The sequence below is a fragment of the Salmo salar genome, chromosome ssa02 (genome assembly GCF_905237065.1).
Source record: "Salmo salar chromosome ssa02, Ssal_v3.1, whole genome shotgun sequence".
Classification (NCBI taxonomy): Eukaryota; Metazoa; Chordata; class Actinopteri; order Salmoniformes; family Salmonidae; genus Salmo; species Salmo salar.
This window is the reverse complement of record NC_059443.1, coordinates 75,383,278-75,454,330: the sequence shown is the minus strand read 5'-3', so window position 1 is coordinate 75,454,330 and position 71,053 is coordinate 75,383,278. Positions and strand designations below refer to the sequence as shown.

Here is a 71,053-nt window from a genome sequence, read left to right as displayed (position 1 = left end):
CACTCCAGCTATCATCCATGTAGCCCTCATCACTGTAGTCATCATCACTGTAGTCATCATCCCTGTAGTCATCCTCCCTGTAGTCATCCTCCCTGTCTCCAAAATATGTGTCTCCAGAATCACTGTAATTTGTTCTTGGTAGCTCTTGGTAGTCTCTTAAACGAAATGGGTTGACGTTTTCACTGGCATATGAGAAAGCAACATAGAGTGCTGCAAGGAACTCTTGAATGGTGAGATGCACAAAGCTGTACATCTTTGCTTGAAACATAGGGTCCTCTCCTCTGAAGATCTCTGTGCCCATCCCTGAGAGCAAGAAGGCTTCGTTGACATCAATGCCACACTCTCTCAAATAGTCTTCAGAAAACACCCGATTGCTCTTTTCCAGGTTTTGGAAGGCTAGTTTTCCAAGTTTCAGAATGATCTGTATGTCAGACTCTGACAGATTACGAGGATCTGGTTGGTTTTCCCCATGGTACTTCTTGTTCTTCATGTTTGTCAGAGTGAGTAGGAAGCGAATGTAAATCTCAGTCAGAGGGACTTTTCCATGGTCATTTTCGCTCAACATTTCCCCCAAAACATTGGCAGTAATCCAACAGAAGACCGGTATGTGGCACATGATGTGGAGGATTTTTGATGTCTTTATGTGGGGAGATGATTTTGCTGGCCAGGTTCTCATCATCACTGAATCTCTTCTTGAAGTATTCTTCTTTCTGTGGGTCGTTGAATCCTCGAACTTCAGTGACACGGTCAAAACAGTCAGAGGGTATCTTATCAACTGCTGCTGGTCGGGAGGTTATCCAGAGGAGAGCAGAAGGAAGCAGATTCCCCTTGATGAGGTTTGTCAGCAGCACGTCCACTGATGTTGTCTTGGTTACATTAGACAACCTCTTGTTGTTATGGAAACACAGTGGAAGTTGGCTTTCATCGAGGCGATCAAAGATGATCACAACTTTACCGTCAACCACCTTCTTCGCATCCTTCATATCTGTTAGTTCAGGGTGGAAGTCACTCAGGAGTTCCAAGAGATTGCAGTCATCTTTGATCAAATTCAAGTCCCTAAATGGAAGTGTGAAGACAAAATCTACATCCTGATTGGCTATTCCTTCTGCCCAGTCAAGGATGAACTTCTGCACTGAGACTGTTTTTCCGATGCCAGCGATGCCCTGTGTCAGCACAGTTCTGATGGGTACCTCTTGTTTGGATTGGGATTTGTCATTATGTTCCTCTGTCTTAGGGTCTAAAGATCTAAACATGTCATTGCTGTTGATTGCATTGTCTTGAAATGCTTTGGTCTGAGCCGTATCTTCAATCTGCCATACCTCATGCTCCTTATTAACCCCTTCACTCTCCCCAGCTGTGATGTAGAGCTCTGTGTAGACCTTGTCAAGCAATGTTGGGTTTCCCCGTTTTCCAAGCCCCTCAAAGATGCTCCCAAACTTCTTCTTCATGTTGGACTTGTGTTTGTCCTTGACTTTTGGCAGCTCTTCATCTAATGAGGAAAGAAAATTGATAGTGTCGTTGGATGTATAAAGTATCTTTTATCTGCAGTATTCAGTAACGTAACGAACACAATACCTTCAGTTACTGGTTTCAATTCCAATTTCCTTTATGGGCGTACTTTATGAGTGTTGTGTGTGTGTGTGTGTTAATCTACAATTGGGACATCCAATTTTGGACTTTAAAATTAATTATATACTGTAAATCCATTGATTCTTGAAGAATACAACATACAAATACCTCATGAGCTTAGTTCAACTGTCGTACCCTTTCAGAACACAAAATATATATATTTTATTTAACTAGGCAAGTCAGTTAAGAACAAATTCTTATTTACTTACAATGCGGCCTAGGAACAGTGGGTAAACTGCCTCGTTCAGGGACAGAACGACAGATTTTTGTCAGCTCGGGGATTCTATCTAGCAACCGTTTGGTTACTGGCTCAACACTCTAGCCACTAGGCTACCTGCCACCCCAAGCTTAATTGTATTGTATTATTTGACAGGGACACTGCATATTAACTAATCAACATTTCTGTAATAATTGGTCTTGTTTTTGTTGTGCTATTATTTTCTATTATAACAAAAATAACAATAAAGAATTGTCTTACCAGCACCATGTGAAGGGATAGTAACACTGATGTTTTGATAAACTGAACCTCCGACATTGCAGCCAACAAGCTGGGGTGCAGCGACAACAGAACCACCCTGAGAAATAATGGAGGACCGTGGATGGGCAGGCTGAGCCGTAATGGAGGACTGTAGAGGGGCAGGCTGAGCTGTAATGGAGGACTGTGGATGGGCAGGCTGAGCCATAATGGAGGACTGTGGATGGGCAGGCTGAGCCATAATGGAGGACTGTGGATGGGCAGGCTGAGCCATAATGGAGGACTGTAGAGGGGCAGGCTGAGCCGTAATGGAGGACTGTAGAGGGGCAGGCTGAGCCGTAATGGAGGACTGTAGAGGGGCAGGCTGAGCCGTAATGGAGGACACTGGAGGGGTAGGCTGAGCCGTAATGGAGGACAGTGGACCAGAGTCCTGGGCTGGAACAAGTCAACAAGTCTGATCCATGATATCAGAAAGTCAGTCCCCTTCCCCTGAGAGAGCCAGAGGCAGAGAGAGAACAGAAAATATACACTGAACACCTTCCTTATATTGAGTTGCACCCCTTTTGCCCTCAGAACACCTCCCTAATATTGAGTTGCACCCACTTTTGCCCTCAGAACAGTCTCAATTCGGTATCAGTATTGTAGTCCTATGCCACAACCACAAAAGGCTAGAATTGCCATCATTAACATGTAGGATACACATAGGATACTAGTTGACTTAGAGAAAGATGGCGTAGTAAATTTATATTATTTAACCAGGTACGCCATTGAGTATACATTCTCTTTTACAATAAAGATCTGACCACGATAAGAGCGAGACACCGTGCAGCAAATCAGACAATTATTTAAATATCAACACATAAACAGAAAAGGTAAAAGACAAATGTACAACATGGGTAGGATGTAACACATATCAATATAACGGTTATATAGAACTTTGAATCCCTAAAAAGATGACATTTACCGTATGTAAGTTGTCTTGTTGTCCCGTCTACAACGGTGCTCTCTCTTCCTCCTACTTTCTTTTGTTTGTTTCATGGTCAGGGTGAGGTAGGGTAGGCTACTTCCTGAACTTTGCAGTTAACCACAAATCTTCATAAACTCTGGCAACTGTTCTATTCTAACAGGCTTGGTGATTGGATAGAAATGTACTCAAACAAATAGGTCTTAGCTTGTGGTACAAAACTATGTCTGTCTGTCCATCTGTCTAGGGCCTAGATCACATTTAAATGAAGGGTTTAACATTTGCCAGGTATAATCTTTGGGATTTGGCTCCTTCTTGATGTTAAGCAGGGAGAATATATTTTTGGGTGGTGGTGGAGGTCATGGTCTGGGGATGTTTTTCATTGTTCGGACCCCTTAGTTCCAGTGAAGGGAAATGTTAACTCTACAGCATACAATGACAATCTAGACGATTCTGTGCTTGGCAACAGTTTGGGGAAGGCCCTTTCCTGTTTCAGCATGACAATGCCTCTGTGAACAAAGTGAGGTCCATACAGAAATGGTGTTTTGAGATCGGTGTGGAAGAACTTGACTGACCTGCACAGAGCCCTGACATCAACCCCATCAAACACCTTTGGGATGAATTGGAAGCGCAGACTGCAAGCCAGGCGTAATCGCCCAACATCAGTACCCGACCTCACTAATGCTCTTGTGGCTGAATGGAATCAAGTCCCAGAAGCAATGCTCCAACATTTAGTAGATAGTCTTCCCAGAAGAGTGGAGGCTGCTATAGCAGCAAAGGGGGGACCAACTCCATATTAATGACCATGATTTTGGTATGAGATGTTCAACGAGCAGGTGTCCACATACTTTTGGTCATGTAGTGTATTTTTGGGTGGTGTAGGACATGATTCCTTCTTGATGTTAACCAGAGAGAATTTTTTGGGGGGGGTGGTGAAGGGGATTCCTTTCCAATGTTCCCCATAGAGAATATAATCTGTTCTCCTTTCTTCCCATCTTTCTTCACCTATTTCTTAACCTCTTTCTTCCTCTTATCCAGAGAGAGACTCTTCAGTGGCACAGACTCCTTGCTAGAGTTACCCAATGACAGCCTTTTGATTGATGGCGACTCCTTCCTGTTCCCGGCCAATGAAAACATGTTCTTGGGAGTAAGGACCTCCCTCTTCAGGATCTCCACTGACAGTTTGTCCAGAGTAGGAAGAATGATGCTTCTCTTCTGTTTCTTACTGGATAGTGCCTCTTTCAGTTCACTCCAGGTCAACAGTCCTGTTGCTTCTTACTCCTCCCAAATACTGTCTTCTTAGAGGAGGAGCCCACCGTAGCAGAGAGGGGGAGAGGAGCCCCCCATAGCAGACAGGGGGGAGTGGAGCCCCCCATAGAAGACAGGTAGGAGAAGAGCCCCCCATAGCAGACAGGGAGAAGAGGAGCCCCCTCCATAGAAGACAGGGGGAGAGGACCCCCCCCCCATAGCAGACAGGGAGAAGAGGAGCCCCCATAGAAGACAGGAGGAGAGGAGCCCCCATAGCAGACAGGGAGAGAGGAGCCCCCATAACAGACAGGGAGAGAGGAGCCCCCATAGCAGACAGGGAGAGAGGAGCCCCCCATAGCAGACAGGGGGGAGTGGAGCCCCCCTTAAAAGACAGATAGGAGAAGAGCCCCCATAGCAGACAGGGAGAAGAGGAGCCCCCCCATAGAAGACAGGGGGAGAGGAGCCCCCATAGCAGACAGGGAGAGAGGAGCCCCCATAGAAGACAGGTAGGAGAGGAGCCCCCTATAGCAGACAGGGGGAGAGGAGCCCCCCATAGCAGACAGGGGGAGAGGAGCCCCCCATAGCAGACAGGAGGTAGTGGAGCCCCCCATAGAAGACAGGAGAGGAGCCCCCATAGCAGACAGGGAGAAAAGGAAGAGGAGGAGGACGATAGAGGAGGATAGGAGGAAGAGAGGAGGAGGAGGGAAAGGAGGAGGATAGGAAGAGAGGGGGGAGAATGAGGAGGAGAGGAGAAGGGGATAGGAGGAGGAAAGGAGGAGGGGAGGAGGAGGATAGGGGAGGAGAATAGGGAGGAGGATAGGGGAAAAGGATGATAGGAGGATAGGGGAGGATAGGAGGTGGATAGGGGAGGAGGAGAGGAGAAAAACACTCCAGGCCAAACTTCAATGTCTTAAACTACATACTAGATAGAAAGTATGTAGAAATGATGATGGCCCTGCAGTACCAGTCAAAAGTTTTAGAACACCTACTCATTCAAGGGTTTTTCTTTATTTTTACTATTTTCTACATTGTAGAATAAACCATTTCAATTGGGTTGAAGTTAGGTGATTGTGGAGGCCAGGTCATCTGATGCAGCATTCCATCACTCTCCTTCTTGGTCAAATAGCCCTTACACAGTCTGGAGCTGTGTTTTGGGTCATTGTCCTGTTGAAAAACAAATTATAGTCCCACTAAGCGCAAACCAGATAGGTATTGCTGCAGAATGCATGCTTGTTAAGTGTGCCTTGAATTCTAAATAAATCACAGACAGTGTCACCAGCAAAGTACCCCCACAACATCACACCTCCTCCGCCATACCACACATGCTGAGATCATCCGTTCACCTACTCTGTGTCTCACAAAGACGCAGCGGTTGGAACCAAAAATCTCAAATTTGGACTCATCAGACCAAAGGACAGATTTCCACCGATCAAATGTCCATTGCTCATGTAGTGGTTTCTTGCAGCAAATCGACCATGAAGAAAGAGTACAGGTGTGCTCAAACTTTTGACTGGTACTGTATACATTTTCTAATAAATGCCCTTTTATCCATCGCTCAAATTGATTATGACAGAAAAATCAAACAACAAACAAATTGGTTACATTTTTTTTAATCAAAACAAATTTGCCCACCAGTATCACTCTCCCTTTCTCTCCCTTCTCCCCCTCTCTCTCTTTCCTATATCTCTCTCTATTTCTCCCCCTTTCTCCGTCCTTCTCTCTCGTTCACATATCACTCTCCCTTCCTCCCCCCCCTCTCTCTTTCCTCTAGCAGTCTGCAGTATCACCACAGACAGAACAATGACAGATATTTCACTGGATGTGTAAATGTGAAGCATCCGCTTTGCGATGAAACGTTTGATCTCAATACAGTTTTCTATTCCCAAAACTAGAATCTGTTACGAACAGAGTGGACAAAATGTTGTATACTTTACCCTTTGCCAAAGTTTTAAAACATTGTGTAGTTTAGAAGGAGTGCAAAGGCAAATTTAGTTATTGCACACGCGCACTTCAGAGTAGCCTTCCTTATTAACGGAAATATGCAAATGCCTGCTAGAACGTGCCAATAGGACCTAGCTCATGCTTGGCTCTGCCCACCTCCTTGCTTGTTCTGCCCGCTATGACTCATCTGTTACCATTTGGAATGACAGGCTGTGGTCTATCTTGGTTTAGTTCTAACAATCTTTCCTATCACTCTCCCTCTTCCTCCCCTCCTCCCTCTTTCCTCTATCACTCTGCAGTATCACTCTCTCTTCCTCCCCTCCTCCCTCTATCACTCTGTAGTATCACTCTCTCTTCCTCCCCTCCTCCCTCTATCACTCTGCAGTATCTCTCTCCCCCTCCTCCCCCTCTCTCTCTCTTCCATTACTGGCAGGATTCCCTGGTTTCAGCTGCTTCAACTAAACTCAAATAGCTTTTACACAAATGAATAATTATAAACATATTAATAATAAAACAGAATGTTTACTATAACCACAACAATAATAAAATAATATAAACATCAAACAACTTCCAAAGACCATTTACACACTCAAAGCTGAATGATGTGTGAATGGTAAATATTTATTACGTTTATTACATAAAGGTTTCTAATCAAAACATCATTGGTCTCTCTCTGAGTGAAGGTGTCGTTGTGATGAGACAGGTGTGTGTCATCTCTCTGAGAGGTGTCGTTGTGATGAGACAGGTGTGTGTCATCTCTCTGAGTGGTGTCGTTGTGATGAGACAGGAGTGTGTCATCTCTCTGAGTGGTGTCGTTGTGATGAGACAGGTGTGTGTCATCTCTCTGAGTGGTGTCGTTGTGATGAGACAGGTGTGTGTCATCTCTCTGAGTGGTGTCGTTGTGATGAGACAGGTGTGTGTCATCTCTCTGAGTGGTGTCGTTGTGATGAGACAGGTGTGTGTCATCTCTCTGAGTGGTGTCGTTGTGATGAGACAGGTGTGTGTCATCTCTCTGAGTGGTGTCGTTGTGATGAGACAGGTGTGTGTCATCTCTCTGAGTGGTGTCGTTGTGATGAGACAGGTGTGTGTCATCTTCATCACTTTATATCAGACAGAGACACAACAACATGACTCTCAGTTCCATACAAAACTTTAGACATGAATCATTATTTACATCATCACCATATGTCATGTAAGACTATACCATTTCGATTTCCCACCTGAGTATCAGTAAAGTTCAATTCAATCTCCCCCCAAAAAACACAGACTAAATCTAATTACAGACATTAACATTATTAAAAAATGTTTCACTCTGATGATGGCTGCTTTCATTCCAGAGTCTCCCAGTTTGTTTCATTCCAGACTCTCCCTGTTTGTTTCATTCCAGACTCTCCCTGTTTGTTTCATTCACAGAGTTTGGATTTTAACAGAGCCAAATATCTCCCTTTCATCACACATGATTTTGAACTGAGGGTAGAGTGGCTCAGTGAACTTGGTGTGGAATGTGTGCAGGTGGGTCAGTGTACCAGAGGAGACGCTGTAAAAGGACAGAGTGCCGGCTGGAAAGTCAAGATACACTCCTATACACTTTGGGTCAGGCCTGGGTGCTGATATAACTGAGAGCCTGATATCATGAATAAATGCGTACTGTTCATTGCAGCAAAAAAGCCCAAAACACCTCTTATTCTCCATACCCCATCTGGGTGTATATGTCACCCCAATGTCAACCCAGCCAGTCCATTCAACCTGCCAGTAGGAACGACCATCAGACAGGGGCTCCCTGCAGCGTACTTTGGCCCACCTATCCGACTTTTTGGTCCGATGTGAGAAATCTGAGTCATCTGAATCCGAGAAATCAAAATAAGGATTTAGGTGAACCTGCGTTCTCCTCACCACCCTCGTGTTGTCCTCGGACAGAGTCAGGTCATCATCTGCTAACCTAAAGTCCATCTTCAGCTGGCAGGCATCTGTAGCAAGACAAAATACAGTACCAGTCAACATTTTGGACACACCTGCTCATTCAAGAGTTTTTCTTTATTTGTACTATTTTCTACATTGTAGAATAATAGTGAAGACATCAAAACTATGAAATAACACATATGGAATCATGTAGTAACCAAAAAAGTGTTAAGCAAATCGAAATACATTTTATATTTGAAATTCTTCAAATTAGCCACCCTTTGCCTTGATGACAGATTTGCACACTCTTCACATTCTCTCAACCAGCTTCATGAGGTAGTTACCTGAAATGCATTTCAATTAACTGGTGTGCCTTGTTAAAAGTTCATTTGTGGAATTTCTTTCCTTCTTAATGCGTTTGAGCCAATCAGTTGTGTTGTGATACTGAAGATAGCCCTATTTGATGAAAGACCAAGTACATATTATGGCAAGAACAGCTCAAATAAGGAAAGAGAAATGACAGTCCATCATTACTTTAAGACATGAAGGTCAGTCAATACGGAACATTTCAAGAACTTTGAAAGTTTCTTCAAGTGCAGTCGCAAAAACCATCAAGCGCTTTGATGAAACTGGGTTTCATGAGGACCTCCACAGGAAAGGAAGACCCAGAGTTATCTCTTCTGGAGAGAATAAGTTCATTAGCGTTACCAGCCTCAGAAATGGGCAATTAACTGCACCTCAGATTGCAGCCCCCAAAAATTATTCAAAGAGTAACAGACAGATCTCAACATCAGCTGTTCAGAGGAGACTGCGTGAATCAGGCCTTCATAGTCAAATTGCTGCAAAGAAACCACTACTAAAAGACCCCAATAATAACAAGAGACTTGCTTGGGCCAAGAAACACGAGCAATGGACGTTAGACCGGTGGAAATCTGTGCTTTGGTCTGATGAGTCCAAATTTGAGATTTTTGGTTCCAACCGCTGCGTCTTTGTGAGACACAGAGTAGGTGAACGGATGATCTCAGCATGTGTGGTTCCCGCCGTGAAGCATGGAGGAGGAGGTGTGATGGTCTGGGGTGCTTTGTTGGTGACACTGTCCATGAATTATTTTGAATTCAAGGCATACTTAACCAGCATGACTACCACAGCATTCTGCAGCGATACACCATCCCATCTGGTTTGCGCTTAGTGGGACTATAATTTGTTTTTCAACAGGACAATGACCCAAAACACAGCTCCAGGCTGTGTAAGGGCGATTTGACCAAGATGGACAGTGATGGAGTGCTGCATCAGATGACCTGGCCTCCACAATCACCCGACCTCAATCCAATTGAGATGGTTTGGGATGAGTTGGACCGCAGAGTGAAGGAAAAACAGCCAACAAGTGCTTAGCATTTGTGGGAACTCCTTCAAGACTGTTGGAAAATCAAATCAAATTTATTTAAATAGCCCTTCTTACATCAGCTGATATCTCAAAGTGCTGTACAGAAAAAACCATTCCAGGTGAGTACCTCATGAAGCTGGTTGAGAGAATGCCAAGAGTGTGCAAAGCTGTCATCAAGGCAAAGGGTGGATACTTTGAAGAATCTCAAATATAAAATATATTTTGATTTGTTTTACACTTTCTTGGTTACTACAGTATATGATTCCAAATGTGTTATTTCGTAGTTTTGATGTCTTTACTATTATTCTACAATGAAGAAAATAGTAAAAATAAAGAAAAACCCTTGAATAAGTAGGTGTGTCCAACCTTTTGACTGGTACAGTATGTGTTATGTTCTTTTCACAATTTTCTTATAAAGTTTAGGTGATTAAAAAGCTAGCTTTATATTCTTAAACGTATTTTGATGACTCACATTTCCTCAGGCCTGGTTTGATTTTGGACTCTCCACCATGGTCCAAACTATAGGACAAAAAACGAGTAATGTAGGGCCTATTGAACCTGATTACAGTGGAGATTGCCTTGATGAATTCACTATATAAAATAGGGTCTTGAAAGCCCATTGAGCAATGAGGTGTTAACAGAAGCAAAAGTAAAATCAACTACATTTTCCATTTACCTGAGTTTCTCCAGTCTACAGTGTGGATCTTCCAGTTTAGCAGAGAGCAGCTTCACTCCGGAGTCTCCTGGGTGATTGAAGCTCAGGTCAAGTTCTCTCAGGTGGGAGGGGTTTGATTCCAGAGCGGAGGCAAGAAATGTACAGCCTTTCTCTGTGACTAGACAACCAGAAAGCCTACAGAGAGAAGAGACAGCATAAAACAATGAACAACTGCTAGAGTATATATTTTTAGGTTAAAAAGTTTAAATTCTATTTAAGTGCAGTTCACTAGTTAAATCATTCCTATTTTACTGTTTTCTGAAGTTTACAGTATGATTTCACAAAACCAAATGTATAATCTACCTAAGAGTCTGTAAGTTACAGTTGGGGTTCCTCAGTCCAGCAGAGAGGAGCCTCATTCCAGAGTACCACAGATTGTTGTCTCTCAGGTCCAGCTCTCTCAGTACTGAGTATGACCACAGAACAGGAGCCAGAGAGACACAGGAACGTCTGGAGAGATTACACTCCCTTAGCCTTGGGATGGAAAGGGAGAGAATTTAACACTACGTTCTCTTGGTGTTTCCATTGTTACAGTACAGTTTAAAAAATGCAGTAATAAAATGTTTATTCTACTATAACATACAGAAGATGAAACATAGCGGTTTATTTCTCACCCCAGAGTATGTATCTGACAATGTGGATCCATCAGTCCAGCAGACAGCAGCTTTACTCCAGAGTCTCCCAGTTTGTTGCAGCCCAGACGCAGCTCCTCGAGCTGAGAGACTGCTATAGCAGAGGACAAAATTCCACAGGACTCCGCTGTAACCTCAGAACCAGTCAATCTGTCAAACACACAAAAAAATGCATAAACAAAATGTAAAGGGGAGTTGTCTTTAATCCAGAATAAATGAACCTATAGGGCCGTTTTCCAGACACAGATTAAGACAAATCCTGGACTAAGAAGCTAGTTAACAATCAATGTTAATGGATAAGGGCATATGTGCAATGTTTTTACATAAATTAACAAATCACCTAATGTCAAACCACATATGGAGTTGATTTGACCGTTTTGAAAATGACACACATGTCCCAATCCCTTCTATTGATCCTGAACTTCCCATTTAAACATTTTCATTACACACCGCAGGATCTTCAGTTTACAGTGTGGACTCAAAAGACCATTGGAGATCTGCTTCACCCCGGTGTCTGTCAGTTTGTTGTAGCTGAGATCCAGCTCTGTCAGACATGAGCCAGCTGACTGGAGAGCTGAGGCAACGGTTTCACAAATGTCATCTTTGAGATCACAACTGGTGATTCTATGTGAAACAACAACAAATAATTGAATTCTTCAAACTTGCCAACATGATTTAAGTTGTTTATCATTAAAGCTATTGCTTGGTTTCTTTGCCAGAGTAGATTTGAAGGTTAATAACTGTTCAAAAGTGTTCTGCTGTGTGTTGGTCCAGGCACAGAACTCACCTCAACACAAGTGGCTGGTTGTGAGGACCCATCAGCACAGCCTTTAGAAGCTCTGGTCCTGATCTTTCCATGTTGATATGGCTCAGGTTAAGTGACTCCAGTTGGCAGTTGGGACTGCTCAGTCCAACGAAGAGGGGCTTCGGGTCCAACAGGACATTGACGCTGAGGTCCAGCTCTCTCAGGTGGGAGTCAGGCAGCTGTAGTGCAGATGCCACTGTTTCACAGTAACTCATTGTAAGGCGGCAGTCTGCTAGTCTTCAGAGGAGAGATGTTTATTATGAGAGGTGTGGATGTAGTATAGTACTAAATAAATGGCTAGAAGACACATACTGTACACATCAACACTTCAACTCACATGGCCTTTTGGCAGCATCGAACAGCTGGGACCAGCCTCTTACGCCCCTCATCTGACGTGTTGTATTCTCTCAGGTCCAGTTTGTCTAACACTTCCTCTGACATCAAGAGTACATATGCCATCGCCGAGCACTGTGCAGGCATCAGCTTCTTCTCAGAAGGGTTCTTGGATGTCAAGAACCTTTGAATTTCATTCACAAATGAGGTATCGTTCAACTCGATCAAACAGTGGAAGAGATTGATGCACCTCTCTGGGGAGGGATAATGTCTTTGTTTTTCGTCTGAAAGCCTATCTTTGATGTACTGGATGGTCTTCTGGATGCTCTCTGTGTCTCCCCTCTGTCTGGAGCCGTAGGCTTTTCAAGAGGATCTGATTGGACTCCAGTGAGATGCCCAGAAGGAAGCGGAGGAAGAGGTCTAGATGACCGGTCTTGCTCTTCAAAGCTTCATCCACCGCACTTCTCTGCAAGTCATGCAGTGTTTTCTGCTGCTGCTGAGATCCCCTGGGTTGTGGCCTGATGTCCTCACCTTCTCCAAAATACCAGTCATTCGATCTTGGTAACCTGATCTCTCTTGACACAAACGGGTTGATGTTTTCACAGACAAAGAGGTGGGAAACATAGAGTGCTGCAAAGAACTCCTGAATGCTGAGATGCACAAAGCTGTACTTCTTTGCTTGAAACATTGGGTCCTCCTCTCTGAAGATCTCTGTGCACATACCTGAGAGCAAGAAGGCTTCATTGACATCAACGTCACACTTTCTCAAATCTTCTTTAGAAAACACCTGATTGCTCTTTGCCAGGTTTTGGAAGGCTAGTTTTCCAAGCTTCAGAATGATCTGTACGTCAGGCTCTGACAGATTACGAGGATCTGGTTGGTTTTCCCCATGGTACTTCTTGTTCTTCATGTTTGTCAGAGTGAGTAGGAAGCGAATGTACATCTCAGACAAAGTTTTAGGTACTTTTCCATTGTCATTTTTGCTCAACATTTTCCCAAGAACCATGGCAGTAATCCAACAGAAGACAGGAATGTGGCACATGATGTGGAGGCTTCTTGATGTCTTGATGTGGGAGATCGTTCTGCTGGCCAGGTTTTCATCATCACTGAATCTTTTCCTGAAGGATTCTTCTTTCTGTGGGTCGTTGAATCCCCGAACTTCTGTTACACGGTCAAAACAGTCAGAGGGTATCTTATCAACTGCTGCTGGTCGGGAGGTAATCCAGAGGAGAGCTTCAGGAAGCAGATTCCCCTTGATGAGGTTTGTCAGCAACACTTCTACTGATGTTGTCTTGGTTATGTTAGACAAGATCTTGTTGTTATGGAAACACAGTGGAAGTTGACTTTCATCGAGGCCATCAAAGATGAACACGACTTTGCAGTCGGCAAACTTCTTTGCGTCCTTCATATCTGTTAGTTCAGGGTGGAAGTCACTCAGGAGTTCCAAGAGATTGCAGTCATCTTTGATCAAATTCAAGTCCCTAAATGAAAGTGCGAAGACAAAATCTACATCCTGATTGGCTATTCCTTCTGCCCAGTCAAGGATGAACTTCTGCACTGAGACTGTTTTTCCAATGCCAGCGATGCCCTTTGTCAGCACAGTTCTGATGGGTACCTCTTGTTTGGATTGGGATTTGTCATTATGTTCCTCTGTCTTAGGGTCTAAAGATCTAAAGATGTCATTGCAGTTGATTGCATCGTCTTGAAATGCTTTAGTCCGAGCCGTATCTTCAATCTGCCATACCTCATGCTCCTTATTAACCCCTTCACTCTCCCCAGCTGTGATGTAGAGCTCTGTGTAGATCTTGTCAAGCAATGTTGGGTTTCCCCATTTTCCAAGCCCCTCAAAGATGCTCCCAAACTTCTTCTTCATGTTGGACTTGTGTTTGTCCTTGACTTTTGGCAGCTCTTCATCTAATGAGGAAAGAAAATTGATAGTGTCGTTGGATTATAAAGTATATTTTATCTGCAGTATTCAGTAAAGTAACAAACACAATACCTTCAGTTACTGGTTTCAAAGTCCAATTTCCTTTATGGGCGTACTTTATGTGTGTGTGTGTGTGTGTGTGTGTGTGTGTGTGTGTGTGTGTGTGTGTGTGTGTGTGTGTGTGTGTGTGTGTGTTAATCTACAATTGGTTCATCCACTTTTTGAACTTAATTATTTCCTGTATACCCATTGATTCTTGAAGAATACAATTTACAAATACCTCATGAGCTTAGTTCAACTTTCGTACCCTTTCAGAACACAAAATATAAGCTTAATTGTATTGTACTATTTGACAGGAACACTGCATATTAACTAATCAACATTTCTGTAATAATTCGTCTTGTTTTTCTTGTGCTATTATTTTCTATTATAACAAAAATAACAATAAAGAATTGTCTTACCAGCACCATGTGAAGGGATAGTAACACTGATGTTTTGATAAACTGAACCTCCGACATTGCAGCCAACAAGCTGGGGTGCAGCGACAACAGAACCACCCTGAGCCATAATGGAGGACTGTGTTGGGGCAGGCTGAGCCGTAATGGAGGACTGTGGAGGGGCAGGCTGAGCCGTAATGGAGGACAGTGGACCAGAGTCCTGGGCTGGAATGAGTGACTGAGGAGTCTGATCCATGATATTACAAAATCAGTCCCCTTCCCCTGAGAGAGCCAGAGGCAGAGAAAGAACAATATACACTGAACACATTCCTTATATTGAGTTGCACCCCCTTTTGCCCTCAGAACACCTTCCTAATATTGAGTTGCACCCCCTTTTGCCCTCAGAACAGTCTCAATTCGGTATCAGTATTGTAGTCCTATGCCACAACCACAAAAGGCTAGAATTGCCATCATAAACATGTAGGATACACAAAGGATACATAGTTGACTTGGAGAAAGATGGCGTAGTATATTTATATTATTTAAACAGGTATACAGTGGGGGGAAAAAGTATTTGATCCCCTGCTGATTTTGTATGTTTGCCCACTGACAAAGAAAGGATCAGTCTATAATTTTAATGGTAAGTTTATTTGAACAGTGAGAAAGAGAATAACAACAAAAATATCCAGAAAAACGCATGTCAGAAATGTTATAAATTGATTTGCATTTTAATTAGGGAAATAAGTCTTTGACCCCCTCTCAATCAGAAAGATTTCTGGCTCCCAGGTGTCTTTTATACAGGTAACGAGCTGAGATTTGGAGCACACTCTTAAAGGGAGTGCTCCTAACCGCAGCTTGTTACCTGTAAAAAGACACCTGTCCACAGAAGCAATCAATCAATCAGATTCCAAACGCTCCACCATGGCCACGACCAAAGAGCTCTCCAAGGATGTCAGGGACAAGATTGTAGACCTACACAAGGCTGGAATGGGCTACAAGACCGTCGCCAAGCAGCTTGGTGAGAAGGTGGTAACATTTGGTGCGATTATTCGCAAATGGAAGAAACACAAAAGAACTGTCAATATTCCTCGGCCTGGGGCTCCATGCAAGATCTCACCTCGTGGAGTTGCAATGATCATGAGAACGGTGAGGAATCAGCCCAGAACTACACGGGAGGATCTTGTCAATGATCTCAAGGCAGCTGGGACCATAGTCACCAAGAAAACAATTGGTAACACACTACGCCATGAAGGACTGAAAACCTGCAGTGCCCGCAAGGTCCCCCTGCTCAAGAATACATATACATGCCCGTCTGAAGTTTGCCAATGAACATCTAAATGACTCAGAGGACAACTGGTGAAAGTGTTGTGGCCAGATGAGACCAAAATGGAGCTCTTTGACATCAACTCAACTCGCCGTGTTTGGAGGAGGAGGAATGCTGCCTATGACCCCAAGAACACCATCTCCACCGTCAAACATGGAGGTGGAAACATTATGCTTTGGGGGTGTTTTTCTGCTAAGGGGACAGGACAACTTCACCGCATCAAAGGGATGATGGACGGGGCCATGTACCATCAAATCTTGGGTGAGAACCTCCTTCCCTCAGCCAGGGCATTGAAAATGGGTCGTGGATGGGTATTCCAGCATGACAATGATCCAAAACACACGGCCAAGGCAACAAAGGAGTGGCTCAAGAAGAAGCACATTAAGGTCCTGGAGTGGCCTAGCCAGTCTCCAGACCTTAATCCCATAGAAAATCTGTGGAGGGGAGCTGAAGGTTCGAGTTGCCAAACGTCAGCCTCGAAACCTTAATGACTTAATGAAGATCTGCAAAGAGGAGTGGGCCAAAATCCCTCCTAAGATGTGTGCAAACCTGGTGGCCAACTACAAGAAACGTCTGACCTCTGTGATTGCCAACAAGGGTTTTGCCACCAAGTACTAAGTCATGTTTTGCAGAGGGGTCAAATACTTATTTCCCCCATTAAAATGCTAATAATTTTATAACATTTTTGACATGCGTTTTTCTGGATTTTGTTGTTGTTATTCTGTCTCTCACTGTTCAAATAAACCTACCATTAAATTTATAGACGGATAATTTCTTTGTAAGCGGGCAAACATACAAAATCAGCAGGGGATCAAATACTTTTTTCCCCCACTGTTCATTCTCTTTTACAATAAAGATCTGACCACGATAAGAGCGAGACACTGTGCAGCAAAGCAGACAATTCTTTAAATCTCAACACATAAACAGAAAAGGTAAAAGACAAATGTACAACATGGGTAGGATGTAACACGTATCAATATAACGGCTATATAGAGCTTTGAATCCCTAAAAATATGACATTTACCCTATGTAAGTTGTCTTGTCGTCCAGTCTACAACGGGCATTGTAGAGTAGACTACTTCCTGAACGTTACAGTTAACCGCAAAGTTTCATATCCTCTGGCAACTGTTCTATTCTAACAGGCTTGGTGATTGGATTCAAACAAATAGGTCTGAGCTTGTGATACAAAACTGCGTCTGTCTGTCCATCTGTCTGTCTGTCCATCTCTCTGTCTGTCTGTCTAGGTCTTAGGTCACGTTTAAATTAAGGGTTTAACATTTGCCAGGTATAATCTTTGGGATTTGACTCCTCCTTGATGTTAAGCAGGGAGAATATATTTTTGGGTGGTGGTGGTGGAGGTGACTCCTCCTTGATGTTAAGCAGGGAGAATATATTTTTGGGTGGTGGTGGTGGAGGTGACTCCTTCTTGATGTTAAGCAGGGAGAATATATTTTTGGATGGTGGAGGTGGAGGTCATGGTCTGGGGCTGTTTTTCATGGTTTGGGCCGCTTAATTGCAGTGAAGGGAAATGTTAACGCTACAGCATACCCCCCAAACACACGCTACTTAGAGGAGGAGCCCCCCATAGCAGACAGGGAGGAGAGGAGCCCCCCATAGCAGACAGGGAGGAAGAGCCCCCATAGCAGACAAGGAGGAGAGGAGCCCCCCATAGCAGGCAGGGAGGAGAGGAGCCCCCCATAGCAGACAGGGAGGAGAGGAGCCCCCCATATCAGACAGGGAGGAGAGGAGCCCCCCATTGCAGACAGGGAGGAGAGGAGCCTGCATAGCAGACAGGGAGGTGAGGAGCCCCCATAGCAGACAGGGAGGAGAGGAGCCCTCATAGCAGACAGGGAGGAAGAGCCCCCCATAGCAGACAGGGAGGAAGAGCCCCCATAGCAGACAGGGGAGGAGAGGAGCCCCCCATAGCAGACAGGAGGGAAGAGCCCCCCATAGCAGACAGGGAGGAAGAGCCCCCATAGCAGACAGGGAGGAGAGGAGCCCCCCATAGCAGACAGGAGGGAAGAGCCCCCCGTAGCAGACAGGGAGGAAGAGCCCCCCATAGCAGACAGGGGGGAGAGGAGCCCCCCATAGCAGACAGGGAGGAGAGGAGCCCCCATAGCAGACAGGGAGGAAGAGCCCCCATAGCAGACAGGGAGGAGAGGAGCCCCCCATAGCAGACAGGGAGGAGAGGAGCCCGCATAGCAGACAGGGAGGTGAGGAGCCCCCATAGCAGACAGGAAGGAGAGGAGCCCCCATAGCAGACAGGGAGGAGAGGAGCCCGCATAGCAGACAGGGAGGAGCCCCCCATAGCAGACAGGGAGGAGAGGAGCCCCCATAGCAGACAGGGAGGAGAGGAGCCCGCATAGCAGACAGGGAGGAAGAGCCCCCATAGCAGACAGGGAGGAAGAGCCCCCAATAGCAGACAGGGAGGTGAGGAGCCCCCATAGCAGACAGGGAGGAGAGGAGCCCCCCATAGCAGGCAGGGCGGAAGAGCCCCCCATAGCAGACAGGGAGGAGAGGAGCCCTCATAGCAGACAGGGAGGAGAGGAGCCCCCCATAGCAGACAGGGAGGAGAGGAGCCCCCATAGCAGACAGGGAGGAGAGGAGCCCTCATAGCAGACAGGGAGGAGAGGAGCCCCCATAGCAGACAGGGAGGAGAGGAGCCCCCCATAGCAGACAGGGTGGAGAGGAGCCCCAATAGCAGACAGGGACGAGAGGAGCCCCCATAGCAGACAGGGACGAGAGGAGCCCCCATAGCAGTTGTGTGTTGTGTCAGTCTGCTGTCTGTCATGTCTTCTTGTCAAAATGGAGTCTGTCTTACAGTAACACACCTGTTCTTTGCTGTGACATCACGAATCACCAATATGATTCTAACCAACCTGCCACATTACTGTTCAGAAACTAGTATTGCTACTGTAGAGCCGACCAATCACTTCCCAGAATCAGACCTGATTGGACACTTTTTCCCCCCTTTTCTTTTCACCCCCCAATTTCGTGGTATCCAATTGGTAGTTACAGTCTCGTCTCATCGCTGCAACTCCCATACGGACTCGGGAGAGGCGAAGGTCAAGAGCCATGCGTCCTCCGAAACACAACCCAACCTAGCCACACTGCTTCTTGACACAATGCACATCCAACCCGGAAGCCAGCCGCACTAATGTGTCGGAGGAAACACCGTACACCTGGCGACCTGGTCAGCGTGCACTGCACCCGGCCCGCCACAGGAGTCGCTAGTGCGCGATGAGACAAGGATATCCCTGCAGGCCAAACCCTCCCTAACCCGGACGACGCTGGGTTGGATGTGCATTGTGTCAAGAAGCAGTGTGGCTAGGTTGGGTTGTCTCGTCCCACCTCAGTATCTTCAGTTTACAGTGTGGACTCATAAGCCCAGTGGAGATCCTCTCCACCCCGGTGTCTGTCAGTTTGTTGTAGCTGAGGTCCAGTTCTGTCAGACGGCTGTTCTCCGACACCAGAGATGAGCCTAACGTATCATAGCAGTCCTCTTTGAGAACGCATCCCACAAACCTAGGAATACCAACAAAAAATGTGCAATTTCCAATACAAATTATTGTATAATATATGCATATAATTCTAGGATTAAATTTCCTCACTTACTAAGAATTACTTCACAGGTGGGTTTAAACAGATCTCCCCCAATTTAGAATCATATGAATGAATGCAAAACAATAAACACTTCCAAGGTAGTAGAAGGTAAGTCAACTGCAGCCCTCCTACCACAAACTATTCTGCTTCATTTGGGTTTTAAAATGGTGCCTTATTACTTTGCAGACATTGGCCTGGACTTGGCTTGTATGTAATCATGGAATTCTTGGAAATGCTTGCAAAGCAAAGCGATGATAAATAACATCTGAACTTCCATAGCCTTCCTGCAGTGTCTAACTACCGGGACCAGTCTCCTACCACCCTCTAGTGTTGTACTGTATTTTCTCATGTTATATTCACCCAGCGCCTCCTCTGACATCAGCAGCATGTAGGTCAGCGCTGAACCCTGACCAGGGGTCAACTACCTCTCAGTCCGACTTTGAATTTCCTCCACCGGCGAGTTATTGTTCAACTCCATCAAACAGAGAAGGAGATTAATACACTGCTCCGAGGAGTACTGCTTCAAAGGTCAATAAAAAACGGGTTGCCATGGTTGCCAGGTGAGAGCTTATCCTTGATGTACTGATTGTCTTCTGGATGCTCTCTGTGTCTCCCTCTGTCTGGAGCTGTAGGCTTTTCAAGAGGATCTGATTGGACTCCAGTGAGATGCCCAGAAGGAAGCGGAGGAAGAGGTCGAGATGACCGGTCTCGCTCTTCAACGCTTCGTCCACAGCACTCCTCTGCAAGTCATGCAATGTTCTCTGAGAACCTTCAGGTTGAGGGAGGATGTCTTCCTCATCAAGAGGAACCGGTAACCTCGTATGTCTTGAAATGAACGAGGTTGACATTTTCACTTACATAAACGTAGGAAATGTAGAGTGCAGCGAAGAACTCTTGAATGGTGAGATGCACAAAGCTGTATGTCTTTGTTCTAAACATTGGGTCCTCCTCTCTGAAGATCTCTGCACATCCCTGAGAGCAAGAAGGCTTCGTTGACATCAATGCCACACTCTCTCAGATCGTCTTCAGCAACACCAGATTGCTCTTTTCCAAGTTTTGGAAGGCTAGTTTTCAAATCTTCAGAATAATCTGTACAAATCAAATCCAATGTATTGGTCACATACACGTGTTTAGCAGATGTTATTCCAGGTGTAGCGAAATGCTTGTGCTTCTAGCTCCGACAGTGTAGTAATATTTAACAAGTAATATCTAACAGTTTCACAACATATACCCAAAATGCACGTAAATCTAAGTAAGGAATGGATAAGAATATATATATACATATGTCAGAGCGGCATTGGACTAAGATACAGTGGCATAGTATAGAATACAGTATATACATATGAAATGGGTGATGTAATATTTACACACAATTAAAGTGACTAAGATACCGTAGAATAGTACAGAGTACAGTTTACACATATGAGATGAGTAATGCAAGATACGTAAACATTATTAAAGTGGCTAGTGTTTAATTTCCTTAAAGTGGACAGTGATTCCTAATCTATCTCTATAGGCAGCAGCCTCTGATGTGTTGTAGATGGCTGTTTAACAGTCTGATGGCTTTGAGATAGAAGCTGTTTTTCAGTCTCTCGGTCCCAGCTTTGATGCACCTGTACTGACCTTGCCTTCTGGATGATAGCGGGGTAAACAGGCAGTGGCTCGGGTGGTTGATGTCCTTGATGATCTTTTTGGCCTTCCTATGGAGGGTGGAGATTTGCCACCGGTAATGCGTTGGGCAGACTGCACCACCCTCTGGAGAGCTTTGCGGTTGTGGGCGGTGTTGTTGCCGTATCAGGCGGTGATACAGCCCGACAGGATGCTCTCAATTGTGCATCTGTAAAAGTTTGTGAGAGTTTTAGGTGTTAAGACAATTTCTTTAGCCTCCTGAGGTTGAAGAGACACTGTTGCCCCTTGTTCACCACACTGTCTCTGTGGGTGGACCATTTCAGTTAGTCAGTGATGTGTATGCCGAGGAACTTGAAGCTTTCCACCTTCTCCACTGTGGTCCCAACGATGTGGATAAGGGGGTGCTCCCTCTGCTGTTTCCTGAAGTCCACGATCATCTGCTTAGTTTTGTTGACGTTGAGTGAGATGTTATGTTCCTGGCACCACACTCCCAGAGCCCTCACCTCCTCCCTGTAGGCTGTCTCATCGTTGTTGGTAATCAAGCCTACTACTGTTGTGTCGTCTGCAAACTTGATGATTGAATTTGAGGCGTGCTTGGCCACGCAGTCACGGGTGAACAGGGAGTACAGGAGAGGGCTGAGCACACACCCTTGTGGGGCCCCAGGGTTAAGGATCAGCGAAGAAGTGTTGTTTCCTCCTTCACCACCTGGGGGCAACCCGTCAGGAAGTCCAGGACCCAGTTGCACAGGGCGAGGTTCAGACCCATGGCCTCGTGCTTGATGATGAGCTTGGAGGGTACTATGGTGTTGAATGCTGAGCTATAGTCAATGAACAGCATTCTTACATAGGTATTCCTCTTGTCCAGATGGGACAGAGCAGTGTGCAGTGTGGTGGCGATTGCATCGTCTGTGGATCTATTGGGCGGAAAGCAAATTGAAGTGGGTCTCGGGTGGCAGGTAAGGTGGAGGTGATATGATCCTTGACTAGTCTCTCAAAACACTTCATGATGACAGAGGTGAGTGCAACGGGCGATAGTCATTTAGTTCAATTACCTTTGCTTTCTTAGGTACAGGGACAATGGTGGCCATCTTGAAGCATGTGGGGACAACAGACTGACCGATAACAAAGTGACAGATTACGAGGATCTGATTCATTTTTCTCGTGATACTTCATGTTTGTCAGAGTGAGAAGGAAGCGAATGTACATCTCAGTCAGAGTTTTAGGGACTTCTTCAGAACATGTTCCTAAGAACCATGGCAGTAATCCAACAGAAGACTGGAATGTGACACATGATGAAGAGACTCCTCTATGTCTTCATGTGTGAGATGATTTTGCTGGACAGGTTTTCATCATCACTGAATCTCTTCTTGAAGTATTCTTCTTTCTGTGGGTCTTTCAGATTCCCCTTGATGAGGTTTGTCAGCAGCACGTCCACTGATGTTGTGTTGGTTACATTAGACAACCTCTTGTTGTCATGGAAATCCAGTGGAAGTTGACTTTCATCCAGACCATCCAAGATGAACATGACTTTACCGTCGGCCACCTTCTTTGTGTCCTTCATATTTAAAAGTTCAGGGTGGAAGTCACTCAGGAGCTCCAACAGACTGTACTGGTTAACTTTGTTACGAATGGAATAGAACGGAAGGGTGAAGACTATCTACATCCTGATTGGCTTTTCCTTCTGCCCAGTCAAGGATGAACTTCTGCACTGAGACTGATTCTCCGATGCCAGCGATACCCTTCGTCAGCACAGTTCTGACGGATGCCTCTTCAATCAAATCAATCAAATTTATTTTTATATAGCCCTTCGTACATCAGCTGATATCTCAAAGTGCTGTACAGAAACACAGCCTAAAACCCCAAACAGCAAGCAAAGCATGTGAAAGAAGCACGGTGGCTAGGGAAAACTCCCTAGGAAAAACTCCCTAGAAAGGCCAAAAACCTAGGAAGAAACCTAGAGAGGAACCAGGCTATGAGGGGTGGCCAGTCCTCTTCTGGCTGTGCAGGGTGGATATTATAACAGAACATGGTCAAGATGTTAAAATGTTCATAAATGACCAGCATGGTCAAATAATAATAATCATAGTAGTTGTCGAGGGTGCAACAAGCACGTCCGGTGAACAGGTCAGGGTTCCATAGCCGCAGGCAGAACAGTTGAAACTGGAGCAGCAGCACGGCCAGGTGGACTGGGGACAGCAAGGAGTCATCATACCAGGTAGTCCTGATGCATGGTCCTAGGGCTCAGGTCCTCCGAGAGAAAGACAGAAAGAGAGAAGAGAGAATTAGAGAGAGCATATTTAAATTCACACAGGACACCGGATAAGACAAGAGAAATACTCCAGATGTAACAGACTGACCCTAGCCCCCGACACATAAACTACTGCAGCATAAATACTGGAGGCTGAGACAGGAGGGATCAGAAGACACTGTGGCCCCATCCGATGATACCCCGGACAGGGCCAAACAGGCAGGATATAACCCCACCCACTTTGCCAAAGCACAGCCCCCACACCACTAGAGGGATGTCTCCAACCACCAACTTACCGTCCTAAGACAAGGCCGAGTATAGCCCACAGCAATCTCCGCCATGGCACAACCCAAGGGGGGCGCCAACCCAGACAGGAAGACCACGTCAGTGACTCAACCCACTCAAGTGACGCACCCCTCCCATGGACGGCATGGAAGAACACCAGTAAGCCAGTGACTCAGCCCCTGTAAAAGGGTTAGAGGCAGAGAATCCCAGTGGAAAGAGGGGAACCGGCAAGGCAGAGACAGCAAGGGCGGTTCGTTGCTCCAGCCTTTCCGTTCACCTTCACACTCCTGGGCCAGACTATACTTAATCATAGGACCTACTGAAGAGATAAGTCTTCAGTAAAGACTTAAAGGTTGAGACTGAGTCTGCGTCTCTCACATTGGTAGGCAGACCATTCCATAAAAATGGAGCTCTATAGGAGAAAGCCCTACCTCCAGCCGTTTGCTTAGAAATTCTAGGGACAATTAGGAGGCCTGCGTCTTGTGACCGTAGCGTACGTGTAGGTATGTACGGCAGGACCAAATCGGAAAGATAGGTAGGAGCAAGCCCATGTAATGCTTTGTAGGTTAGCAGTAAAACCTTGAAATCATCCCTTGCCTTAACAGGAAGCCAGTGTAGGGAGGCTAGCACTGGAGTAATATGATCACATTTTTTGGTTCTAGTCAGGATTCTAGCAGCCGTATTTAGCACTAACTGAAGTTTATTTAGTGCTTTATCCGGGTAGCCGGAAAGTAGAGCATTGCAGTAGTCCAGCCTAGAAGTAACAAAAGCATGGATAAATTTTTCGCGTCATTTTTGGACAGAAAGTTTCTGATTTTTGCAATGTTACGTAGATGTAAAAAAGCTGTCCTTGAAACAGTCTTGATATGTTCTTCAAAAGAGAGATCAGGGTCCAGAGTAACGCCGAGGTCCTTCACAGTTTTATTTGAGACGACTGTACAACCATCCAGATTAATTGTCAGATTCAACAGAAGATCTCTTTGTTTCTTGGGACCTAGAACAAGCATCTCTGTTTTGTCCGAGTTTAAAAGTAGAAAGTTTGCAGCCATCCACTTCTTTATGTCTGAAACACAGGCTTCTAGCGAGGGCAATTTTGGGGCTTCACCATGTTTCATTGAAATGTACCGCTGTGTGTCGTCCGCATAGCAGTGAAATTTAACATTATGTTTTCGAATGACATCCCCAAGAGGTCAAATATATGTTGGAATATGGATTTGAAGATGTCATTGCAGTGATTGCATGGTCTTGAAATGCTGTGGTCCGAGCTGTATCTTCAATCTGCTGAACCTCATGCTCTTTATTAACCCCTTCACTCTCCCCAGCTGTGATGTAGAGCTCTGTGTATATCTTGTCAAGCAATGTTGGATTCCCCAGCTGTGATGTAGAGCTCTGTGTAGATCTTGTCAAGCAATGTTGGATTCCCAAGCTGTGTTATAGAGTTCTGTATAGATCTTGTTGAGCAATGTTGGATTCCCCAGCTGTGATATCGAGTTCTGTATAGATATTGTTGAGCAATGTTGGATTCCCCAGCTGTGATATCGAGTTCTGTATAGATCTTGTTGAGCAATGTTGGATTCCCCAGCTGTGTTATAGAGTTCTGTATAGATCTTGTTGAGCAATGTTGGATTCCCCAGCTGTGATATCGAGTTCTGTATAGATCTTGTTGAGCAATGTTGGATTCCCCAGCTGTGATATCGAGTTCTGTATAGATCTTGTTGAGCAATGTTGGATTCCCCAGCTGTGATATAGAGTTCTGTATAGATCTCATTGAGCAATGTTGGATTTCCACGTTTTGCAATGCTCTCAAAGATGTTCCCAAACCTCTTCCTCATGTTGGACTTGAGGTTGTTTTTCAGTCCTTGCAGGTCTACTTCTAATTAGAAAAAATATAGAGATATTGAGTGGTTTGTTAGTCCGAGTGGGCCGTTCTAGTGTCTGTTATATGTCACTATGGGCGTTTTCACACAAAGTTAGTTTGCTATAGTTCTAATCAGTTTGTTTATTTGCTACATTGTATGGTTTTCATGTGGTCTGGTCGGTTTCACATTGCCAAATGCCAAACCAATGAAAGTGCCCAAACTAAACCATGTGTTCTTCATGCCGGTTGACTCATCCTGGGTTGTTTTTGTACAGTACGTAACCTAGTACTCCCAATGTAGAGGATGCTACGTAGCCTAAACATTTGAAGATTTAAATATGTGACTTCTTTACAAGGTCAATTCATGATATTAGCATAATAAATTCACTTTAAATAGGATAAAGTTTAGGACACCGCTGTGTTTTAAATGTCGCAAAACGCAGACGAAAAGTGAACTATAATGGAGATTAAAATTTGGTGTTTTTTAGCAGCGCTGTATCTGTTCATCTCAAATAAGTACAGAGGTTTGACTCACTGAAATTGACTCAATGTGTTTCTCTATTTCTTTTGAGAATGTACACATTTTTGTGTGACTCACCAGTAGCTGGATGACTTGTCTCTGTAGAGAGAGACGGAAACAGTCAAGCTCTTATTAAAAGCACTTATTTATCTTCGTAAATATCTTTATAATTTTCGTTCATAAAATAAAAAACGGAGATATAAAGTTTCTCAGCAGCAGCATGTGAACTCATAGTGATATTAATGTTAACTCAAGGTCCTGAATAAGGTGCATGTTTATAACTGTTTCAGCATAGAAAGTGACAGAATTACAGATAAGGCACTGGTTTACTGTATGTATCTTAGCTTTTGACGTAAAAGTAACCTTTCAGACACAGGTAACAAAAAATTGCATTGCCTCGCTTTGAGCTCAAAACAAATATATATATATCTTGTTTCCTACTAAGAGGGGTAGTAGTCCTACTCTCAACAGAGTTTTGTGCAACATGTCTGCCTGGCCTTATCTTAGGAGGCTTGTCATTACCTTCACTCCCAGGTTAAACGCAGAGTATGTAGTATTGGTAAGGGTCATTGGACTTTTTAATTATGTGACATAATGGTTAGAAAAGATCTCGATGGATATTTTGTCTTATTCCCAGATTTCCTTTTTATACCCTTCCCAAAACTACATACTCAAGCTTTAATAAGGGTGGCCTTCTCAAGTTGAGTAAATGCCAGACATTTCCAAACATCCAAAGTAGCATTACTTCCTCAACAATGTGTCCATTTCAGTTAATACTGAATCATTTTCAAACACGTAAGGTATAAAACACTTACTTGAGCAGTTCACAATTGACTAAAATAACTGAAATGTTTGCCCAGGAAGAACTAGCCTATAGTTGTTAAAAGTGCATTATCTTCCTGAGCAGAGTACAGACGTACATTAATTGTGTCTCTTCTTCTCCACTACTTTGTGTTTTCTTGCTGACGACCTCTGCTGTGGCGATCATCGAGCCAGTGGATGGATTGATTCCAGCAAAACATCTGTGAAAACAAAGAGCACATCCAAGCAACATTTTAGAAAGATGATTATGTCCCCTGATGTCTTCAATAGTGTCTGAAGTGCTCTGCATTACCTCTGTACATTGTCCCCAGTTCAAATAATTCCTTCGCATTATGTGTTTATGCTCTCACAAAGGAGCCTTTCAAATGTATCAACATATCTTGATTCAATGAACCTGCCAAACCAAGCTGTGATACAAAACGCCTCAGTTTAAAGTCCCTCCCCCAATGGCATTCTCCCCAGGAAGAAGCATCTTTTGTTTACCTTTGGATGAACTCTAAGTTGTGTGAAGCCTCCTCCTCGGTACTGCAGATTGAAGGTGTAGAATGAGGCAAAGAGAAAGCTACCGGTGCTGCCACAAAGTTGGAGTGGGCCGACATCATGACCCTCTTCTCCATGCTTATCATCCATTTGGCAGCAGCCATTGTGTCACCTGAAATCAGATCACATTTATGTTTCACAATTACCTCTGTGAAACATTGCTATTGTAAGGCCCTGTCTAAAAACAATTACTCACACAGAAAGTCTTATTGGATATACTACCTTGAACAATCAGTCTTGGTGAGTCCGGCAGGGGATTTGATCCCTCCACATCTGTGGCTGTGGCTGAAAGATATAAAACAACTAATACTATAACTTTCAATTCACATATTTTGAACATTTGGCACATCATCATTTTAAACTTCTAAAATACAAAGACAATTCTTATCTTATGCATAAGATGCAGATGAATGTAAAACTCACCTTGGCCTGTAGGAGTGCATCCGCCCTTCCCTTGAAATGGACCATCAGCAGGAGGACAACACAAGGCCAACTGCATTCGCTCCATCCTTTTCAAACCTTATGTGTGAAAAGGTATGGCCACTTACTCCTCAGCTCGGCTATCTTAGGTGCTGGGCTAGCGTTGATGGCACAGCGCTGTAAGTAAAATGTTGCTTGCATGAGCTGCGAGAGTTGTCCTCTGTCACCTCCTGTTGGCCCTTCTCTGGAATAAAGCTGCTCCATTTCCTTACGCTTTGCCTCCAAAGTTTCTTCCGTTTCTTCTGTGGGAAAGTCAGGCTGCCATCTTACACAGCCGTATTTGTCAGTTGGCCCTCTCACACTGACTACAGTCGATGAGCCTGAGAGTGTTTCTCTTTCTTAGCCGTACTAAATCAAATATCAAATCAAATTTTATAGGTCACATACACACGGTTAGCAGATGTTAATGCGAGTGTAGCGAAATGCTTGTGCTTCTAGTTCCGACAGTGCAGTAATATCTAACAAGTAATCTAACAATTCCCCAACAACTACCTAATACACACAAATAAAGGGTTGAATGAGAATATGTACATATAAGTATATGGATGAGCAATGGCCGATCAGCATAGGCAAGGTGCAGTAGATGGTATAAAATACAGTACCGTAATTTCCGGACTATTAAGCGCACCTGAATATAAGCCGCACCCACTGAATTTAAAAAATAATATTATTTTGAACATAAATAAGCCGCACATGTCTATAAGCCGCAGGTGCCTACCGGTACATTGAAACAAATGAACTTTACACAGGCTTTAACGAAACACGGCTTGTAACAAAAATAAATAGGCTTTAACGAAACACGGCTTGTAACAAAAATAAATAGGCTTTAACGAAACACGGCTTGTAACAAAAATAAATAGGCTTTAACGAAACACGGCTTGTAACAAAAATAAATAGGCTTTAACGAAACACGGCTTGTAACAAAAAATAAAAAATAATCAGTAAGCTTTAGTTGTCTTTTTGCACTGAGTCAATTCCTCACGCTGCTGTTTCCAATGTCTTATCATCGACTCATTAAGACCAAGCTCCCGTGCAGCAGCTCTATTTCCTTTTCCAACAGCCAGATCAATCGCCTTCAACTTGAAAGCTGCATCATATGCATTTCTCTGTGTCTTTGCCATGATGAGGGTGACAAAATGACTACCGTATTCAGAATGATGGGAAGTTTGAGAGCGCTCGATTTAATCTAAACAGTAAACAAAAAAGTTGTTTGACCTTAACCCGTTCGGCAATTTCATTGGTCTAATGAAAGCTTCATGCTGGCAAAAAACTGAGCACATCACAGAATGTGTTTTTTGGAGAAAAAAAATTGAAAGCGGGAAAAATTCATATATTAGCCGCGTCATTGTTTAAGCCGCGGGGTTCAAAGCGTGGGAAAAAAGTTGCAGCTTATAGTCCGGAATTTACAGTACATACATGTGATATGAGTAATGTAAGATATGTAAACATTATTATAGTGGCATTATTTAAAGTGGCATTGTTTAAGGTGACTAGTAATCCATTTATTAAGAGGTTAATTGTCACAGATGTCAAATGGAGTAGACCAAGGCGCAGCGTGTTTAGTGCTCATCTCGAAGTTTAATGAAGAAATAGAACACTTTACAAAAGAAGCAAAATGACAGCCAACAGTTCCGTCAGGTTTCCAAACTACTAAACGAAAAACAACTACCCACACCCACACATGAAAAACAGGCTGCCTAAGTATGGCTTCCAATCAGAGACAACGATAGACAGCTGTCTCTGATTGGAAACCATACCTGGCCGAAACATAGAAATAGAAATCTAGAAAAACCCCACATAGAAACAGAAAACCCCAAATCACCCAAAACAACTACCTGTCACGCCCTGACCACTCCATAAAGGAAAAATGACCTCTTACCAGGGTCAGGACGTGACAGTACCCCCCCCCAAAGGTGCAGACTCCGACTGCACCCAAACAAAAACCCAACAAAAACAATCCCAAACACAAAGGGAGGGCAGAGAGGGTGACAAACTTCTATGGCGGCTCATGTGCTACACCCAGAACTTCACTCTCCCGCCGATCCTCCAGCAACGGAGGTGGCTCCGGATCAGGCGTAACCCCGTTCCGCCCGCAGATCCCTCCGCTTCTGTACCACCGACCTGTGGATTATTAGAGGAATCGGACTGTAGATCAATACCGTAGGCTCTGCGCTGCCAACCACCGCTGGAGGATGCGGGCTGCAGGCCGCCGCTGAAGGCTCTGGACTGCAGGCCGCCGCTGACGGCTCTGGGCTGCAGGCCGCCGCTGGAGGCTCCGGACTAGGGAGCGTCGCTGGAGGCTCTGGACTGGGGAGCGTCGCTGGAGGCTCCGGACTGGGGAACGTCGCTGGAGGCTCCAGACTGGGGAACGTCGCTGGAGGCTCTGGACTGGGGAACGTCGCTGGAGGCTCCGGACTGGGGAACGTCGCTGGAGGTTCCGGGCTGTGGAGGCGCACTGGAGGAAGAGTGCGAGGAGCAGGCACAGGACGTACTGGGCCATGGAGGCGCACTGGAGGTCTGGAGCTCGGGGCTGACACACCCCGTCCTGGCTGGATGGTTCTTCTCGCCGAGCACGGGCAGAGCGCAGGTACAGGACGAACTGTGCTGCGCTGGTGAATGGGGGGTACCGTGCGTAGAGCAGGCGCAGGATAACCTGGGCCGAAGAGGCGCACTGGAGACCAGATACGCTGAGCCGGCGCACTTCTTCTTGGCTGACGGCCCCTCGCGCACGGCAACTGTGAGGAGGTTGTACCGAGCGCACCGGGCTGTTAGTGCGCATGGACGAAACAGTGCGCATCACCGCATAGCACGGTGCTTGTTCAGTCACTTGCTCCCCACGGTAAGCACGGGGAGTTGGCTTAGCCTTAGCCAAATAATTTGCCGCTGCCTCTTGGCCTCCTGTTGCCTTCCTAGCCGCTCCTCCCAGTATCGCCGTTCCACCATAGCTGCCTCTATCTCCTCCGGCGGGCGGCGATACTCTCCCGGCCTTGTCCACGGTCCTGCCCCATCTAGGATCTCCTCCCAGGCCCATGACTCCAGATATTCCCCATCCTGGTTAGTCCCGCTCCTCCTCCTGGAGAAACAGAAAACCCAAAACCTCCCCCACATAGAAACAGAAAACCCAAAACCACCCAAAACAACCACCTGTCATGCCCTGACCACTCTACTAAGGAAAATGACCTCTTACCAGGGTCAGGACGTGACATTAATTTAATTCACAAACGAGGTATCGTTCAACTCATTCAAACAGAGAAAGAGATTGTTGTACCTCTTTGGGGAAGGATATTGTCTTTGTTTTTTGTCTGAAAGTCTATCTTTGATGTACTGGATGGTCTTCTGGATGCTCTCTGTGTCTCCCTCTGTCTGGAGCTGTAGGCTTTTCAAGAGTATCTGATTGGACTCCAGTGAGATGCCCAGAAGGAAGCGGAGGAAGAGGTCTAAGTGACCGGTCTCGCTGTTCAAAGATTCATCCACCGCACTCCTCTGCAAGTCATGCAATGTTTTCTGCTGCTGCTGAGAACCTCTGTGTTGTGGCCTGTAGTCTTCGTCCTCACTCCAGCTATCATCCATGTAGCCCTCATCACTGTAGTCATCATCACTGTAGTCATCATCCCTGTAGTCATCCTCCCTGTAGTCATCCTCCCTGTCTCCAAAATATGTGTCTCCAGAATCACTGTAATTTGTTCTTGGTAGCTCTTGGTAGTCTCTTAAACGAAATGGGTTGACGTTTTCACTGGCATATGAGAAAGCAACATAGAGTGCTGCAAGGAACTCTTGAATGGTGAGATGCACAAAGCTGTACATCTTTGCTTGAAACATAGGGTCCTCTCCTCTGAAGATCTCTGTGCCCATCCCTGAGAGCAAGAAGGCTTCGTTGACATCAATGCCACACTCTCTCAAATAGTCTTCAGAAAACACCCGATTGCTCTTTTCCAGGTTTTGGAAGGCTAGTTTTCCAAGTTTCAGAATGATCTGTATGTCAGACTCTGACAGATTACGAGGATCTGGTTGGTTTTCCCCATGGTACTTCTTGTTCTTCATGTTTGTCAGAGTGAGTAGGAAGCGAATGTAAATCTCAGTCAGAGGGACTTTTCCATGGTCATTTTCGCTCAACATTTCCCCCAAAACATTGGCAGTAATCCAACAGAAGACCGGTATGTGGCACATGATGTGGAGGATTTTTGATGTCTTTATGTGGGAGATGATTTTGCTGGCCAGGTTCTCATCATCACTGAATCTCTTCTTGAAGTATTCTTCTTTCTGTGGGTCGTTGAATCCTCGAACTTCAGTGACACGGTCAAAACAGTCAGAGGGTATCTTATCAACTGCTGCTGGTCGGGAGGTTATCCAGAGGAGAGCAGAAGGAAGCAGATTCCCCTTGATGAGGTTTGTCAGCAGCACGTCCACTGATGTTGTCTTGGTTACATTAGACAACCTCTTGTTGTTATGGAAACACAGTGGAAGTTGGCTTTCATCGAGGCGATCAAAGATGATCACAACTTTACCGTCAACCACCTTCTTCGCATCCTTCATATCTGTTAGTTCAGGGTGGAAGTCACTCAGGAGTTCCAAGAGATTGCAGTCATCTTTGATCAAATTCAAGTCCCTAAATGGAAGTGTGAAGACAAAATCTACATCCTGATTGGCTATTCCTTCTGCCCAGTCAAGGATGAACTTCTGCACTGAGACTGTTTTTCCGATGCCAGCGATGCCCTGTGTCAGCACAGTTCTGATGGGTACCTCTTGTTTGGATTGGGATTTGTCATTATGTTCCTCTGTCTTAGGGTCTAAAGATCTAAACATGTCATTGCTGTTGATTGCATTGTCTTGAAATGCTTTGGTCTGAGCCGTATCTTCAATCTGCCATACCTCATGCTCCTTATTAACCCCTTCACTCTCCCCAGCTGTGATGTAGAGCTCTGTGTAGACCTTGTCAAGCAATGTTGGGTTTCCCCGTTTTCCAAGCCCCTCAAAGATGCTCCCAAACTTCTTCTTCATGTTGGACTTGTGTTTGTCCTTGACTTTTGGCAGCTCTTCATCTAATGAGGAAAGAAAATTGATAGTGTCGTTGGATGTATAAAGTATCTTTTATCTGCAGTATTCAGTAACGTAACGAACACAATACCTTCAGTTACTGGTTTCAATTCCAATTTCCTTTATGGGCGTACTTTATGAGTGTTGTGTGTGTGTGTGTGTTAATCTACAATTGGGACATCCAATTTTGGACTTTAAAATTAATTATATACTGTAAATCCATTGATTCTTGAAGAATACAACATACAAATACCTCATGAGCTTAGTTCAACTGTCGTACCCTTTCAGAACACAAAATATATATATTTTATTTAACTAGGCAAGTCAGTTAAGAACAAATTCTTATTTACTTACAATGCGGCCTAGGAACAGTGGGTAAACTGCCTCGTTCAGGGACAGAACGACAGATTTTTGTCAGCTCGGGGATTCTATCTAGCAACCGTTTGGTTACTGGCTCAACACTCTAGCCACTAGGCTACCTGCCACCCCAAGCTTAATTGTATTGTATTATTTGACAGGGACACTGCATATTAACTAATCAACATTTCTGTAATAATTGGTCTTGTTTTTGTTGTGCTATTATTTTCTATTATAACAAAAATAACAATAAAGAATTGTCTTACCAGCACCATGTGAAGGGATAGTAACACTGATGTTTTGATAAACTGAACCTCCGACATTGCAGCCAACAAGCTGGGGTGCAGCGACAACAGAACCACCCTGAGAAATAATGGAGGACCGTGGATGGGCAGGCTGAGCCGTAATGGAGGACTGTAGAGGGGCAGGCTGAGCTGTAATGGAGGACTGTGGATGGGCAGGCTGAGCCATAATGGAGGACTGTGGATGGGCAGGCTGAGCCATAATGGAGGACTGTGGATGGGCAGGCTGAGCCATAATGGAGGACTGTAGAGGGGCAGGCTGAGCCGTAATGGAGGACTGTAGAGGGGCAGGCTGAGCCGTAATGGAGGACTGTAGAGGGGCAGGCTGAGCCGTAATGGAGGACACTGGAGGGGTAGGCTGAGCCGTAATGGAGGACAGTGGACCAGAGTCCTGGGCTGGAACAAGTCAACAAGTCTGATCCATGATATCAGAAAGTCAGTCCCCTTCCCCTGAGAGAGCCAGAGGCAGAGAGAGAACAGAAAATATACACTGAACACCTTCCTTATATTGAGTTGCACCCCTTTTGCCCTCAGAACACCTCCCTAATATTGAGTTGCACCCACTTTTGCCCTCAGAACAGTCTCAATTCGGTATCAGTATTGTAGTCCTATGCCACAACCACAAAAGGCTAGAATTGCCATCATTAACATGTAGGATACACATAGGATACTAGTTGACTTAGAGAAAGATGGCGTAGTAAATTTATATTATTTAACCAGGTACGCCATTGAGTATACATTCTCTTTTACAATAAAGATCTGACCACGATAAGAGCGAGACACCGTGCAGCAAATCAGACAATTATTTAAATATCAACACATAAACAGAAAAGGTAAAAGACAAATGTACAACATGGGTAGGATGTAACACATATCAATATAACGGTTATATAGAACTTTGAATCCCTAAAAAGATGACATTTACCGTATGTAAGTTGTCTTGTTGTCCCGTCTACAACGGTGCTCTCTCTTCCTCCTACTTTCTTTTGTTTGTTTCATGGTCAGGGTGAGGTAGGGTAGGCTACTTCCTGAACTTTGCAGTTAACCACAAATCTTCATAAACTCTGGCAACTGTTCTATTCTAACAGGCTTGGTGATTGGATAGAAATGTACTCAAACAAATAGGTCTTAGCTTGTGGTACAAAACTATGTCTGTCTGTCCATCTGTCTAGGGCCTAGATCACATTTAAATGAAGGGTTTAACATTTGCCAGGTATAATCTTTGGGATTTGGCTCCTTCTTGATGTTAAGCAGGGAGAATATATTTTTGGGTGGTGGTGGAGGTCATGGTCTGGGGATGTTTTTCATTGTTCGGACCCCTTAGTTCCAGTGAAGGGAAATGTTAACTCTACAGCATACAATGACAATCTAGACGATTCTGTGCTTGGCAACAGTTTGGGGAAGGCCCTTTCCTGTTTCAGCATGACAATGCCTCTGTGAACAAAGTGAGGTCCATACAGAAATGGTGTTTTGAGATCGGTGTGGAAGAACTTGACTGACCTGCACAGAGCCCTGACATCAACCCCATCAAACACCTTTGGGATGAATTGGAAGCGCAGACTGCAAGCCAGGCGTAATCGCCCAACATCAGTACCCGACCTCACTAATGCTCTTGTGGCTGAATGGAATCAAGTCCCAGAAGCAATGCTCCAACATTTAGTAGATAGTCTTCCCAGAAGAGTGGAGGCTGCTATAGCAGCAAAGGGGGGACCAACTCCATATTAATGACCATGATTTTGGTATGAGATGTTCAACGAGCAGGTGTCCACATACTTTTGGTCATGTAGTGTATTTTTGGGTGGTGTAGGACATGATTCCTTCTTGATGTTAACCAGAGAGAATTTTTTGGGGGGGGTGGTGAAGGGGATTCCTTTCCAATGTTCCCCATAGAGAATATAATCTGTTCTCCTTTCTTCCCATCTTTCTTCACCTATTTCTTAACCTCTTTCTTCCTCTTATCCAGAGAGAGACTCTTCAGTGGCACAGACTCCTTGCTAGAGTTACCCAATGACAGCCTTTTGATTGATGGCGACTCCTTCCTGTTCCCGGCCAATGAAAACATGTTCTTGGGAGTAAGGACCTCCCTCTTCAGGATCTCCACTGACAGTTTGTCCAGAGTAGGAAGAATGATGCTTCTCTTCTGTTTCTTACTGGATAGTGCCTCTTTCAGTTCACTCCAGGTCAACAGTCCTGTTGCTTCTTACTCCTCCCAAATACTGTCTTCTTAGAGGAGGAGCCCACCGTAGCAGAGAGGGGGAGAGGAGCCCCCCATAGCAGACAGGGGGGAGTGGAGCCCCCCATAGAAGACAGGTAGGAGAAGAGCCCCCCATAGCAGACAGGGAGAAGAGGAGCCCCCTCCATAGAAGACAGGGGGAGAGGACCCCCCCCCCCATAGCAGACAGGGAGAAGAGGAGCCCCCCATAGAAGACAGGAGGAGAGGAGCCCCCCATAGCAGACAGGGAGAGAGGAGCCCCCCATAACAGACAGGGAGAGAGGAGCCCCCCATAGCAGACAGGGAGAGAGGAGCCCCCCATAGCAGACAGGGGGGAGTGGAGCCCCCCTTAAAAGACAGATAGGAGAAGAGCCCCCCATAGCAGACAGGGAGAAGAGGAGCCCCCCATAGAAGACAGGGGGAGAGGAGCCCCCCATAGCAGACAGGGAGAGAGGAGCCCCCCATAGAAGACAGGTAGGAGAGGAGCCCCCTATAGCAGACAGGGGGAGAGGAGCCCCCCATAGCAGACAGGGGGAGAGGAGCCCCCCATAGCAGACAGGAGGTAGTGGAGCCCCCCATAGAAGACAGGAGAGGAGCCCCCCATAGCAGACAGGGAGAAAAGGAAGAGGAGGAGGACGATAGAGGAGGATAGGAGGAAGAGAGGAGGAGGAGGGAAAGGAGGAGGATAGGAAGAGAGGGGGGAGAATGAGGAGGAGAGGAGAAGGGGATAGGAGGAGGAAAGGAGGAGGGGAGGAGGAGGATAGGGGAGGAGAATAGGGAGGAGGATAGGGGAAAAGGATGATAGGAGGATAGGGGAGGATAGGAGGTGGATAGGGGAGGAGGAGAGGAGAAAAACACTCCAGGCCAAACTTCAATGTCTTAAACTACATACTAGATAGAAAGTATGTAGAAATGATGATGGCCCTGCAGTACCAGTCAAAAGTTTTAGAACACCTACTCATTCAAGGGTTTTTCTTTATTTTTACTATTTTCTACATTGTAGAATAAACCATTTCAATTGGGTTGAAGTTAGGTGATTGTGGAGGCCAGGTCATCTGATGCAGCATTCCATCACTCTCCTTCTTGGTCAAATAGCCCTTACACAGTCTGGAGCTGTGTTTTGGGTCATTGTCCTGTTGAAAAACAAATTATAGTCCCACTAAGCGCAAACCAGATAGGTATTGCTGCAGAATGCATGCTTGTTAAGTGTGCCTTGAATTCTAAATAAATCACAGACAGTGTCACCAGCAAAGTACCCCCATAACATCACACCTCCTCCGCCATACCACACATGCTGAGATCATCCGTTCACCTACTCTGTGTCTCACAAAGACGCAGCGGTTGGAACCAAAAATCTCAAATTTGGACTCATCAGACCAAAGGACAGATTTCCACCGATCAAATGTCCATTGCTCATGTAGTGGTTTCTTGCAGCAAATCGACCATGAAGAAAGAGTACAGGTGTGCTCAAACTTTTGACTGGTACTGTATACATTTTCTAATAAATGCCCTTTTATCCATCGCTCAAATTGATTATGACAGAAAAATCAAACAACAAACAAATTGGTTACATTTTTTTAATCAAAACAAATTTGCCCACCAGTATCACTCTCCCTTTCTCTCCCTTCTCCCCCTCTCTCTCTTTCCTATATCTCTCTCTATTTCTCCCCCTTTCTCCTTCCTTCTCTCTCGTTCACATATCACTCTCCCTTCCTCCCCCCCCCTCTCTCTTTCCTCTAGCAGTCTGCAGTATCACCACAGACAGAACAATGACAGATATTTCACTGGATGTGTAAATGTGAAGCATCCGCTTTGCGATGAAACGTTTGATCTCAATACAGTTTTCTATTCCCAAAACTAGAATCTGTTACGAACAGAGTGGACAAAATGTTGTATACTTTACCCTTTGCCAAAGTTTTAAAACATTGTGTAGTTTAGAAGGAGTGCAAAGGCAAATTTAGTTATTGCACACGCGCACTTCAGAGTAGCCTTCCTTATTAACGGAAATATGCAAATGCCTGCTAGAACGTGCCAATAGGACCTAGCTCATGCTTGGCTCTGCCCACCTCCTTGCTTGTTCTGCCCGCTATGACTCATCTGTTACCATTTGGAATGACAGGCTGTGGTCTATCTTGGTTTAGTTCTAACAATCTTTCCTATCACTCTCCCTCTTCCTCCCCTCCTCCCTCTTTCCTCTATCACTCTGCAGTATCACTCTCTCTTCCTCCCCTCCTCCCTCTATCACTCTGTAGTATCACTCTCTCTTCCTCCCCTCCTCCCTCTATCACTCTGCAGTATCTCTCTCCCCCCTCCTCCCCCTCTCTCTCTCTCTTCCATTACTGGCAGGATTCCCTGGTTTCAGCTGCTTCAACTAAACTCAAATAGCTTTTACACAAATGAATAATTATAAACATATTAATAATAAAACAGAATGTTTACTATAACCACAACAATAATAAAATAATATAAACATCAAACAACTTCCAAAGACCATTTACACACTCAAAGCTGAATGATGTGTGAATGGTAAATATTTATTACGTTTATTACATAAAGGTTTCTAATCAAAACATCATTGGTCTCTCTCTGAGTGAAGGTGTCGTTGTGATGAGACAGGTGTGTGTCATCTCTCTGAGAGGTGTCGTTGTGATGAGACAGGTGTGTGTCATCTCTCTGAGTGGTGTCGTTGTGATGAGACAGGAGTGTGTCATCTCTCTGAGTGGTGTCGTTGTGATGAGACAGGTGTGTGTCATCTCTCTGAGTGGTGTCGTTGTGATGAGACAGGTGTGTGTCATCTCTCTGAGTGGTGTCGTTGTGATGAGACAGGTGTGTGTCATCTCTCTGAGTGGTGTCGTTGTGATGAGACAGGTGTGTGTCATCTCTCTGAGTGGTGTCGTTGTGATGAGACAGGTGTGTGTCATCTCTCTGAGCGGTGTCGTTGTGATGAGACAGGTGTGTGTCATCTCTCTGAGTGGTGTCGTTGTGATGAGACAGGTGTGTGTCATCTTCATCACTTTATATCAGACAGAGACACAACAACATGACTCTCAGTTCCATACAAAACTTTAGACATGAATCATTATTTACATCATCACCATATGTCATGTAAGACTATACCATTTCGATTTCCCACCTGAGTATCAGTAAAGTTCAATTCAATCTCCCCCAAAAAACACAGACTAAATCTAATTACAGACATTAACATTATTAAAAAATGTTTCACTCTGATGATGGCTGCTTTCATTCCAGAGTCTCCCAGTTTGTTTCATTCCAGACTCTCCCTGTTTGTTTCATTCACAGAGTTTGGATTTTAACAGAGCCAAATATCTCCCTTTCATCACACATGATTTTGAACTGAGGGTAGAGTGGCTCAGTGAACTTGGTGTGGAATGTGTGCAGGTGGGTCAGTGTACCAGAGGAGACGCTGTAAAAGGACAGAGTGCCGGCTGGAAAGTCAAGATACACTCCTATACACTTTGGGTCAGGCCTGGGTGCTGATATAACTGAGAGCCTGATATCATGAATAAATGCGTACTGTTCATTGCAGCAAAAAAGCCCAAAACACCTCTTATTCTCCATACCCCATCTGGGTGTATATGTCACCCCAATGTCAACCCAGCCAGTCCATTCAACCTGCCAGTAGGAACGACCATCAGACAGGGGCTCCCTGCAGCGTACTTTGGCCCACCTATCCGACTTTTTGGTCCGATGTGAGAAATCTGAGTCATCTGAATCCGAGAAATCAAAATAAGGATTTAGGTGAACCTGCGTTCTCCTCACCACCCTCGTGTTGTCCTCGGACAGAGTCAGGTCATCATCTGCTAACCTAAAGTCCATCTTCAGCTGGCAGGCATCTGTAGCAAGACAAAATACAGTACCAGTCAACATTTTGGACACACCTGCTCATTCAAGAGTTTTTCTTTATTTGTACTATTTTCTACATTGTAGAATAATAGTGAAGACATCAAAACTATGAAATAACACATATGGAATCATGTAGTAACCAAAAAGTGTTAAGCAAATCGAAATACATTTTATATTTGAAATTCTTCAAATTAGCCACCCTTTGCCTTGATGACAGATTTGCACACTCTTCACATTCTCTCAACCAGCTTCATGAGGTAGTTACCTGAAATGCATTTCAATTAACTGGTGTGCCTTGTTAAAAGTTCATTTGTGGAATTTCTTTCCTTCTTAATGCGTTTGAGCCAATCAGTTGTGTTGTGATACTGAAGATAGCCCTATTTGATGAAAGACCAAGTACATATTATGGCAAGAACAGCTCAAATAAGGAAAGAGAAATGACAGTCCATCATTACTTTAAGACATGAAGGTCAGTCAATACGGAACATTTCAAGAACTTTGAAAGTTTCTTCAAGTGCAGTCGCAAAAACCATCAAGCGCTTTGATGAAACTGGGTTTCATGAGGACCTCCACAGGAAAGGAAGACCCAGAGTTATCTCTTCTGGAGAGAATAAGTTCATTAGCGTTACCAGCCTCAGAAATGGGCAATTAACTGCACCTCAGATTGCAGCCCCCAAAAAATTATTCAAAGAGTAACAGACAGATCTCAACATCAGCTGTTCAGAGGAGACTGCGTGAATCAGGCCTTCATAGTCAAATTGCTGCAAAGAAACCACTACTAAAAGACCCCAATAATAACAAGAGACTTGCTTGGGCCAAGAAACACGAGCAATGGACGTTAGACCGGTGGAAATCTGTGCTTTGGTCTGATGAGTCCAAATTTGAGATTTTTGGTTCCAACCGCTGCGTCTTTGTGAGACACAGAGTAGGTGAACGGATGATCTCAGCATGTGTGGTTCCCGCCGTGAAGCATGGAGGAGGAGGTGTGATGGTCTGGGGTGCTTTGTTGGTGACACTGTCCATGAATTATTTTGAATTCAAGGCATACTTAACCAGCATGACTACCACAGCATTCTGCAGCGATACACCATCCCATCTGGTTTGCGCTTAGTGGGACTATAATTTGTTTTTCAACAGGACAATGACCCAAAACACAGCTCCAGGCTGTGTAAGGGCGATTTGACCAAGATGGACAGTGATGGAGTGCTGCATCAGATGACCTGGCCTCCACAATCACCCGACCTCAATCCAATTGAGATGGTTTGGGATGAGTTGGACCGCAGAGTGAAGGAAAAACAGCCAACAAGTGCTTAGCATTTGTGGGAACTCCTTCAAGACTGTTGGAAAATCAAATCAAATTTATTTAAATAGCCCTTCTTACATCAGCTGATATCTCAAAGTGCTGTACAGAAAAAACCATTCCAGGTGAGTACCTCATGAAGCTGGTTGAGAGAATGCCAAGAGTGTGCAAAGCTGTCATCAAGGCAAAGGGTGGATACTTTGAAGAATCTCAAATATAAAATATATTTTGATTTGTTTTACACTTTCTTGGTTACTACAGTATATGATTCCAAATGTGTTATTTCGTAGTTTTGATGTCTTTACTATTATTCTACAATGAAGAAAATAGTAAAAATAAAGAAAAACCCTTGAATAAGTAGGTGTGTCCAACCTTTTGACTGGTACAGTATGTGTTATGTTCTTTTCACAATTTTCTTATAAAGTTTAGGTGATTAAAAAGCTAGCTTTATATTCTTAAACGTATTTTGATGACTCACATTTCCTCAGGCCTGGTTTGATTTTGGACTCTCCACCATGGTCCAAACTATAGGACAAAAAACGAGTAATGTAGGGCCTATTGAACCTGATTACAGTGGAGATTGCCTTGATGAATTCACTATATAAAATAGGGTCTTGAAAGCCCATTGAGCAATGAGGTGTTAACAGAAGCAAAAGTAAAATCAACTACATTTTCCATTTACCTGAGTTTCTCCAGTCTACAGTGTGGATCTTCCAGTTTAGCAGAGAGCAGCTTCACTCCGGAGTCTCCTGGGTGATTGAAGCTCAGGTCAAGTTCTCTCAGGTGGGAGGGGTTTGATTCCAGAGCGGAGGCAAGAAATGTACAGCCTTTCTCTGTGACTAGACAACCAGAAAGCCTACAGAGAGAAGAGACAGCATAAAACAATGAACAACTGCTAGAGTATATATTTTTAGGTTAAAAAGTTTAAATTCTATTTAAGTGCAGTTCACTAGTTAAATCATTCCTATTTTACTGTTTTCTGAAGTTTACAGTATGATTTCACAAAACCAAATGTATAATCTACCTAAGAGTCTGTAAGTTACAGTTGGGGTTCCTCAGTCCAGCAGAGAGGAGCCTCATTCCAGAGTACCACAGATTGTTGTCTCTCAGGTCCAGCTCTCTCAGTACTGAGTATGACCACAGAACAGGAGCCAGAGAGACACAGGAACGTCTGGAGAGATTACACTCCCTTAGCCTTGGGATGGAAAGGGAGAGAATTTAACACTACGTTCTCTTGGTGTTTCCATTGTTACAGTACAGTTTAAAAAATGCAGTAATAAAATGTTTATTCTACTATAACATACAGAAGATGAAACATAGCGGTTTATTTCTCACCCCAGAGTATGTATCTGACAATGTGGATCCATCAGTCCAGCAGACAGCAGCTTTACTCCAGAGTCTCCCAGTTTGTTGCAGCCCAGACGCAGCTCCTCGAGCTGAGAGACTGCTATAGCAGAGGACAAAATTCCACAGGACTCCTCTGTAACCTCACAACCAGTCAATCTGTCAAACACACAAAAAAATGCATAAACAAAATGTAAAGGGGAGTTGTCTTTAATCCAGAATAAATGAACCTATAGGGCCGTTTTCCAGACACAGATTAAGACAAATCCTGGACTAAGAAGCTAGTTAACAATCAATGTTAATGGATAAGGGCATATGTGCAATGTTTTTACATAAATTAACAAATCACCTAATGTCAAACCACATATGGAGTTGATTTGACCGTTTTGAAAATGACACACATGTCCCAATCCCTTCTATTGATCCTGAACTTCCCATTTAAACATTTTCATTACACACCGCAGGATCTTCAGTTTACAGTGTGGACTCAAAAGACCATTGGAGATCTGCTTCACCCCGGTGTCTGTCAGTTTGTTGTAGCTGAGATCCAGCTCTGTCAGACATGAGCCAGCTGACTGGAGAGCTGAGGCAACGGTTTCACAAATGTCATCTTTGAGATCACAACTGGTGATTCTATGTGAAACAACAACAAATAATTGAATTCTTCAAACTTGCCAACATGATTTAAGTTGTTTATCATTAAAGCTATTGCTTGGTTTCTTTGCCAGAGTAGATTTGAAGGTTAATAACTGTTCAAAAGTGTTCTGCTGTGTGTTGGTCCAGGCACAGAACTCACCTCAACACAAGTGGCTGGTTGTGAGGACCCATCAGCACAGCCTTTAGAAGCTCTGGTCCTGATCTTTCCATGTTGATATGGCTCAGGTTAAGTGACTCCAGTTGGCAGTTGGGACTGCTCAGTCCAACGAAGAGGGGCTTCGGGTCCAACAGGACATTGACGCTGAGGTCCAGCTCTCTCAGGTGGGAGTCAGGCAGCTGTAGTGCAGATGCCACTGTTTCACAGTAACTCATTGTAAGGCGGCAGTCTGCTAGTCTTCAGAGGAGAGATGTTTATTATGAGAGGTGTGGATGTAGTATAGTACTAAATAAATGGCTAGAAGACACATACTGTACACATCAACACTTCAACTCACATGGCCTTTTGGCAGCATCGAACAGCTGGGACCAGCCTCTTACGCCCCTCATCTGACGTGTTGTATTCTCTCAGGTCCAGTTTGTCTAACACTTCCTCTGACATCAAGAGTACATATGCCATCGCCGAGCACTGTGCAGGCATCAGCTTCTTCTCAGAAGGGTTCTTGGATGTCAAGAACCTTTGAATTTCATTCACAAATGAGGTATCGTTCAACTCGATCAAACAGTGGAAGAGATTGATGCACCTCTCTGGGGAGGGATAATGTCTTTGTTTTTCGTCTGAAAGCCTATCTTTGATGTACTGGATGGTCTTCTGGATGCTCTCTGTGTCTCCCTCTGTCTGGAGCCGTAGGCTTTTCAAGAGGATCTGATTGGACTCCAGTGAGATGCCCAGAAGGAAGCGGAGGAAGAGGTCTAGATGACCGGTCTTGCTCTTCAAAGCTTCATCCACCGCACTTCTCTGCAAGTCATGCAGTGTTTTCTGCTGCTGCTGAGATCCCCTGGGTTGTGGCCTGATGTCCTCACCTTCTCCAAAATACCAGTCATTCGATCTTGGTAACCTGATCTCTCTTGACACAAACGGGTTGATGTTTTCACAGACAAAGAGGTGGGAAACATAGAGTGCTGCAAAGAACTCCTGAATGCTGAGATGCACAAAGCTGTACTTCTTTGCTTGAAACATTGGGTCCTCCTCTCTGAAGATCTCTGTGCACATACCTGAGAGCAAGAAGGCTTCATTGACATCAACGTCACACTTTCTCAAATCTTCTTTAGAAAACACCAGATTGCTCTTTGCCAGGTTTTGGAAGGCTAGTTTTCCAAGCTTCAGAATGATCTGTACGTCAGGCTCTGACAGATTACGAGGATCTGGTTGGTTTTCCCCATGGTACTTCTTGTTCTTCATGTTTGTCAGAGTGAGTAGGAAGCGAATGTACATCTCAGACAAAGTTTTAGGTACTTTTCCATTGTCATTTTTGCTCAACATTTTCCCAAGAACCATGGCAGTAATCCAACAGAAGACAGGAATGTGGCACATGATGTGGAGGCTTCTTGATGTCTTGATGTGGGAGATCGTTCTGCTGGCCAGGTTTTCATCATCACTGAATCTTTTCCTGAAGGATTCTTCTTTCTGTGGGTCGTTGAATCCCCGAACTTCTGTTACACGGTCAAAACAGTCAGAGGGTATCTTATCAACTGCTGCTGGTCGGGAGGTAATCCAGAGGAGAGCTTCAGGAAGCAGATTCCCCTTGATGAGGTTTGTCAGCAACACTTCTACTGATGTTGTCTTGGTTATGTTAGACAAGATCTTGTTGTTATGGAAACACAGTGGAAGTTGACTTTCATCGAGGCCATCAAAGATGAACACGACTTTGCAGTCGGCAAACTTCTTTGCGTCCTTCATATCTGTTAGTTCAGGGTGGAAGTCACTCAGGAGTTCCAAGAGATTGCAGTCATCTTTGATCAAATTCAAGTCCCTAAATGAAAGTGCGAAGACAAAATCTACATCCTGATTGGCTATTCCTTCTGCCCAGTCAAGGATGAACTTCTGCACTGAGACTGTTTTTCCAATGCCAGCGATGCCCTTTGTCAGCACAGTTCTGATGGGTACCTCTTGTTTGGATTGGGATTTGTCATTATGTTCCTCTGTCTTAGGGTCTAAAGATCTAAAGATGTCATTGCAGTTGATTGCATCGTCTTGAAATGCTTTAGTCCGAGCCGTATCTTCAATCTGCCATACCTCATGCTCCTTATTAACCCCTTCACTCTCCCCAGCTGTGATGTAGAGCTCTGTGTAGATCTTGTCAAGCAATGTTGGGTTTCCCCATTTTCCAAGCCCCTCAAAGATGCTCCCAAACTTCTTCTTCATGTTGGACTTGTGTTTGTCCTTGACTTTTGGCAGCTCTTCATCTAATGAGGAAAGAAAATTGATAGTGTCGTTGGATTATAAAGTATATTTTATCTGCAGTATTCAGTAAAGTAACAAACACAATACCTTCAGTTACTGGTTTCAAAGTCCAATTTCCTTTATGGGCGTACTTTATGTGTGTGTGTGTGTGTGTGTGTGTGTGTGTGTGTGTGTGTGTGTGTGTGTGTGTGTGTGTGTGTTAATCTACAATTGGTTCATCCACTTTTTGAACTTAATTATTTCCTGTATACCCATTGATTCTTGAAGAATACAATTTACAAATACCTCATGAGCTTAGTTCAACTTTCGTACCCTTTCAGAACACAAAATATAAGCTTAATTGTATTGTACTATTTGACAGGAACACTGCATATTAACTAATCAACATTTCTGTAATAATTCGTCTTGTTTTTCTTGTGCTATTATTTTCTATTATAAGAAAAATAACAATAAAGAATTGTCTTACCAGCACCATGTGAAGGGATAGTAACACTGATGTTTTGATAAACTGAACCTCCGACATTGCAGCCAACAAGCTGGGGTGCAGCGACAACAGAACCACCCTGAGCCATAATGGAGGACTGTGTTGGGGCAGGCTGAGCCGTAATGGAGGACTGTGGAGGGGCAGGCTGAGCCGTAATGGAGGACAGTGGACCAGAGTCCTGGGCTGGAATGAGTGACTGAGGAGTCTGATCCATGATATTACAAAATCAGTCCCCTTCCCCTGAGAGAGCCAGAGGCAGAGAAAGAACAATATACACTGAACACATTCCTTATATTGAGTTGCACCCCCTTTTGCCCTCAGAACACCTTCCTAATATTGAGTTGCACCCCCTTTTGCCCTCAGAACAGTCTCAATTCGGTATCAGTATTGTAGTCCTATGCCACAACCACAAAAGGCTAGAATTGCCATCATAAACATGTAGGATACACAAAGGATACATAGTTGACTTGGAGAAAGATGGCGTAGTATATTTATATTATTTAAACAGGTACGCCATTGAGTATACAGTGGGGGGAAAAAGTATTTGATCCCCTGCTGATTTTGTATGTTTGCCCACTGACAAAGAAAGGATCAGTCTATAATTTTAATGGTAAGTTTATTTGAACAGTGAGAAAGAGAATAACAACAAAAATATCCAGAAAAACGCATGTCAGAAATGTTATAAATTGATTTGCATTTTAATTAGAGAAATAAGTCTTTGACCCCCTCTCAATCAGAAAGATTTCTGGCTCCCAGGTGTCTTTTATACAGGTAACGAGCTGAGATTTGGAGCACACTCTTAAAGGGAGTGCTCCTAACCGCAGCTTGTTACCTGTAAAAAAGACACCTGTCCACAGAAGCAATCAATCAATCAGATTCCAAACGCTCCACCATGGCCACGACCAAAGAGCTCTCCAAGGATGTCAGGGACAAGATTGTAGACCTACACAAGGCTGGAATGGGCTACAAGACCGTCGCCAAGCAGCTTGGTGAGAAGGTGGTAACATTTGGTGCGATTATTCGCAAATGGAAGAAACACAAAAGAACTGTCAATATTCCTCGGCCTGGGGCTCCATGCAAGATCTCACCTCGTGGAGTTGCAATGATCATGAGAACGGTGAGGAATCAGCCCAGAACTACACGGGAGGATCTTGTCAATGATCTCAAGGCAGCTGGGACCATAGTCACCAAGAAAACAATTGGTAACACACTACGCCATGAAGGACTGAAAACCTGCAGTGCCCGCAAGGTCCCCCTGCTCAAGAATACATATACATGCCCGTCTGAAGTTTGCCAATGAACATCTAAATGACTCAGAGGACAACTGGTGAAAGTGTTGTGGCCAGATGAGACCAAAATGGAGCTCTTTGACATCAACTCAACTCGCCGTGTTTGGAGGAGGAGGAATGCTGCCTATGACCCCAAGAACACCATCTCCACCGTCAAACATGGAGGTGGAAACATTATGCTTTGGGGGTGTTTTTCTGCTAAGGGGACAGGACAACTTCACCGCATCAAAGGGATGATGGACGGGGCCATGTACCATCAAATCTTGGGTGAGAACCTCCTTCCCTCAGCCAGGGCATTGAAAATGGGTCGTGGATGGGTATTCCAGCATGACAATGATCCAAAACACACGGCCAAGGCAACAAAGGAGTGGCTCAAGAAGAAGCACATTAAGGTCCTGGAGTGGCCTAGCCAGTCTCCAGACCTTAATCCCATAGAAAATCTGTGGAGGGAGCTGAAGGTTCGAGTTGCCAAACGTCAGCCTCGAAACCTTAATGACTTAATGAAGATCTGCAAAGAGGAGTGGGCCAAAATCCCTCCTAAGATGTGTGCAAACCTGGTGGCCAACTACAAGAAACGTCTGACCTCTGTGATTGCCAACAAGGGTTTTGCCACCAAGTACTAAGTCATGTTTTGCAGAGGGGTCAAATACTTATTTCCCCCATTAAAATGCTAATAATTTTATAACATTTTTGACATGCGTTTTCTGGATTTTGTTGTTGTTATTCTGTCTCTCACTGTTCAAATAAACCTACCATTAAAATTATAGACTGATCATTTCTTTGTAAGCGGGCAAACATACAAAATCAGCAGGGGATCAAATACTTTTTTCCCCCACTGTTCATTCTCTTTTACAATAAAGATCTGACCACGATAAGAGCGAGACACTGTGCAGCAAAGCAGACAATTCTTTAAATCTCAACACATAAACAGAAAAGGTAAAAGACAAATGTACAACATGGGTAGGATGTAACACGTATCAATATAACGGCTATATAGAGCTTTGAATCCCTAAAAATATGACATTTACCCTATGTAAGTTGTCTTGTCGTCCAGTCTACAACGGGCATTGTAGAGTAGACTACTTCCTGAACGTTACAGTTAACCGCAAAGTTTCATATCCTCTGGCAACTGTTCTATTCTAACAGGCTTGGTGATTGGATTCAAACAAATAGGTCTGAGCTTGTGATACAAAACTGCGTCTGTCTGTCCATCTGTCTGTCTGTCCATCTCTCTGTCTGTCTGTCTAGGTCTTAGGTCACGTTTAAATTAAGGGTTTAACATTTGCCAGGTATAATCTTTGGGATTTGACTCCTCCTTGATGTTAAGCAGGGAGAATATATTTTTGGGTGGTGGAGGTGACTCCTTCTTGATGTTAAGCAGGGAGAATATATTTTTGGATGGTGGAGGTGGAGGTCATGGTCTGGGGCTGTTTTTCATGGTTTGGGCCGCTTAATTGCAGTGAAGGGAAATGTTAACGCTACAGCATACCCCCAAACACACGCTACTTAGAGGAGGAGCCCCCCATAGCAGACAGGGAGGAGAGGAGCCCCCATAGCAGACAGGGAGGAAGAGCCCCCATAGCAGACAAGGAGGAGAGGAGCCCCCATAGCAGGCAGGGAGGAGAGGAGCCCCCCATAGCAGACAGGGAGGAGAGGAGCCCCCATATCAGACAGGGAGGAGAGGAGCCCCCATAGCAGACAGGGGAGGAGAGGAGCCTGCATAGCAGACAGGGAGGTGAGGAGCCCCCATAGCAGACAGGGAGGAGAGGAGCCCTCATAGCAGACAGGGAGGAAGAGCCCCCCATAGCAGACAGGGAGGAAGAGCCCCCCATAGCAGACAGGGAGGAGAGGAGCCCCCATAGCAGACAGGAGGGAAGAGCCCCCCCATAGCAGACAGGGGAGGAAGAGCCCCCATAGCAGACAGGGAGGAGAGGAGCCCCCCATAGCAGACAGGAGGGAAGAGCCCCCCGTAGCAGACAGGGAGGAAGAGCCCCCATAGCAGACAGGGAGGAGAGGAGCCCCCCCATAGCAGACAGGGAGGAGAGGAGCCCCCATAGCAGACAGGGAGGAAGAGCCCCCCATAGCAGACAGGGAGGAGAGGAGCCCCCCATAGCAGACAGGGAGGAGAGGAGCCCGCATAGCAGACAGGGAGGTGAGGAGCCCCCATAGCAGACAGGAAGGAGAGGAGCCCCCCATAGCAGACAGGGAGGAGAGGAGCCCGCATAGCAGACAGGAGGAGAGGAGCCCCCCATAGCAGACAGGGAGGAGAGGAGCCCGCATAGCAGACAGGGGAGGAGAGGAGCCCGCATAGCAGACAGGGAGGAAGAGCCCCCATAGCAGACAGGGAGGAAGAGCCCCCAATAGCAGACAGGGAGGTGAGGAGCCCCCATAGCAGACAGGGAGGAGAGGAGCCCCCCATAGCAGGCAGGGCGGAAGAGCCCCCCATAGCAGACAGGGAGGAGAGGAGCCCTCATAGCAGACAGGGAGGAGAGGAGCCCCCCATAGCAGACAGGGAGGAGAGGAGCCCCCATAGCAGACAGGGAGGAGAGGAGCCCTCATAGCAGACAGGGAGGAGAGGAGCCCCCATAGCAGACAGGGAGGAGAGGAGCCCCCCATAGCAGACAGGGTGGAGAGGAGCCCCAATAGCAGACAGGGACGAGAGGAGCCCCCATAGCAGACAGGGACGAGAGGAGCCCCCCATAGCAGTTGTGTGTTGTGTCAGTCTGCTGTCTGTCATGTCTTCTTGTCAAAATGGAGTCTGTCTTACAGTAACACACCTGTTCTTTGCTGTGACATCACGAATCACCAATATGATTCTAACCAACCTGCCACATTACTGTTCAGAAACTAGTATTGCTACTGTAGAGCCGACCAATCACTTCCCAGAATCAGACCTGATTGGACACTTTTTCCCCCTTTTCTTTTCACCCCCAATTTCGTGGTATCCAATTGGTAGTTACAGTCTCGTCTCATCGCTGCAACTCCCATACGGACTCGGGAGAGGCGAAGGTCAAGAGCCATGCGTCCTCCGAAACACAACCCAACCTAGCCACACTGCTTCTTGACACAATGCACATCCAACCCGGAAGCCAGCCGCACTAATGTGTCGGAGGAAACACCGTACACCTGGCGACCTGGTCAGCGTGCACTGCACCCGGCCCGCCACAGGAGTCGCTAGTGCGCGATGAGACAAGGATATCCCTGCAGGCCAAACCCTCCCTAACCCGGACGACGCTGGGTTGGATGTGCATTGTGTCAAGAAGCAGTGTGGCTAGGTTGGGTTGTCTCGTCCCACCTCAGTATCTTCAGTTTACAGTGTGGACTCATAAGCCCAGTGGAGATCCTCTCCACCCCGGTGTCTGTCAGTTTGTTGTAGCTGAGGTCCAGTTCTGTCAGACGGCTGTTCTCCGACACCAGAGATGAGCCTAACGTATCATAGCAGTCCTCTTTGAGAACGCATCCCACAAACCTAGGAATACCAACAAAAAATGTGCAATTTCCAATACAAATTATTGTATAATATATGCATATAATTCTAGGATTAAATTTCCTCACTTACTAAGAATTACTTCACAGGTGGGTTTAAACAGATCTCCCCCAATTTAGAATCATATGAATGAATGCAAAACAATAAACACTTCCAAGGTAGTAGAAGGTAAGTCAACTGCAGCCCTCCTACCACAAACTATTCTGCTTCATTTGGGTTTTAAAATGGTGCCTTATTACTTTGCAGACATTGGCCTGGACTTGGCTTGTATGTAATCATGGAATTCTTGGAAATGCTTGCAAAGCAAAGCGATGATAAATAACATCTGAACTTCCATAGCCTTCCTGCAGTGTCTAACTACCGGGACCAGTCTCCTACCACCCTCTAGTGTTGTACTGTATTTTCTCATGTTATATTCACCCAGCGCCTCCTCTGACATCAGCAGCATGTAGGTCAGCGCTGAACCCTGACCAGGGGTCAACTACCTCTCAGTCCGACTTTGAATTTCCTCCACCGGCGAGTTATTGTTCAACTCCATCAAACAGAGAAGGAGATTAATACACTGCTCCGAGGAGTACTGCTTCAAAGGTCAATAAAAAACGGGTTGCCATGGTTGCCAGGTGAGAGCTTATCCTTGATGTACTGATTGTCTTCTGGATGCTCTCTGTGTCTCCCTCTGTCTGGAGCTGTAGGCTTTTCAAGAGGATCTGATTGGACTCCAGTGAGATGCCCAGAAGGAAGCGGAGGAAGAGGTCGAGATGACCGGTCTCGCTCTTCAACGCTTCGTCCACAGCACTCCTCTGCAAGTCATGCAATGTTCTCTGAGAACCTTCAGGTTGAGGGAGGATGTCTTCCTCATCAAGAGGAACCGGTAACCTCGTATGTCTTGAAATGAACGAGGTTGACATTTTCACTTACATAAACGTAGGAAATGTAGAGTGCAGCGAAGAACTCTTGAATGGTGAGATGCACAAAGGTGTATGTCTTTGTTCTAAACATTGGGTCCTCCTCTCTGAAGATCTGTGCACATCCCTGAGAGCAAGAAGGCTTCGTTGACATCAATGCCACACTCTCTCAGATCGTCTTCAGCAACACCAGATTGCTCTTTTCCAAGTTTTGGAAGGCTAGTTTTCAAATCTTCAGAATAATCTGTACAAATCAAATCCAATGTATTGGTCACATACACGTGTTTAGCAGATGTTATTCCAGGTGTAGCGAAATGCTTGTGCTTCTAGCTCCGACAGTGTAGTAATATTTAACAAGTAATATCTAACAAGTAATATCTAACAGTTTCACAACATATACCCAAAATGCACGTAAATCTAAGTAAGGAATGGATAAGAATATATATATATATATATGTCAGAGCGGCATTGGACTAAGGTACAGTGGCATAGTATAGAATACAGTATATACATATGAAATGGGTGATGTAATATTTACACACAATTAAAGTGACTAAGATACCGTAGAATAGTACAGAGTACAGTTTACACATATGAGATGAGTAATGCAAGATACATAAACATTATTAAAGTGGCTAGTGTTTCATTTATTAAAGTGGACAGTGATTCCTAATCTATCTCTATAGGCAGCAGCCTCTGATGTGCTGTAGATGGCTGTTTAACAGTCTGATGGCTTTGAGATAGAAGCTGTTTTTCAGTCTCTTGGTCCCAGCTTTGATGCACCTGTACTGACCTTGCCTTCTGGATGATAGCGGGGTAAACAGGCAGTGGCTCGGGTTGTTGATGTCCTTGATGATCTTTTTGGCCTTCCTATGGAGGGTGGAGATTTGCCACCGGTAATGCGTTGGGCAGACTGCACCACCCTCTGGAGAGCTTTGCAGTTGTGGGCGGTGTTGTTGCCGTATCAGGCGGTGATACAGCCCGACAGGATGCTCTCAATTGTGCATCTGTAAAAGTTTTTGAGAGTTTTAGGTGTTAAGACAATTTCTTTAGCCTCCTGAGGTTGAAGAGACGCTGTTGCCCCTTCTTCACCACACTGTCTCTGTGGGTGGACCCTTTCAGTTTGTCAGTGATGTGTATGCCGAGGAACTTGAAGCTTTCCACCTTCTCCACTGCGGTCCCAACGATGTGGACAGGGAGGTGCTCCCTCTGCTGTTTCCTGAAGTCCACGATCATCTGCTTAGTTTTGTTGACGTTGAGTGAGATGTTATGTTCCTGGCACCACACTCCCAGAGCCCTCACCTCCTCCCTGTAGGCTGTCTCATCGTTGTTGGTAATCAAGCCTACTACTGTTGTGTCGTCTGCAAACTTAATGATTGAATTTGAGGGGTGCTTGGCCACGCAGTCACGGGTGAACAGGGAGTACAGGAGAGGGCTGAGCACACACCCTTGTGGGGCCCCAGGGTTAAGGATCAGCGAAGAAGTGTTGTTTCCTCCTTCACCACCTGGGGGCAACCCGTCAGGAAGTCCAGGACCCAGTTGTACAGGGCGAGGTTCAGACCCATGGCCTCGTGCTTGATGATGAGCTTGGAGGGTACTATGGTGTTGAATGCTGAGCTATAGTCAATGAACAGCATTCTTACATAGGTATTCCTCTTGTCCAGATGGGACAGAGCAGTGTGCAGTGTGGTGGTGATTGCATCGTCTGTGGATCTATTGGGCGGTAAGCAAATTGAAGTGGGTCTCGGGTGGCAGGTAAGGTGGAGGTGATATGATCCTTGACTAGTCTCTCAAAGCACTTCATGATGACAGAGGTGAGTGCAACGGGCGATAGTCATTTAGTTCAATTACCTTTGCTTTCTTAGGTACAGGGACAATGGTGGCCATCTTGAAGCATGTGGGGACAACAGACTGACCGATAACAAAGTGACAGATTACGAGGATCTGATTCATTTTTCTCGTGATACTTCTTGTTCTTCATGTTTGTCAGAGTGAGAAGGAAGCGAATGTACATCTCAGTCAGAGTTTTAGGGACTTCTTCAGAACATGTTCCTAAGAACCATGGCAGTAATCCAACAGAAGACTGGAATGTGACACATGATGAAGAGACTCCTCTATGTCTTCATGTGTGAGATGATTTTGCTGGACAGGTTTTCATCATCACTGAATCTCTTCTTGAAGTATTCTTCTTTCTGTGGGTCTTTCAGATTCCCCTTGATGAGGTTTGTCAGCAGCACGTCCACTGATGTTGTGTTGGTTACATTAGACAACCTCTTGTTGTCATGGAAATCCAGTGGAAGTTGACTTTCATCCAGACCATCCAAGATGAACATGACTTTACCGTCGACCACCTTCTTTGTGTCCTTCATATTTAAAAGTTCAGGGTGGAAGTCACTCAGGAGCTCCAACAGACTGTACTGGTTAACTTGTTTCGATTCAAGTCCCCGAATGGAAGGGTGAAGACTATCTACATCCTGATTGGCTTTTCCTTCTGCCCAGTCAAGGATGAACTTCTGCACTGAGACTGATTCTCCGATGCCAGCGATACCCTTCGTCAGCACAGTTCTGACGGATGCCTCTTGTTGGAATATGGATTTGAAGATGTCATTGCAGTGATTGCATAGTCTTGAAATGCTGTGGTCCGAGCTGTATCTTCAATCTGCCGAACCTCATGCTCTTTATTAACCCCTTCACTCTCCCCAGCTGTGATGTAGAGCTCTGTGTATATCTTGTCAAGCAATGTTGGATTCCCCAGCTGTGATATAGAGTTCTGTATAGATCTTGTTGAGCAATGTTGGATTCCCCAGCTGTGATATCGAGTTCTGTATAGATCTTGTTGAGCAATGTTGGATTCCCCAGCTGTGATATCGAGTTCTGTATAGATCTTGTTGAGCAATGTCGGATTCCCCAGCTGTGTTATAGAGTTCTGTATAGATCTTGTTGAGCAATGTTGGATTCCCCAGCTGTGATATCGAGTTCTGTATAGATCTTGTTGAGCAATGTCGGATTCCCCAATTGTGTTATAGAGTTCTGTATAGATCTTGTTGAGCAATGTTGGATTCCCCAGCTGTGATATAGAGTTCTGTATAGATCTCGTTGAGCAATGTTGGATTTCCACGTTTTGCAATGCTCTCAAAGATGTTCCCAAACCTCTTCCTCATGTTGGACTTGAGGTTGTTTTTCAGTCCATGCAGGTCTACTTCTAATGAGAAAAAATATAGAGATATTGAGTGGTTTGTTAGTCCGAGTGGGCCGTTTTAGTGTCTGTTATATGTCACTATGGGCGTTTTCACACAAAGTTAGTTTGCTATAGTTCTAATCAGAGTTTGTTTATTTGCAACATTGTATGTTTTTCATATGGTCTGGTTGGTTTCACATTGCCAAATGCCAAACGAATGAAAGTGCCCAAACTAAACCATGTGTTCTTCATGCTGGTTGACTCATCCTGGGTTGTTTTTGTACAGTATGTAACCTAGTACTCCCAATGTAGAGGATGCTACGTAGCCTAAACATTTGAAGATTAAAATGTGTGACTTCTTTACAAGGTCAATTCATGATATTAGCATAATAAATTCACTTTAAATAGGATAAAGTTTAGGACACCGCTGTGTTTTAAATGTCGCAAAACACAAACGAAAAGTGAACTATAATGGAGATTAAAATTCTGTGTTTTTTAGCAGCGCTGTATCTGTTCATCTCAAATAAGTACAGAGGTTTGACTCACTGAAATTGACTCAATGTGTTTCTCTATTTCTTTTGAGAATGTACACATTTCTGTGTGACTCACCAGTAGCTGGATGACTTGTCTCTGTAGAGAGAGACGGAAACAGTCAAGCTCTTAATAAAAGCTCTTATTTATCCTCGTAAATATCTTTATAATCTTCGTTCATAAAATAAAAAACTGAGATATAAAGTTTCTCAGCAGCAGCATTTGAACTCATAGTGATATTAATGTTAACTCAAGGTCCTGAATAAGGTGCATGTTTATAACTGTTTCAGCATAGAAAGTGACAGAATTACAGATAAGAAAGGCACTGGTTTACTGTATGTATCTTAGCTTTTGACATAAAAGTAACCTTTCAGACACAGGTAACTAAAAAATTGCATTGCCTCGCTTTGAGCTCAAATCAAATATATATATATATATATATATATATCTTGTTTCCTACTAAGAGGGGTAGTAGTCCTACTCTCAACAGAGTTTTGTGCAACATGTCTGCCTGGCCTTATCTTAGGAGGCTTGTCATTACCTTCACTTCCAGGTTAAACGCAGAGTATGTAGTATTGGTAAGGGTCGTTGGACTTTTTAATTATGTGACATAAAGGTTAGAAAAGATCTCGATGGATATTTTATGCCCTTCCCAAAACTACATACTCAAGCTTTAGTAAGGGTTGCCTACTCAAGTTGAGTAAATGCCAGACATTTCCAAACATCCAAAGTAGCATTACTTCCTCAACAATGTGTCCATTTCAGTTAATACTGAATCATTTTCAAACACTTAAGGTATAAAACACAAGAAAAGAGTCTACCCCGGTGACAAACCAAACTTACTTGAGCAGTTCACAATTGACTAAAATAAATGAAATGTTTGCCCAGGAAGAACTAGCCTATAGTTGTTAAAAGTCCATTATCTTCCTGAGCAGAGTACAGACGTACATTAATTGTGTCTCTTCTTCTCCACTACTTTGTGTTTTCTTGCTGATGACCTCTGCTGTGGCGATCATTGAGCCAGTGGATGGATTGAGTCCAGCAAAACATCTGTGAAAACAAAGAGCACATCCAAGCAACATTTTAGAAAGATGATTATGTCCCCTGATGTCTTCAATAGTGTCTGAAGTGCTCTGCATTACCTCTGTACATTGTCCCCAGTTCAAATAATTCCTTCGCATTATGTGTTTAAGCTCTCACAAAGGAGCCTTTCAAATGTATCAACATATCTTGATGCAATGAACCTGCCAAACCAAGCTGTGATACAAAACGCCTCAGTTTAAAGTCCCTCCCCCCAATGGCATTCTCCCCAGGAAGAAGCATCTTTTTGTTTACCTTTGGATGAACTCTAAGTTGCGTGAAGCCTCCTCCTCTGTACTGCAGATTGAAGGTGTAGAATGAGGCAAAGAGAAAGCTACCAGTGCTGCCACAAAGTTGGAGTGGGCCGACATCATGACCCTCTTCTCCATGCTTATCATCCATTTGGCAGCAGCCATTGTGTCACCTGAAATCAGATCACATTTATGTTTCACAATTACCTCTGTGAAACATTGCTATTGTAAGGCCCTGTCTAAAAACAATTACTCACACAGAAAGTCTTATTGGATATACTACCTTGAACAATCAGTCTTGGTGAGTCCGGAAGGGGAATTGATCCCTCCACATCTGTGGCTGACACCTGAAAGATATAAAACAACTAAAAAAAAAATAAAAAAAAAATGTAATACTATAACTTTCAATTCACATATTTTGAACATTTGGCACATCATCATTTTAAACTTCTAAAATACAAAGACAATTCTTATCTTATGCATAAGATGCAGATGAATATAAAACTCACATCGGCCTGTAGGAGTGCATCCGCCCTTCCTTTGAAATGGACCATTAGCAGGAGGACAACACAAGGCCAACTGCATTCCCTCCACCCTTTTCAAACCTTGTGTGTGAAAAGGTATGGCCACTTACTCCTCAGCTCGGCTATCTTAAGTGCTGGGCTAGCGTTGATGGCACAGCGCTGTAAGTAAAATGTTGCTTGCATGAGCTGCGAGAGTTGTCCTCTGTCACCTCCTGTTGGCCCTTCTCTGGAATAAAGCTGCTCCATTTCCTTACGCTTTGCCTCCAAAGTTTCTTCCGTTTCTTCTGTGGGAAAGTCAGGTTGCCATCTTACACAGCCGTATTTGTCAGTTGGCCCTCTCACACTGACTACAGTCGATGAGCCTGAGAGTGTTTCTCTTTCTTAGCCGTACTAAATCAAATATCAAATCAAATTTTATAGGTCACATACACACGGTTAGCAGATGTTAATGCGAGTGTAGCGAAATGCTTGTGCTTCTAGTTCCGACAGTGCAGTAATATCTAACAAGTAATCTAACAATTCCCCAACAACTACCTATATGGATGAGCAATGGCCGATCAGCATAGGCAAGGTGCAGTAGATGGTATAAAATACAGTACCGTAATTTCCGGACTATTAAGAGCACCTGAATATAAGCCGCAACCACTGAATTTAAAAAAGAATATTATTTTGAACATAAGCCGCACATGTCTATAAGCCGCAGGTGCCTACCGGTACATTGAAACAAATTAACTTTACACAGGCTTTAACGAAACACGGCTTGTAACAAAATTAAATAGGCTTTAACGAAACACGGCTTGTAACAAAAAATAAAAAATTATCAGTAAGCTTTAGTTGTCTTTTTGCACTAAGTCAATTCCTCACGCTGCTGTTTCCAACATCTTATCATCGATTCATTAAGAACAAGCTCCCGTGCAGCAGCTCTATTTTCTTTTCCAACAGCCAGATCAATCGCCTTCAACTTGAAAGCTGCATCATATGCATTTCTCTGTGTCTTTGCCATGATGAGGGTGACAAAATGACTACCGTATTCAGAATGATGGGAAGTTTGAGAGCGCTCGATTTAATCTAAACAGTAAACAAAAAAGTTGTTTGACCTTAACCAGTTCGGCAATTTCATTGGTCTAATGAAAGCTTCATGCCGCCAAAAAACTGAGTACGTCACAGAATGTGTTTTTAAAAGAATTTAAAAAATTGAAAGCGGGAAAAATCCATATATTAGCCGCGTCATTGTTTAAGCCGCGGGGTTCAAAGCGTGGGAAAAAAGTTGCGGCTTATAGTCCGGAATTTACGGTACATACATTTGATATGAGTAATGTAAGATATGTAAACATTGTTATAGTGGCATTATTTAAAGTGGCATTGTTTAAAGTGACTAGTGATCCATTTATTAAGAGGTTAATTGTCACAGGTGTCAAATGGAGTAGACCAAGGCGCAGCGTGTTTAGTGCTCATCTCAAAGTTTAATGAAGAAATAGAACACTTTACAAAAGAAGCAAAATGACAGCCAACAGTTCCGTCAGGTTTCCAAACTACTAAACGAAAAACAACTACCCACACCCACACATGAAAAACAGGCTGCCTAAGTATGGCTTCCAATCAGAGACAACGATAGACAGCTGTCTCTGATTGGAAACCATACCTGGCCGAAACATAGAAATAGAAATCTAGAAAAACCCCACATAGAAACAGAAAACCCCAAATCACCCAAAACAACCACATGTCACACCCTGACCACTCCATAAAGGAAAAATGACCTCTTACCAGGGTCAGGACGTGACAGTACCCCCCCCCAAACAAAAACCCAACAAAAACAATCCCAAACACAAAGGGAGGGCAGGGAGGGTGACAAACTTCTATGGCGGCTCATGTGCTACACCCAGAACCTCCCTCTCCCTCCGATCCTCCAGCAACGGAGGTGGCTCCGGATCAGGGCGTAACCCCCGTTCCGCCCGCAGATCCCTCCGCTTCTGTACCACCGACCTGTGGATTATTAGAGGAATCGGACTGTAGATCAATACCGTAGGCTCTGCGCTGCCAACCACCGCTGGAGGTTCCGACCTACAGGCCGCCGCTGGAGGATGCGGGCTGCAGTCCGCCGCTGAAGGCTCTGGGCTGCAGGCCGCTGCTGAAGGCTCCGGGCTGCAGGCCGCTGCTGGAGGCTCCGGACTAGGGAGCGTCGCTGGAGGCTCCGGACTGGGGAGCGTCGCTGGAGGCTCCAGACTGGGGAGCGTCGCTGGAGGCTCCGGGCTGGGGAACGTCGCTGGAGGCTCCGGGCTGGGGAACGTCGCTGGAGGCTCCGGGCTGGGGAACGTCGCTGGAGGCTCCGGGCTGGGGAACGTCGCTGGAGGCTCCGGGCTGAAGAGCGTCGCTGGAGGCTCCGGGCTGAAGAGCGTCGCTGGAGGCTCCGGGCTGAGGAGCGTCGCTGGAGGCTCCGGGCTGTGGAGGCACACTGGAGGAAGAGTGCGAGGAGCAGGCACAGGACGTACTGGGCCATGGAGGCGCACTGGAGGTCTGGAGCTTGGGGCTGACACACCCCGTCCTGGCTGGATGGTTCTTCTCGCCCAGCACGGGCAGAGCGCAGGTACAGGACGAACTGTGCTGCGCTGGTGAATGGGGGGTACCGTGCGTAGAGCAGGCGCAGGATAACCTGGGCCGAAGAGACGCACTGGAGACCAGATACGCTGAGCCGGCGCACTTCTTCTTGGCTGACGGCCCACTCTCGCACGGTAACTGTGAGGAGGTTGTACCGAGCGCACCGGGCTGTGAGTGCACATGGACGAAACAGTGCGCATCACCGCATAGCACGGTGCTTGTTCAGTTACTTGATCCCCACTGTAAGCACGGGGAGTTGGCTCAGGTCTTACAACCGCCTTAGCCAATCTACCCGTGTGCCCCCCCAATTTTTTTTTTTGCCGCTGCCTCTCGGTCTCCTGTTGCCTTCCTAGCCGCTCCTCCCAGTATTGCCGTTCCACCATCGCTGCCTCTATCTCCTCCGGCGGGCGGCGATACGCTCCCGGCCTTGTCCACGGTCCTGCCCCATCTAGGATCTCCTCCCAGGTCCATGACTCCAGATACTCCCTATCCTGCTTAGTCCCGCTCCTCCTCCTGGAGAAACAGAAAACCCAAAACCTCCCCCACATAGAAACAGAAAACCCAAAACCACCCAAAACAACCACCTGTCATGCCCTGACCACTCTACTAAGGAAAATGGCCTCTTACCAGGGTCAGGACGTGACATTAATTTAATTCACAAACGAGGTATCGTTCAACTCAATCAAACAGCGAAAGAGATTGATGCACCTCTCTGGGGAGGGATATTGTCTTTGTTTTTTGTCTGAAAGTCTATCTTTGATGTACTGGATGGTCTTCTGGATGCTCTCTGTGTCTCCCTCTGTCTGGAGCTGTAGGCTTTTCAAGAGGATCTGATTGGACTTCAGTGAGATGCCCAGAAGGAAGCGGAGGAAGAGGTCGAGATGACCGGTCTCGCTCTTCAACGCTTCGTCCACAGCACTCCTCTGCAAGTCATGCAATGTTCTCTGAGAACCTTCAGGTTGAGGCCTGTAGTCTTCATCCTCGCTCCAGCTATCATCCCTGTAGCCCTCATCACTGTAGCCCTCATCACTGTAGTCATCATCCCTGTAGTCATCATCCCTGAAGTCATCATCCCTGCAGTCATCATCCCTGCAGTCATCATCCCTGAAGTCATCATCCCTGAAGTCATCATCCCTGTAGTCATCATCCCTGTAGTCATCATCCCTGTAGTCATCATCCCTGTAGTCATCATCCCTGTAGCCATCCTCCCTGTAGCCATCATCCCTGTAGCCATCATCCCTGTAGTCATCCTCCCTGTAGTCATCATCCCTGTAGTCATCATCCCGGTAGTCATCCTCCCGGTAGTCATCATCCCTGTAGTCATCATCCCTGTAGTCATCATCCCTGTAGTCATCCTCCCTGTAGCCATCATCCCTGCAGTCATCCTCCCCGTCTCCAAAATATGTGTCTCCAGAATCACTGTCATTTGTTCTTGGTAGCTCTTGGTAGTCTCTTAAACGAAATGGGTTGACATTTTCACTGGCATATGAGAAAGCAACATAGAGTGCTGCGAAGAACTCTTGAATGGTGAGATGCACAAAGCTGTACATCTTTGCTTGAAACATAGGGTCCTCTCCTCTGAAGATCTCTGTGCCCATCCCTGAGAGCAAGAAGGCTTCGTTGACATCAATGCCACACTCTCTCAAATAGTCTTCAGAAAACACCCGATTGCTCTTTTCCAGGTTTTGGAAGGCTAGTTTTCCAAGTTTCAGAATGATCTGTACGTCAGACTCTGACAGATTACGAGGATCTGGTTGGTTTTCCCCATGGTACTTCTTGTTCTTCATGTTTGTCACTGTGAGTAGGAAGCGAATGTAAATCTCAGTCAGAGGGACTTTTCCATGGTCATTTTCGCTCAACATTTTCCCAAAAACCATGGCAGTAATCCAACAGAAGACCGGTATGTGGCACATGATGTGGAGGATTTTTGATGTCTTTATGTGGGAGATGATTTTGCTGGCCAGGTTCTCATCATCACTGAATCTCTTCTTGAAGTATTCTTCTTTCTGTGTGTCGTTGAATCCTCGAACTTCAGTGACACGGTCAAAACAGTCAGAGGGTATCTTATCAACTGCTGCTGGTCGGGAGGTTATCCAGAGGAGAGCAGAAGGAAGCAGATTCCCCTTGATGAGGTTTGTCAGCAGCACGTCCACTGATGTTGTCTTGGTTACATTAGACAACCTCTTGTTGTTATGGAAACACAGTGGAAGTTGGCTTTCATCGAGGCCATCAAAGATGATCACAACTTTACCGTCAACCACCTTCTTCGCATCCTTCATATCTGTTAGTTCAGGGTGGAAGTCACTCAGGAGTTCCAAGAGATTGCAGTCATCTTTGATCAAATTCAAGTCCCTAAATGGAAGTGTGAAGACAAAATCTACATCCTGATTGGCTATTCCTACTGCCCAGTCAAGGATGAACTTCTGCACTGAGACTGTTTTTCCGATGCCAGCGATGCCCTTTGTCAGCACAGTTCTGATGGGTACCTCTTGTTTGGATTGGGATTTGTCATTATGTTCCTCTGTCTTAGGGTCTAAAGATCTAAACATGTCATTGCAGTTGATTGCATCGTCTTGAAATGCTTTGGTCTGAGCCGTATCTTCAATCTGCCATACCTCATGCTCCTTATTAACCCCTTCACTCTCCCCAGCTGTGATGTAGAGCTCTGTGTAGATCTTGTCAAGCAATGTTGGGTTTCCCCGTTTTCCAAGCCCCTCAAAGATGCTCCCAAACTTCTTCTTCATGTTGGACTTGTGTTTGTCCTTGACTTTTGGCAGCTCTTCATCTAATGAGGAAAGAAAATTGATAGTGTCGTTGGATGTATAAAGTATATTTTATCTGCAGTATTCAGTAACGTAACAAACACTACCTTCAGTTACTGGTTTCAAAGTCCAATTTCCTTTATGGGTGTACTTTATGAGTGTTGTGTGTGTGTGTGTGTGTGTGTGTGTGTGTGTGTGTGTGTGTGTGTGTGTGTGTGTGTGTGTGTGTGTGTGTGTGTGTGTTAGTGTTAGTCTACAATTGGTACATCCATTTCTGGACTTTAAAATGAATTATATACTGTATATCCATTGATTCTTAAAGAATACAACTTACAAATACCTCATGAGCTTAGTTGAACTGTCGTACCCTTTCAGAACACAAAATATAAGCTTAATAGTATTGTATTATTTGACAGGGACACTGCATTTTAACTAATCAAAATTTTGTAATAATTGGGCTTGTTTTTGTTGAGCTACAAAAATAACAATAAAGAATTGTCTTACCAGCACCATGCAAAGCCATAGTAACACTGATGTGTTAATAAACTGAACCTGCAACACTGCAGCCAACAAGTTGGGGTGCAGCGACAACAGAACCACCCTGAGCCATAATGAAGGACAGTGGATGAGCAGGTTGAGCCATGATGGAGGACGGTGTAGGGGCAGGTTGAGACGTAATGGAGGACGAAGGACAAGAATGCTGGGCTGGAGCGAGAGACTGAGGAGTCTGATCCATGATATCAGACAGTCAGTGTCCTCCCCCTGAGAGAGACAGAGAGACAACATAAGGAGTAAGTTTAACAACAAAAACATAAACATTTGAGTATGCTAATAGGTCCTTAGCTTATTGGTTATGACAAGGTAAGATAATTGTAAATATTTCTTTATTTATGTCCTATATTCCATTAGTTGAAATGACTTGAAATCTTACAGACTGTGGCTAGTGGCTTTATCATAACACACAGGGACCTGCAGTACAGGCTAGTGGCTTTATCATAACACACAGGGACCTGCAGTACAGGCTAGTGGCTTTATCATAACACAGGGACCTGCAGTACAGGCTAGTGGCTTTATCATAACACACAGGGACCTGCAGTACAGGCTAGTGGCTTTATCATCATGGTTTTCTAGACTCGGTCCTAGGGACCCAAAGGGGTGCACGTTTTTCCCCTCGCAAAAGGCTCCTGAACATCTTCTGCCCTCAAGCCATTAGACTGCTGAACAGTTAAAAATGGCGCCGGAAGAAATGGCAGCAGTTTTACGGGCGCCCAACCAATTGTGCTATTATGTGGGATTTTTTCACGTTATTTGTAACTTAATTTGTACATAATGTTTCTGTATCTTATGGCAAAAAAAGAGCTTCTGGATATCAGGACAACGATCACTCACCTCGGATTAGACTAAGATTTTTTCAACAACAAACAAGACGCACAAGACATTCTCCAAACACCTGGCAGGGCTGACATCCCCGTTATTTGCAAGAGGAAGCGACGCAGGTACAGAGGACAAAGAGCCGGATGCCTGGTCAGGACCCGGAAAAGGCGAGTGGGAAAGCTGCCGTTACCGTCAATACTACTCGCCAATGTGCAATCATTGGACAATAAACTAGACGAGGTACGATCACGAATATCCTACCAACGGGACATCAAAAACTGTAATGTCCTATGTTTCACGGAATCGTGGCTGAATGAACGACATGGATATTCAGCTAGCGGGATACACGCTGCACCGGCAAGATAGAACAGCACACTCCGGTAAGACGGGGGCGGTCTGTGTCATATTTGTAAACAACAGCTGGTGCACAAAATCTAAGGAAGTCTTTAGATTTTGCTCGCCTGAAGAGTATATTGTGATAAATTGCAGGCCACACTACTTGCCTAGAGAGTTTTCAGCTATACTTTTCGTGGCTGTTTATTTACCACCACAGACAGATGCTGGCACTAAGACCGCACTCAGTCAGCTGTATAAGGAAATAAGCAAACAGGAAACCACTCACCCAGAGGCGGCTGTCCTAGTGGCCGGAGACTTTAATGCAGGGAAACTTAAATCAATTCTACCAAATTTCCATCAACATGTTAAATGTGCAACCAGAGAAGAAAAAAATCTAGATCAGCTATACTCCACACACAGAGACGCATACAAAGCTCTCCCTCGCCCTCCATTTGGTAAATCCGACCACAACTCTATCCTCCTGATTCCTGCTTACAAGCAAAAATTAAAGCAGGAAGCACCAGTGACTCGTTCTATAAAAAAGTGGTCAGATGAAGCAGATGCTAAACTACAGGACTGTTTTGCTATCACAGACTGGAACATGTTCCTGGATTCTTCCGATGGTATTGAGGAGTACACCATATCAGTCACTGGCTTTATCAATAAGTGCATCGAGGACGTCGTCCCCACAGTGACTGTACGTACATACCCCAACCAGAAGCCATGGATTACAGGCAATATTCGCACTAAGCTAAAGGGTAGAGCTGCCGCTTTCAAGGTGTGGGACTCTAACCCGGAAGCTTACAAGAAATCCTACTATGCCCTGCGACGAACCATCAAACTGGCAAAGCGTCAATACAGGGCTAAGATTGAATCATACTACACCAGCTCCGATGCTCGTCTTATGTGGCAGGGCTTACAAACTATTACAGACTACAAAGGGAAGCACAGCCGCAAGCTGCCCAGTGACACGAGCCTACCAGATGAGCTAAATCACTTCTATGCTTGCTTCGAGGCAAGCAACACTGAGGCATGCATGAGAGCATTAGTTCCAGACGACTGTGTGATCACGCTCTCCGTAGCCGACGTGAGTAAGACATTTAAACAGTGAGGGTAGGTAGCAACACATCTGCCATGCTGATCCTCAACACTGGAGTTCCCCAGGGGTGCGTGCTCAGTCCCCTCCTGTACTCCCTGTTCACCCACGACTGCATGGCCAGGCATGACCCCAACACCATCATTAAGTTTGCAGACGACACAACAGTGGTAGGCCTGATCACCGACAATGACGAGACAGCCTATAGGGAGGAAGTCAGAGACCTGGCCGGGTGGTGCCAGAATAACAACCTATCCCTCAACGTAACCAAGACTAAGGAGATGATTGTGGACTACAGGAAAAGCTGGACCAAGCACGCCCCCATTCTCGTCAACAGGGCTGTAGTGGAGCAGGTTGAGAGCTTCAAGTTCCTTGGTGTCCACATCAACAACAAACTGGAATGGTCCAAACACACCAAAACAGTTGTGAAGAGGGCACAACAAAGCCTATTCCCCCTCAGGAAACTAAAAAGATTTGGCATGGGTCCTGAGATCCTCAAAAGGTTCTACAGCTGCAACATCGAGAGCATCCTGACTGGTTGCATCACTGGCTGGTATGGCAATTGCTCGGCCTCTGACCGCAAGGCACTACAGAGGGTAGTGCGTACGGCCCAGTACATCACTGGGGCTAAGCTGCCTGCCATCCAGGACCTCTACACCAGGTGGTATCAGAAGAAGGCCCTAAAAATTGTCAAAGACCCCAGCCACCACAGTCATAGACCGCACGGCAAGCGGTACTGGAGTGCCAAGTCTAGGACAAAAAGGCGTCTCAACAGTTTTTACCCCCAAGCCATAAGACTCCTGAACAGGTAATCAAATGGCTACCCGGACTATGTGCATTGTGTGCCCCCCCCCAACCCCTTTTTACGCTGCTGCTACTCTCTGTTTATCAACCCCTCTTTTACGCTACTGCTACTCTCTGTTCATTATCTAAGCATAGTCACTTTAACCATATCTACATGTACATACTACCTCAATCAGCCTGACTAACTGGTGTCTGTATGTAGCCTCGCTACTTTTATAGCCTCACTACTGTATATAGCCTGTCTTTTTTCTGTTGTTTTATTTCTTTACCTACCTATTGTTCACCTAATACCTTTTTTGCACTATTGGTTAGAGCCTGTAAGTAAACATTTCACTGTAAGGTCTACACCTGTTGTATTCAGCGCACGTGACAAATAAACTTTGATTTGATAATCAAATGGCTACCCTGACTATTTGCATTGACCCCCTTTTTATTTGCACTGACTCTCTTGCACCGGATCTATGATCACTGACTAGACTCTACCCACACGCTGATTGGACTCTACCCACACGCTGACTGGACTCTACCCACACGCTGACTGGACTCTACCCACACGCTGACTGGACTCTACCCACACGCTGACTGGACTCTACCCACACATTGATCTACCCACACACTGACTGGACTCTACCCACACATTGATCTACCCACACACTGACTGGACTCTACCCACACACTGACTGGACTCTACCCACACGCTGACACGCTGACTGGACTCTACCCACACGCTGACTGGACTCTACCCACACGCTGACACGCTGACACGCTGACTGAAACCATATTTGTTTAAGCAAGTCAGCCATATCAGCTACCTACATGTACATAGTACCACAATTACCTCAACGACCTCATACCTGCCCCTACCTACATGTACATAGTACCTCAATTACCTATGTTTTTATGTTTTTTTAAAAGGCAGTAAATGAGGCTGAATGAACTGTTTCGCTGCCAGACAAGGCTCAGCTGACAGCCAGGTGTAGCAGTGGTAAGGTGTTGGGACTGCTGTTGAGACTCTGCTGTTGGGACAGCTTTATGTAGGCCGTAACAGTTTGTGGGCACCGTTTGTCACCGTTATAGTGCAATTAATGTATTGTTTAGTGTTGTGTAGTGGTTTTACTGACATGCATCCCAAATATTTAGTTTTTTTGCCCCACAAAGATTTACATGCTAAAATCGCCACTGTCCACAACAAGTCAGTTTGATCGGGGGAAATGCGCATATTGTTTTTATGCAGATATTACAATATTCACATTAAAATCTGTCGCCAATTTGATGGAAACCTAGTTTATGTTTCCATTAACTTGTCCAGCGATTTTTTTTGTCAACATTTACAAAGTTTGCATAGAAAACAAATTCGACAATTGCCTGCTAGGGTGCGTCTCCAATTAACTATCTTGTCTAAATAAAAATAGCTTTGCGTAATGACATAATAAAATGAGCATTAATGAATTGGCGATAGTCTGTATGCCCTCACACCTATCTGTTTAATGTCTCAGGTAGCCTGTCTGCCCTCCCACCTATCTGTTTCATGTCTCAGGTAGCCTGTCTGCCCTCCCACCTATCTGTTTCATGTCTCAGGTAGCCTGTCTGCCCTCCCACCTATCTGTTTCATGTCTCAGGTAGCCTGTCTGCCCTCCCACCTATCTGTTTCATGTCTCAGGTAGCCTGTCTGCCCTCCCACCTATCTGTTTCATGTCTCAGGTAGCCTGTCTGCCCTCCCACCTATCTGTTTCATGTCTAAGGTAGCCTGTCTGCCCTCCCACCTATCTGTTTCATGTCTCAGGTAGCCTGTCTGCCCTCCCACCTATCTGTTTAATGTCTCAGGTAGCCTGTCTGCCCTCCCAACTATCTGTTTCATGTCTCAGGTAGCCTGTCTGCCCTCCCACCTATCTGTTTCATGTCTCAGGTAGCCTGTCTGCCCTCCAAACTATCTGTTTCATGTCTCAGGTAGCCTGTCTGCCCTCACAACTATCTGTTTCATGTCTCAGGTAGCCTGTCTGCCCTCCCACCTATCTGTTTCATGTCTCAGGTAGCCTGTCTGCCCTCACAACTATCTGTTTCATGTCTCAGGTAGCCTGTCTGCCCTCCCAACTATCTGTTTCATGTCTCAGGTAGCTCGCGAAAGCCAGCATGGATAGAATGCAATAATTGACTAATATTTGCCATATTCTAATAATTATTATGTGCCAACGTATCGCCACGGTGCCATGGTGAAACGTGCACTCCAGTAAATCTTGAATAATTGAATGGTGAAACTTGCCAACCAACCAGTAAAGCAAAGCGAAGCATTTCAGGCATTCTTTAAAGTCAGGACAATCCTTGTCCTGCAAATAAATATTATTTTTCATAGTTGGAAGTGGAGCTTATAGTCACGTGATGACATCACGTGCCCTACGTACCTACAAAAGTAGCCTATTCGGTAATTATCATTTATTCAAGAAACATCGTTTCCATCATAATTTGTCACAATAAAGAAAGTCCGAGACAAAAGAAAAATCCACACCTGTCGATCTTTTGAAAACGTCTCATATATCTGCCGTTTCCATTACACATGACGCAATGATTATAATTTTTTTGTCCGACATTGCTTTTGTCGATAGTCCATATAAACCTGCCTAGAGAAGAGATACACTGTATACATTATGGCATAAGTAGACTAAGTCTGTCCTCCTACATAAAGATGAAGAAAAAAAAGATTCACCTGATAATTGTTTCTTCGTCTGGCATTCTTTTAGTTTTAGTTTTTACTTCCTTGTTGAGCGCTATTTGAGAATTTTGAAATAAACGTCAAAGTTACTTACTCTTTTTGGGACATTAACCGATAATAGCCTCGTTCTCGTATTTGTCTATAGCCTATTTAAATAGGTCAACAATAGCCCTATCCATGACGTTAATGAATATAATAGACCCTTGAAGAAGAATAATTGGAAACGGGCTATGCCTAGGCTGGGCTAGTCAGTATATCATAAGAACCCGCCCCTTCTCTGTTACTGCGTCTCGTTCTCATGTGCGATTGGTCGCTGGACTATGGGGGGTGATTCATGCCAGAATTAAGCCTCGTGAAGCTACTGATCCCTCTCACCAAGTCACCTAAAGTCTTCCTAGCGCCATAAAATAACGCCATGAATTAACATGGACTCTCAATGGAGACAAGTTTGTTTCTAAGGCGTCAAACTGCCGACTCATTCACGTCACGTGACACGTACATGTCATGTAGACATAGTGTTCACGTCACGTAACGTGTCACGTGTCAGTTTGTGTATAAGTTTATTATGAATGATCTTACCATGAACGCCTTAAAAATGTCTACCTTTTTAGGTGTTAGTTTAAATGTCTGTTTAGTTCATCAATTTCATTTGTCGATTTAGCTAAAATAGGCCTATCACCTCAATGCAAAAATTATTAGGCTAGTTGATATTGCAGCCACCATTACTGTGTAGATATGCCTATTTCACGCATTAAAACCTCTTGGGGCTAGGGGGCAGTATTGAGAATTTTGAAAAAAAGATGTGCCCATTTTTAACTGCCTCCTACACCAACCCAGAAGCTAGAATATGCAAATTATTGTTCAGGTTTGGATAGAAAACACTCTGAATTTTCTAAAACTGTTTGAATGGTGTCTGTAAGTATAACAGAACTCATATGGCAGTCAAAACCCTGAGACAAATTCTGACAGGAAGTGGATACCTGATGTGTTGAATTACCTTTAAGCCTATGCGATTGAAACACACAGGGGCTTATTAATTTTTGAGCACTTCCTATGGCTTCCACTAGATGTCACCAGTCTTTAGAAAGTGTTTTGAGTCTTATACTGTGAGAACTGAACGAACAAGAGCCTTGGAACGGTGGTGGCCGATTAGACTCTGGCGCGCGAGTTCATGTTTGGTACTCTCGTTCCAAAACGTTTTAAAAGAGAATGCAAACGTCCGCCTTGAATATTATTCATGTTCTGGTTAAAAAAGGCACTAATGATTTATGCTATACAACGTTTGACATGTTTGAACGAACGTAAATATTTTTTTTCCCCTCGTTCATGACGAGAAGTCCGGCTGGCATAGATCATGTGCTAACAACACGGAGCTTTTTGGACATAAATTATGAGCTTTTTCAAACAAAACTACATTTGTTATGGACCTGGGATTCCTGGAAGTGACATCTGATGAAGAGAATCAAAGGTAATGGATTATTTACATAGTATTTTCGATTTTAGATCTCTCCTACATGGCGGTTAGTCTGTATCGCAAAGCGTATTTTTCTGGGCGCAGTGCTCAGATTATTGCAAAGTGTGATTTCCCAGTAAGGTTATTTTTAAATCTGGCAATCCGGTTGCGTTCAAGAGATGTAAATCTATAATTCTTTGAATGACAATATAATATTTTACCAATGTTTTCGAATAGTAATTATTTAATTTGTTGTGCTGCTTGACTGGCGGTTATTGGAGGGAAACGATTTCCTCAACATCAACGCCATAGTAAAACCCTGTTTTTGGATATAAATATGAACTTGATAGAACAAAAAATGCATGCATTGTCTAACATAATGTCCTAGGAGTGTCATCTGATGGAGATTGTCAAAGGTTAGTGCATCAATTTAGCTGGTTTTCTGCTTTTGGTGACGCCTTTCTTTGAATTGACAAAACATTACACACAGCTATTGTCAATGTACTCTCCTAACATAATCTAACTTTATGCTTTTGCCGTAAAGCCTTTTTGAAATCGGACAACGTGGTTAGATTAAGGAGATGTTTATCTTTCAAAGGGTGTAAGATAGTTGTATGTTTGAGAAATTTGAATTATGACATTTCATTGTTTTCAAATTTGGCGGTCTTGATATTTCACCTGTTGTTGATTGGGTGTACCAGGGGTGGGACGCTTGCGTCCCACATAGCCCATAGAGGTTAATAAAAAAAATCAAGCGTTTCTTGGTAGCCAAGTGGTTAGAGCATTGGGCAAGTAACTGAAAGGTTGCTAGATCGAATCCCAAAGCTGAATCCCAAAGCTTGTCGTTTTGCCTGTGCAAGGCGACTGAGTACGTGGATTTCGATTAAGGCCACCTCCCGCACCCCTCCGATTCAGATGGGTTGGGTTAAACACAACTGACTAGGTATCCCCCTTTCATTTTCTTTGTTGGAGGTAGCTTAGGTCTCTAGTGGCGCATTCAAAACAACTTGGCAATCTCTGACTTCCAA

The 71,053-nt window shown here is 44.8% G+C and overlaps 4 protein-coding genes across 6 annotated transcripts; all 4 read right to left on the bottom strand.

The window, feature by feature from the left end:
- Positions 1–7,634: 7,634 nt before the first annotated feature.
- LOC106597840 (NACHT, LRR and PYD domains-containing protein 3-like) lies at positions 7,635–14,915 on the bottom strand. Its single transcript, XM_045713284.1, has 10 exons — positions 14,414–14,915; positions 12,557–13,939; positions 12,030–12,384; positions 11,675–11,929; positions 11,338–11,511; positions 10,870–11,037; positions 10,559–10,729; positions 10,217–10,390; positions 10,013–10,059; positions 7,635–8,224 (listed from the first exon to the last, which is right to left on the bottom strand). The coding sequence occupies exons 1-10, from the start codon at positions 14,643–14,645 to the stop codon at positions 7,665–7,667; spliced, it is 3,519 nt and encodes a 1,172-aa protein (XP_045569240.1). The 5' UTR covers positions 14,646–14,915; the 3' UTR covers positions 7,635–7,664.
- Positions 14,916–30,574: 15,659 nt separating this feature from the next.
- LOC123739531 (NLR family CARD domain-containing protein 3-like) lies at positions 30,575–33,449 on the bottom strand. Its single transcript, XM_045713872.1, has 2 exons — positions 33,356–33,449; positions 30,575–32,737 (listed from the first exon to the last, which is right to left on the bottom strand). The coding sequence occupies exon 2, from the start codon at positions 32,694–32,696 to the stop codon at positions 30,909–30,911; it is 1,788 nt and encodes a 595-aa protein (XP_045569828.1). The 5' UTR covers positions 32,697–32,737; positions 33,356–33,449; the 3' UTR covers positions 30,575–30,908.
- A 4,467-nt stretch (positions 33,450–37,916) lies between these two features.
- Positions 37,917–46,188, bottom strand: LOC106592690 (NACHT, LRR and PYD domains-containing protein 3-like). Its single transcript, XM_045710062.1, has 9 exons — positions 45,636–46,188; positions 43,263–45,171; positions 42,908–43,162; positions 42,571–42,744; positions 42,103–42,270; positions 41,792–41,962; positions 41,450–41,623; positions 41,246–41,292; positions 37,917–39,457 (listed from the first exon to the last, which is right to left on the bottom strand). Exons 1-9 carry the CDS (start codon positions 45,865–45,867, stop codon positions 38,898–38,900), a joined length of 3,690 nt encoding a protein of 1,229 aa, XP_045566018.1. The 5' UTR covers positions 45,868–46,188; the 3' UTR covers positions 37,917–38,897.
- Positions 46,189–50,968: 4,780 nt separating this feature from the next.
- Positions 50,969–68,811, bottom strand: LOC106592897 (NACHT, LRR and PYD domains-containing protein 3). 3 transcript variants are annotated; one of them, XM_045710055.1, is made up of 4 exons: positions 68,567–68,811; positions 62,760–63,017; positions 60,446–62,278; positions 50,969–51,258 (listed from the first exon to the last, which is right to left on the bottom strand). In XM_045710055.1, the coding sequence occupies exons 2-4, from the start codon at positions 62,776–62,778 to the stop codon at positions 50,984–50,986; spliced, it is 2,127 nt and encodes a 708-aa protein (XP_045566011.1). In that variant the 5' UTR covers positions 62,779–63,017; positions 68,567–68,811; the 3' UTR covers positions 50,969–50,983. The 3 variants fall into 3 exon arrangements, with proteins under 3 accessions (XP_045566011.1, XP_045566001.1, XP_045566006.1); XM_045710045.1 differs by lacking the exon at positions 50,969–51,258 and having other exon boundaries at positions 59,301–62,278; XM_045710050.1 differs by lacking the exon at positions 50,969–51,258 and having other exon boundaries at positions 59,301–62,278; positions 68,667–68,811.
- Positions 68,812–71,053: the final 2,242 nt, after the last annotated feature.

Coding starts and splice junctions, on each gene's coding strand:
- LOC106592690 (XM_045710062.1), bottom strand. CDS start 45,867: ATGGATCAGACTCCTCAGTCACTCATTCCAGCCCAGGACTCTGGTCCA. Junction 42,271..42,570: donor TGTAAACTGAAGATCCTGCG/GTGTGTAATGAA, acceptor TGTGTTTGACAG/ATTGACTGGTTGTGAGGTTA. Junction 41,963..42,102: donor TGTCAGATACATACTCTGGG/GTGAGAAATAAA, acceptor TTCCATCCCAAG/GCTAAGGGAGTGTAATCTCT.
- LOC123739531 (XM_045713872.1), bottom strand. CDS start 32,696: ATGAAGAAGAAGTTTGGGAGCATCTTTGAGGGGCTTGGAAAACGGGGA.
- LOC106597840 (XM_045713284.1), bottom strand. CDS start 14,645: ATGGATCAGACTCCTCAGTCACTCATTCCAGCCCAGGACTCTGGTCCA. Junction 10,391..10,558: donor TGTAACTTACAGACTCTTAG/GTAGATTATACA, acceptor TTCTCTCTGTAG/GCTTTCTGGTTGTCTAGTCA. Junction 8,225..10,012: donor CAAACCAGGCCTGAGGAAAT/GTGAGTCATCAA, acceptor GTCTTGCTACAG/ATGCCTGCCAGCTGAAGATG.